General features: G+C 40.2%; 1 protein-coding gene and 1 long non-coding RNA gene across 3 annotated transcripts; one reads left to right on the top strand and one right to left on the bottom strand.

The window, feature by feature from the left end:
• Positions 1-27,700: 27,700 nt before the first annotated feature.
• On the bottom strand, positions 27,701-30,236 carry LOC111914317 (rop guanine nucleotide exchange factor 1). Its single transcript, XM_023910088.3, has 5 exons — positions 29,773-30,236; positions 29,310-29,426; positions 28,670-29,214; positions 28,260-28,592; positions 27,701-28,183 (listed from the first exon to the last, which is right to left on the bottom strand). Exons 1-5 carry the CDS (start codon positions 30,026-30,028, stop codon positions 27,872-27,874), a joined length of 1,563 nt encoding a protein of 520 aa, XP_023765856.1. The 5' UTR covers positions 30,029-30,236; the 3' UTR covers positions 27,701-27,871.
• LOC122195540 (uncharacterized) lies at positions 29,214-30,461 on the top strand. Of its 2 annotated transcripts, none has more exons than XR_008225584.1 (2): positions 29,214-29,481; positions 29,712-30,461. It is a non-coding gene; the product is annotated as an uncharacterized LOC122195540 (long non-coding RNA). The 2 variants fall into 2 exon arrangements; XR_006185856.2 differs by having other exon boundaries at positions 29,214-29,539.
• The last annotated feature ends 41,628 nt before the right edge of the window (positions 30,462-72,089 follow it).

The raw sequence follows: 72,089 nt of genomic DNA, 5'->3' as shown, positions 1-72,089 counted from the left end.
TTTTGTTCTTTTATATATCTCGAGGACTTACCATCCTCTTCTTCCTGATTGTTTCTAGAACAAGATGCCTCCTCGACCAAGACCCATCAGAAGAAACGAAAACACTCCGCCACCACCACCACCCCCTCAGTTCGACCCTGTCATGTTCCAGGCAGCGGTTACTGCCACCGTGACAGCAGCAATGGCACAAGTGAACGCTGGTGGGGATGGAGGTGGAACCGACCCACAAAGACAAGACGGAAGTCAGGGACAACAAAAAGAATGTTCCTACAAGGACTTCGTGACCGCAAAACCCAAGTCCTTCGACGGAAACAGAGGAGTCATCACCCTAACTCGATGGTTCGAGAATATCGAATCCATCTTCGAAATTTGCGCCTGTTCTGAAGCCAACAAGGTGAAGTTCGCCGCTTGCACCTTCACTGAAAGAGCTTTAACCTGGTGAAATAGTCGAGTCACAACCCTAACCCTGCCAGTAGCTAATTGCATGGGTTGGGAAAGATTGAAGGAACTCATGCTGGTTGAATAATGCCCGAGGGGCGAGGTGCAAAAATTGGAGCACGAACTTTGGAACTTGAAGATGAAGGGTTATGACATTGCTGCTTACACTACTAGATTCTGTGATCTAGCACTTCTCTGTCCGGGAATGGTCACCCCAGAAAGTAAGAAAATCGAGAGGTACATCTGGGGACTGACGTAACCCACCAAAGGAAATGTCTTGGCTGCTAGGCCGACTACATTTGAAAGCACCAAGGATCTGGCACAGACTCTGATCGATCATGGAATCGATCTGGAAGAAGTGACAACTATCCCTGAACCCCAAAAGGATAGCGGTGGGAAGAAGAAGTCTGGCAACAAGCGAAAGGGTCAGTCTTCGCAGGAGCCCTCCAAGAAACAACAAACAGTGGCAGTTCATGCTGTTACTGCTCCTGCTGCTGCCCTAGCTACTGTTCCAACCACCCAATCACCTACCGGTGGTTATGTTGGAAAACTACCCCTGTGCAACCCTGCCGTGAGTTGAGTTGCAATAGTTGTGGGAAGAAGAGTCACACAGCTCGATACTGCAAGGTGCCAGCCCAACCCACCAACCAGACTGCGGGAGCAGGTGCTGGTCAAGCTTGTTATGGATATGGAGAGGTTGGGCATTTCAGGAGAAATTGCCCCAAGGCAATGACTGGTGGCAATACAGGGAGTGTTTTGGCAATGGGCCAGAATGAAGCGGTCGCTGATCCTACCATTGTTACGGACGTTCCTCCTTGACAACTCTTATGCATGCTTTCTCTTCGATTCTGGTGTGGAGAGGAGTTTTGTTAGTCATTCATTTAAACACCTAATCAAATGTAAATCCCAACCTCTAATCGAAACATTTACCGTCGAGATGGCTAACGGAAAGAAGGAGAGCACTAACGACATATTCATAGGCTGCACTCTTACTCTAGACAACTATTCTTTTCCCATCGACCTTATGCCTGTATCCATCAAGAGTTTCGACGTCATTATCGGCATGGACTGGTTAAGCTCCAATCATGATGATATTCTTTGTTTCAAAAAGGCTATCCATCTCAATCTTCCCTCTGGCGAAGCCCTCATGATTTATGGTGACAAACTTAGTTTGAACCTTCGTATCATCTCGTGCACCAAAACTCAGAAGTATCTAGGGAAGGAATGTTATGCGTTTCTAGCTCATGTTGTTGATGGGACGCAAAAATTTAAAGACCTCGAGAGCATCCCCGAAGTCTGCAACTTTCCTGATGTCTTTCCTGAAGATCTCCCAGGAATTCCTCCCGAACGACAAGTCAAGTTTCGTATCGACTTAATCCTCGGAGCTACTCCTGTAGCTAAGTCTCCTTACCGTTTAGCGCCAGCGGAGATGCAAGAACTATCCAACCAGCTCAATGAGCTGATCAGCAAAGGATTCATAAGGTCGGGTTCCTCACCCTGGGGAGCTCCGATCTTATTCGTGAAAAAGAAAGATGGATCCTTTCGGATGTGCATTGACTACCGAGAGTTGAATAAGCTGACCATCAAGAACCGTCATCCCTTACCCACGATCGACGATCTCTTCGACCAACTGCAGGGAGCCAATTATTTCTCAAATATCGATCTAAGATCAGGGTACCATCAGTTGCGAGTTCATGAGAATGATGTGCCCAAAACAGCATTCCGAACTTGCTACGGACACTATGAGTTTGTAGTAATGCCCTTTGATCTAACTAACGCACCGGCAACATTCATGGACCTGATAAATCGGGTGTGCCTCCCTTTCTTAGACAAGTTTGTGATTATGTTCATCGACGACATACTTGCTATTCGCAGAGTGAGGACGACCATAAACAGCACTTAAGGCAGGTGTTGGAAACTTTAAGGGCAGAAAAGCTATACGCGAAATTTTCAAAGAGCGAATTCTGGATCAGGAAGGTGAATTTCCTTGGACATGTGATTAGCAAGGAAGGGATACACATTGAACCATCCAAGATCAAAGCGATTGAGAATTGGTCTGCACCAAAGACACCCACAGAAATCCGGCAATTCTTGGGTCTCGCGGGCTATTATCGCAGGTTCATCCAGAACTTCTCCATAATCACTAAGCCTTTAACTACCCTGACGCAAAAAGGGGTAACCTTTAGTTGGGGAGCCAAGCAAGACACAACATTTCAAACATTGAATTAGGCCCTATGTAGCGCATCTATCTTGTCCCTGCCTGAAGGGATAGAAGACTTCGTTGTCTACTATGATACATCCAGTTAGGGCCTAGGATGTGTTCTCATGCAAAGAGGAAAGGTTATCGCCTACGCCTCGAGACAGTTGAAAACACATGAGGTCAATTACAAAACTCATGATTTGGAGTTGGGAGCAGTGTTCTTTGCGTTAAAGATCTAGAGACACTATCTCAATGGAACCAAGTGCACTATTTTCACCGACCATAAGAGCTTACAACACATCTTTGATCAGAAGGAGTTAAACATGAGACAACGACGATGGGTCGAGCTACTCAGTGACTATGAGTGAGAAATTCGCTATCATCCCGGCAAGGCCAATGTGGTAGAAGAATCCCTCAGTCGAAAGGAGTATTCAGGGCGTAAGGTGAAGGCACTAACAATGACCATCCATTCCCATCTGTCCGCGCAGATCAGAGAGGCTCAGCTGGAAGCCTTAAAACCAGAGAGCATGTCAGGTGAAGCCTTGAGAGGAATGGAAAAGAATCTAGATATCAAGGGAGACGGAGTCTATTATTTCAAGGACCGAATTTGGACCCCCAAAGTTTGGTGGTTACAGAGAGGTTTTCATGAATGAGGCTCACATGACTAAATACTCCATTCAACCAAGTTCGTATAAGATGCATCTAGATCTCAAACAGCTCTATTGGTGGCCAAACATGAAAGCGGAGATTGCAACCTACGTGAGCAAGTGCTTGACTTGCGCCAAGGTGAAGGTGGAATATCAGAAGCCCTCAGGTCTACTTCAACAGTCGGAAATACCTGAGTGGAAGTGGGAAAGGATAACCATGGATTTTATCACCAAGTTACCCAGATCTCCGAGTGGGCACGATGCCATCTGGGTAATTGTCAATCAGTTGACGAAGTCCACCCACTTCCTGCCAATCAAAGAAAGCTTCAAGATGGAGAGACTCACACATATCTACATTCAAGAAATAGTTCGCCTTCATGGGGTACCTGTATCCATTATCTCTGACCGAGATAGCAGGTTCACCTCACGGTTCTGGAAATCGCTTTAGAAGGCACTTGGAACTAAGTTGGATATGAGCACTGCTTATCATCCTCAGACCGATGGACAAAGTGAGAGAACAATTCAGAAATTGGAAGATATGTTGAGAGCCTGCGTCATTGACTTCGGCGCATCATGGGACACTTATCTTCACTTGGTTGAGTTTCCTACAACAACAGCTACCATACCAGCATCAAGGTTGCGCCGTTTGAATCCCTCTATGGCCGCAAGTGCAGATCCCCTTTGTATTGGGCTGAGGTGGGCGAAACTGTCACAACCCGAAATTTCCATTCTATATGAACATTATCAAGTCAATAGAAGTTAGAACAGTCACAGTAAATTTTCAGACTTTTCCGTATAAGTTTGAGTATTTCGGGATTTACAATTAAGGAGATATCAGGAGAGTGGATACACTAGGGTTTTGTGCAACTCTGTTATTCCAAAACTCTATTATATTAGAGTTCATTTCGGGAATAAAATATTTTCTGCCAAAAATCCCAGGGCTATATATATAATTCTGAACCATATTCGTTCATTATTTACATTTCCAACTAGAGAAAAGCCATTTTCTCTTTCACGGATCTTCGGGTTTTCATCCCAATCGTGAGTACCTCTCTCTAGTTGTACTATATGGCTTATAATGTGCTTAATAACATCGATTTCATAACAAAACAACTAGATTCGGGAGTTTACCGCCCAAGAACACCTTGGGGAGTAAACTCTTAAAATGATGCCTAGTCCTTTCCCCTTGCTATATAACTACCTTAGGCTTGTATGTTAGGGTAAATAAGAATTGAATTCATCCATGAACACCAAGAGTAAGGTGCTCATAGCCCAAGAAGTTCTTGAACCGTGAACTCCAAACTCAAGGGCCAAAGAGTGCTTTAACCACTCCTAAAACCTTAGACAAATAACTAGATTTACTCCTAGTTGTATCAAGTACCTTAAAACATCAAAGACCCATCCTAAAGAGAGATTACGGCCGTAATCTCTTATGGAAATGGTCTTTGGGCCATGAACACCAATCAAGGGTACCAAAGTGTGCCTAAGGCCTTCATTAGCCTTAGATAAATGTCTAGAACCTATCCTAGATGAGCATGAGACTTAAAAACATAAAAATACCCCTTCCCATATGAGTTTACGGCAGTAAACTCAAAAGGGAATGGCCTTGGGGCCGTAAACTCCTCAAACTTCAAAATGTGATGCATGAAATGGTTTTCTATCTTAAAACACCTTGGTAACAAAAGTATTAGTTTTGAAATGTTTATTAAAATGACATCAAGTCACTCTTAATTATTGTTCAAAACTCTTAGATATCTTACAAAACCATTTTTACCTTCTTGAACAAAACTATATCTATACACTTATGTTCTTATATATGTATTGATGTTATAGTTTTCAGCCTTCATTCAGTTTCCCACACTCTTGTGTAGCAAGGGTGTATAAACTTACTTGAACAACCAATTACCTTCCAGTTACCATCATATGGATAGTTAGAAGATACAAAACATTATTCCTATTACAAGGAATTACATCAGCGTCAGTTCATTCATGAGTCTATACTATACATTATGTAACGCCCGTAGATCAGGGCTAGTCAATTTAAAGACGATAAGCGTCAAAAATGAGTTTCTGATAGAAGATTATTTAGAATAAATAATCTTAACTAGATTATAGTATATGTTACAAGGATTCCGTACATATAAAGAACGTCGAAATCCGAATCATAACGAAGAAGTTATGACCTGTCGAAGTTTCGCGACAGAACCGGCACGACGCTGAATGACGTAAAAAGTGAATTTATGTTAGAGCGATATTTAGCCTTAGCGATCTAAACGAAAGTCGTAGATTTCGTTAAACCGAGAGCGTGCATAAAAGGAACGCCCAAATCTGACTTCGTATGAGGAAGTTATGATTTTTCTAAGTTTCGACTTAGCGGTATGCAGCCCGAATACTCGATTTGAGATCGAGCGGTTTTTAGCCGAAACAATCTAAATGAGAATCGAAGATCTCGTTGTTAGTAGCGAAACGATGAAAAGTTAGGCGAGAACGGATGTCAAACGAAGAAGTTATGAATTTATAACGAAGTTTTTCTGTCCCAGCCTTCTAAAAATAAATAATAAAAATGAAAGTCAAAATTAGCCGACGGAGTCTAAATGAAAGTTATAGAGTATGGTCTGACCTTCGCGTGGATATAAAGAACGTCGAAAACGGAGCTCGTATGCGAAAGTTACGCAATTTAGAAGTTCGACGAGTCAATTACGCCCCGCGTAATTTGAGTACGCCCTGCGTACTCAGGCGGATGCAAGTTGCCTGACCGATACTCGAGTGCCACAGATCGACGCATGCAGTGACGTCAAAGTACGCCCCACGTAACCGAGTACGCCCCGAGTACTGAGTACGCCCTGCGTAATTTGAGATTACGCCCCGCGTAATCCCAGACCCTCAGCCTATAAATAGAACTCGAAATCAGCCATTTTCTCTTGTTCAAACTCTTCCCCCTCTCTAAATTTTGCCTCGATTTGCGTGTCAATCATATCCCGAAGCCCCGGTATCATTCCCGAGCCCCGAAGCGAGATTCGAAGCCCCGAGAATCCCGAAGAGCGTTATTCCCGAGCCGAAGCCCTGCCCGCGAGGAGTCGGTTTTTGTGAAGATCTTCCAGATCTACGAAGAGACACTACTTCTGCAAGACGTAGTGCTGTCATATCATCTTCTGATCAAGTGAGTGTATAGTCACTTTCATCTTACACATAAAATACGTGTTATGTGTATATTTATATATATTGTTGTTTATATGCATGAGTGCATAGTTACTTTCTTCTAATACATAAATATAAAGTATTAGCTATGAAATATGTGCTATGTGTTATATATTAATTATCTATTTGAGATGGATTTGGAATTGATGTTTTTATACGGGTGTTAAATGATTTAAATTGTGTTTGTATTTATATCTACAAAAATGTTGGGTAGAACATGGGTAGATGGAATAGTTGGTGACGATGCGACTTCGTGCCTATTGAGTAAGCCCAGGTGACTATGAGACGTAGTGCCTATTGTGTAAACCCTGGTGACTATGAGACGTAGTGCCAATTGTATGAACCCAGGTGACTATGAGACGTAGTGCCCATTTGTATGAACCCAGGTGACTATGAGACGTAGTGCCTATTGTGTAAACCCTGGTGACTATGAGACGTAGTGCCAATTGTATGAACCCTGGTGACTATGCGACGTAGTGCCTATTGTATAAACCGTGGTAGCAAATGGACTGTATGCCAGTTCCTTAGGTAAACCCTTAGGAATGAATGAAGAAAGTATAATCGATTCTTAGGGTAAAACCTTAAAGAAGATAATGGGGATGGGTATTTGGGTTGATTGTTGATAATTGAATATAATAAATGTATTATTGTGGGTTGAAAACCCTATATGCTCACCAGGCTCCCAAGCCTGACCCACTCAGTTTTCTTTGTATCACAGGTATCAATACGAAGACATAATTCACTGAGAGAATAAAGGAGATGTAAATCATTAGTGTAAATAAATGTAAGTTCTGTTTATGCTTATGTTCCTGTATTGACGATGACATCCCAAACGTTTTAAAATGAATAAAATACGTTTCTTCGAAAATGTTTTAATAACATATTTATCATGTTTTTCTGGGTACAAATTCCGCAACACTTTTATTAAAGAAGTACTCTGATTTTTATAAAGCATAAACAAAGTCGGTCTTTTCTGGCCGTAAAATTGGGGATGTCACAGTTGGTATCAGAGCATTAGTTTAAGCAAACTAGGAATTTGTAGGATTTCTAGACTTAAACTTAAGATGCTAAGTGGAGATTGTGAGATGTGTGTCTGATAAATTTTAGACACGAGCACTAGTTTATTTTAGGAAAGTTGCCTAAAATGCTTTTATGTGCTAAATGTTATATGTTGCCATATATGATATTATTTGTTCGGATCTACGGTTTGTTGCCAACCGGATCTGAAGGTTTATGTGTTTAGGTTTCTAAGCGTATTGTATACGATATTAGAACTAGCATGTAATCGTTTGGAGTAATAAGGTGAAATTATTCGGTGTGTAGATAAAAAAAAATGGTGAGAACAAGAAGCGGAGTTGGAAATGCTGATGAAAACAGGAATCAACCGCCTGTAATTCAACAAGTGCCTGTCGTAGCTAATGCACCTGAGCCGATAACAATGGCTGGTGTACAAATGATGATTCAAATGATGTTGTATCGTCAGATGGAAGAAACAAGACACCTGCTTAGGCAGAATCGTGAAGAACCGTCAATTCAAGCAGAAGAGCCCGAGGAGAATGGAGGGCAGTCTGAAGGAGAAAACTTTAGTGGGATCATTGGTCAAGTCGAACAACCAGTGGTTAGACGCAATAACCAGTATGGAGGGAATGATGGTCGTGGGTGCAAGTATAAGGATTTCATGGCATCCAAACCACCATGTCTATCCGGAAGCCCGACGCCGGTGCAAGTTATGGACTGGGTCTCCGAAATGGAGACTATGTTTGAAAGTTGCGAATGCAGCAACAGGCAGAAGACCGCTCTTGCAATTCCCCTATTAAAATCTGGAGTACTGAGCTGGTGGAAGTTACTGGCCGGTTCGATGCCCAAGGGGGAAGCTAGCAAGATGTCTTGGGAGGAGTTCGTGGTACAATTGAAAATGCAATATTGCTCTGAGCAGGATCTCCTGGAAATCAACAATGAGTTCCAGAATCTAAAGAAGGGAAAATTGAGCATCACTGAATATGCCACAAGCTTTATGGAAAAGATGAAGCTTATTCCATACCTAGTTCCAACTGAACTTTCCAAGGTCAACAAGTTTTCCAATGGATTACCAGCGGACTTTGATCCGATAGTCAAGCAAGCAACCACTTTGAAAGCCGCCATCTGGGCAGCCAAAAATGTTGAAACCCAAATAAAAGAAAAGGGTTTGGAGAGAGCTGAAGTTGGAGAGAAAAGGAAACATGAAGGATCTTCAATAATCAACAAAGAAACCAAATTCCCGAAATCTGGAGGAAGAGATGAAGCTAAGTGGTGCGAGAAGTGTAAAAAGAAACACTTCGGGAAGTGTAGCGAGGATATGACTTGCTACAAATGTGGGAAGACGGGGCATTACGCCAACAAGTGCGCATCCAACAAAAAGGTGTGCTACGGATGTAACGAGGAAGGGCATATTTCTAGAGACTGCCCAAAGAAAAACGCACCACCACAGCCAAGGGCATTCCACATGATCCTCGACGAAGCGAATCAAGAATGAGGAATTTATATCCAAGGATCAACTTATGATGTAGCCAATTAAAGGCATAGTATAGGGTGAACTTGAACTTTTGTGTAATCATTTCAAGTTATATTGTAAACCCTGGTTTTGATATTTATGTGATATTTATGGTTTTAGTACCTGATGTGTTAAATGATTGTGTATTTTTGTATAGTGACTTGGTTCGACTGAGAGACAATACTTGGGACGAGTATGAGTAGGTGTGAAAGGTAGTAGATGCATATACTACCGGAAGCACAGGACTCGCACTTGGATCAGGGAAAGTCACAAGGTTACCAAGAAGCTAGTGATTGATTCCACTTTATTCTGGTATGTCATTACCATTGTTTCAGTAATGACTAGTAAGATGGTTCTTGTTCCGACCCTAGTGGTCATGTTTAAATTTGAGTTCGACTACGAGGAGTATGTTACGTGGTCTAGAGGACCAAGTTAGATGTAACATCTGACTTAAGTCAGAAGGTTGAAGTTAATGCGATTGATAGTGTCGCGCTCGTTGTTAAAAGAAGTTTGTAGGCAGAAATGCTACGTGCTGAAATGTGATTATATCACATTAGAATATGAAGGAAGGTGTATTCCATTTTGGAATTTAACTCTAAGAGACCAAAGTCTAAGCATTACATCATGCGATGAGAGGTCAGTAGAGCACGACCCATCGGTCTGTTACAACAGATAAAGGAAAGTATTTATCCTAAGAAGAAAAAGGAGTCCTCAAAAGGACCTATTTTGTAACTCAAAGGTTACGATTGAAAGCCAACATAGTACGAAGAGCAGGTGCAAGATTGAGCATCACGGTAATTACTTAGGATGGAAGGATGACATATGGAATCATTATACAAGCCCTATTTCGTTGATGATTTCGGGACGTAATCATCCTAAGGGGGAGATAATTGTAACGCCCGTAGATCAGGGCTAGTCAATTTAAAGACGATAAGCGTCAAAAATGAGTTTCTGATAGAAGATTATTTAGAATGAATAATCTTAACTAGGTTATAGTATATGTTACAAGGATTCCGTACATATAAAGAACGTCGAAATCCGAATCATAACGAAGAAGTTATGACTTGTCGAAGTTTCGCGACAGAACCGGCACGACGCTGAATGACGTAAAAAGTGAATTTATGTTAGAGCGATATTTAGCCTTAGCGATCTAAACAAAAGTCGTAGATTTCGTTAAACCGAGAGCGTGCATAAAAGGAACGCCCAAATCTGACTTCGTATGAGGAAGTTATGATTTTTTTAAGTTTCGACTTAGCGGTATGCAGCCCGAATACTCGATTTGAGATCGAGCGGTTTTTAGCCAAAACAATCTAAATGAGAATCGAAGATCTCATTGTTAGTAGCGAAACGATGAAAAGTTAGGCGAGAACGGACGTCAAACGAAGAAGTTATGAATTTATAACGAAGTTTTTCTGTCCCAGCCTTCTAAAAATAAATAATAAAAATGAAAGTCAAAATTAGCCGACGGAGTCTAAATGAAAGTTATAGAGTATGGTCTGACCTTCGCGTGGATATAAAGAACGTCGAAAACGGAGCTCGTATGCGAAAGTTACGCAATTTAGAAGTTCGACGAGTCAATTACGCCCCGCGTAATTTGAGTACGCCCTGCGTACTCAGGCGGATGCAAGTTGCCTGACCGATACTCGAGTGCCACAGATCGACGCATGCAGTGACGTCAAAGTACGCCCCACGTAACCGAGTACGCCCCGAGTACTGAGTACGCCCTGCGTAATTTGAGATTACGCCCCGCGTAATCCCAGACCCTCAGCCTATAAATAGAACTCGAAATCAGCCATTTTCTCTTGTTCAAACTCTTCCCTCTCTCTAAATTTTGCCTCGATTTGCGTGCCAATCATATCCCGAAGCCCCGGTATCATTCCCGAGCCCCGAAGCGAGATCCGAAGCCCCGAGAATCCCGAAGAGCGTTATTCCCGAGCCGAAGCCCTGCCCGCGAGGAGTCGGTTTTTGTGAAGATCTTCCAGATCTACGAAGAGACACTACTTCTGCAAGACGTAGTGCTGTCATATCATCTTCTGATCAAGTGAGTGTATAGTCACTTTCATCTTACACATAAAATACGTGTTATGTGTATATTTATATATATTGTTGTTTATATGCATGAGTGCATAGTTACTTTCTTCTAATACATAAATATAAAGTATTAGCTATGAAATATGTGCTATGTGTTATATATTAATTATCTATTTGAGATGGATTTGGAATTGATGTTTTTATACGGGTGTTAAATGATTTAAATTGTGTTTGTATTTATATCTACAAAAATGTTGGGTAGAACATGGGTAGATGGAATAGTTGGTGACGATGCGACTTCGTGCCTATTGAGTAAGCCCAGGTGACTATGAGACGTAGTGCCTATTGTGTAAACCCTGGTGACTATGAGACGTAGTGCCAATTGTATGAACCCAGGTGACTATGAGACGTAGTGCCCATTTGTATGAACCCAGGTGACTATGAGACGTAGTGCCTATTGTGTAAACCCTGGTGACTATGAGACGTAGTGCCAATTGTATGAACCCTGGTGACTATGCGACGTAGTGCCTATTGTATAAACCGTGGTAGCAAATGGACTGTATGCCAGTTCCTTAGGTAAACCCTTAGGAATGAATGAAGAAAGTATAATCGATTCTTAGGGTAAAACCTTAAAGAAGATAATGGGGATGGGTATTTGGGTTGATTGTTGATAATTGAATATAATAAATGTATTATTGTGGGTTGAAAACCCTATATGCTCACCAGGCTCCCAAGCCTGACCCACTCAGTTTTCTTTGTATCACAGGTATCAATACGAAGACATAATTCACTGAGAGAATAAAGGAGATGTAAATCATTAGTGTAAATAAATGTAAGTTCTGTTTATGCTTATGTTCCTGTATTGACGATGACATCCCAAACGTTTTAAAATGAATAAAATACGTTTCTTCGAAAATGTTTTAATAACGTATTTATCATGTTTTTCTGGGGACAAATTCCGCAACACTTTTATTAAAGAAGTACTCTGATTTTTATAAAGCATAAACAAAGTCGGTCTTTTCTGGCCGTAAAATTGGGGATGTCACACATTACATGTTACATGAATACGCTTACATGAATACATTACATGAGTACCTTTACGTAGATACATTTACATGTATCCACTTACATGAATACTTGTATCTCGATTCACGAGGATGATTTATTAGTACCTTCTGTGTAAATTGTCCTGCCTATCCCAGTTCAACGGGATATCTAGACGGGAGTAACCATTCCGAATCCAAGCTGTTAGCAACAGTGGTTGATGAACATCTACGGATGCCTACGGTTATTACTTATACTAGGAGTACCTTTACGGGACTAACCATTCCTCGGGCCTACTGTTCGCTACAGAGGTTGATGAACATCTATGGATGCCTATGGTTATTACTTATACTAGGAGTACCTTTACGGGACTAACCCTTCCCCCGCCCTGCTGCTGCTACAGAGGAAAATTGAACTATCTACGGATGTTCAAAGGTTATACATTTCGCTAATCGCGATGTCGTGTTAATCCTAATACAAAAGGATAACAATTTCATGAGTACATTTTCCTATTACTTTATTTTGTGATACATTCACGTAAACGATGAGTTAAACTAAGTACTGTTAGTAATAGTCAAAAGAAAGGAAAAACTATCATTTTCACTTACAAAAAATTCGGGTCTTGGTAGAAGACTACATTCCATACTAGTAGGAAATAAGGGATTTTCTAGGGCGTTCATTACTTACATCAACTGTTTCATATAAAGATTTACAGGGCATTCATAACAGTTTTCCAAAACAAGACAATGACACTTAAATACTTATGAATTCACCAGCTTTAGGCTAATACTCGCTTTCAAAATAACTTGTATTCTCAGGTCACCAGTAGATAGGTACGATGGCCAGGTTTTGAGAAGATGGAGCACAGAAAAGACTCGTCTTTTATTATGATTGTATATTTTGGTGTCTTATTACATTGAAAGAACACACATGTATTAAAACTTTACTTTTAATGTAATGGATGATGTTGTTGCTTGTTTACTACTTTACAATGTTGTGATACTGTACATGACGTCCTCCACCCCGGAACGTTTCCGCCGTTTTATGGTTTGGGTGTGACAGATTGGTATCAGAGCATTGTTTATAGTGAATATAGTATATCAACCCATAAAAGATATACTAACTATAAATACATTGGGATTAAAACACTCTGTCTAAGAGTTATACTTTTGAATAATAAAATATTTAAGTAAGTATACGTGACTGCATTCATACTAAAATCAGTGTCACAATGACAAGAACAAAAGTATTACGATTGTTGAATATCACAAGTAAGCCTGGGGATATATGGTCAGTCTTGGGAATGGCATAGTCTGATCAACTATGTTTGTCCAAGGAGTGATTAGCATATGCCCAAGAATGGTTGTGATGTGGTAACAAGTCTAAAAACTTACCAACACAACCATAAAGTAATACCATAGGGGTATTTAGTCTTACTGTAATTATCTTAGTCAGTTCGTCTATTTAGCTATTTCTTATACCCATTTTCTCGCGTAGATTTTAATGGCTGGATTTCACCACGACGATCCGTACTTCCCAAACCAAGGCAACGCAAGATGGCTAGAGGAAGAACCAGAAGATGATCACCCAATCCCTTCAGATGATCACCATGCTGAGGGTTTTTCCGATAGTTCTTACTCGGAGCCTGAATTCAACAACCTACCCCCAGCTGCTCAAAACCCAAACCTGAACCCCCCGTCCCGCATTTCAAGGACCCACACCTCTGTGGGCCACTAACTTGACTAGATGGAGTCAGGAACAGGGTCAACCCATTCCCTACAACGGAGACAGAAGTTTCTACAACCTCACTGAGGGAGGTTCTGCTGACAGGGTCCTACCCATCATGGTTCGTAGAATTTCCAGAAACACGATACTGGGTCAAGCAACTATCGACTGAGTCGTGGAGATTGAAGCCAACTCTGGCGTTAACATAGTCCACATTCGCCAACTAGAGTCTGCTCATAAAAGGACTCTGGTCCGCAATGCAGCTCTGCAGAGGGAACTTACTGAAACTCAAGCTGAAGTTAGGGAACTTCAGGCTCAGCAAGTGAAAGCTGACAGGCGTATAAGGGACATAGAACGTCTACTGTCGGGATCAAGAACTCATGCAAGCAGTTCTCGTCGCCGATAGAATCTCGAAGACTCATCTTTTTGATATAACCTGTTTTATGTAAAAAACTTTGGTATAATTTCCTATCTTTGTAAATCTTAAACCGTTAGGTCTTGATCTAGTCATAGTTCTGTCAAAATTTTCCCATCTTGGTTGATGTAAGGCCTACTTATAGGCCATTTTTCCCAAACTTGTTACATCTGTAATCCCAGTATTATTGACAGATATCTAATCATATGGAAATTATTATCCAAATGCTATCATCTTCATATAGTCATACTATTCATGTTGTTGTTGGACTATGGAGAGTTAGTCCATGAGACACACTCATTATTCATTTATTCTTATCCGTGTCGTTATCTTTTAAACATATAGTTAAAGATGCCGCCACACAGGAATCCCAGGCGTAACCCAAACAACGCAACACCGATACCACCACCTCAACCTCCTCAACCACCTTCTCCTTTCGATGCCACTATGTTCCAGGCAGCTTTCACAACAGCAGTTGCAACTGTTGTGTCAGCCATCAATGCTCCTGTCCCTAGTGGATCGGGAACAGGTGCACCTCCCTCGAACCACGGAGAAAGCCATTGACATCCCCGAGAATGCACCTATAAGGACTTCACGAACGCCAAACCCCGCAGCTTCAATGGAACTGGTGGGGTTATGGTGTTAAGGAAATGGATTGAAAAGATGGAATCTGTCTTTGAAATTTGTGCTTGCCAGGAGGGCAACAAGGTCAAGTTTGCAGCTTGTACCTTCTTTGACTGAGCACTAACATGGTGGAATGGCCATGTTAAGTATCAGAATCTAGTGGTGGCATATTCCATCAGCTGGGAACACTTGAAGGACATGCTGATGATGGAGTACTGTCCTCGGGGTGAAGTGAAAAAACTCGAGCAGGAACTCTGGGGTCTACAAATGGTTGGATCCGACATATGAACCTACACAAATAGGTTCTGTGATCTGGCAATCCTATGCCCTGATATGGTTGCTCTCGAGAGCAAGAAGATAGAGAGATATATCTGGGGACTGTCGCCCCAGATCCAGTCAAGTGTGTTAGCTTCCAATCCTGTCACTTTTGATAGTGCCGAGGAGCTGGCACAATCTCTCATAGATCACAAGAAACCTCAGAACCCAAAAATCCTTGCACCCGTACCCCAAAAGGTCAACGACAACAAGAAGGGGTGGAACAAGAGGAAAAGAGGGGCTTCGCAAGAATCCTCCAAGAGGCAACAACTTGTGGCAATCAATGCTGCCACGATAACTCCTGTTGTCCCTGCGAACCCCTTACCAGCAAAAACTTATGCTGGAACTCTCCCGAAGTGCAACAAATGCAGCTTCCACCACCACGAACCTTACAAGGAGATGCAGTGCTCTAACTGCAAAAGGAAGGGGCATACATCCCGTTACTGCAAGACTCCAACAGCTCAGGCCACCCAGGTTCCTAACGCCGGTATGGGCCAAGCTTGCTTTGGTTGTGGCGAAGTGGGCCACTACAAGAGGAACTGCCCTAAAGCGGGGATGGCTGGAGGAGTAGGAAGAGTTATGGCCTTGGGCCACGAGGAAGCGGTAGATGATCCTACGATAGTTACTGGTACGTTTCTCCTCGATAACTCATATGCTTGCATACTTTTCGACAGTGGAGCAGAGAAAAGTTTCGTAAGTCACAAATTTGCACACCTGCTTAAGCAAAAACCATGTGCATTAGATAATTCATTCACGCTAGAAATGGCTAACGGGAAAACGGAGAGTACTAACTGCATATACGTAGGTTGTACTTTAACTTTAGATGGCCATACTTTCAAGATAGACCTCATGTCGGTCCCAATTAAATGTTTCGACGTTATCATCGGCATGGATTGGTTGAGTCTTCTTCGTGCCGACATCATGTGTTTTGAAAAAGCAGTTCGTCTTAACCTTCCTAACAACGAAACCTTAGTTATCTATGGCGACAAACCTAGTACGAGTCTTCACATCATTTCGTGCATTCAAGCCCAGAAGTGCTTGCGAAAGGAACATCATGCATTCCTCGCACACGTCGTCGATACAAGTCAAGAAATGAAAGACATTCGGAACATCCCAGAAGTACGCGACTTTCCCGACATCTTCCCAGAAGAACTTCCCGGTTTACCACCATAACGCCAAGTCGAGTTCATAATCGACTTAGTGCCAGGAGCTACTCCAGTAGCCAAATCTCCTTATCGTCTGGCACCGTCCGAGATGCAGGAACTTTCCAATCAGCTTAAAGAACTTCTCAAGAAGGGATTCATTAGGCCAAGCTTCTCACCATGGGGAGCACCGGTCTTGTTCGTCAAGAAGAAAGATGGATCGTTTCGCATGTGCATCGACTATAGAGAACTCAACAAGCTTACCATTAAAAATCGTTATCCTTTGCCCCGCATTGACTATTTATTTGATCAACTTCAAGGAGCCAACTACTTCTCGAAGATAGATCTACGATCTGGATATCACCAACTACGAGTGCTAGAGGAGGATGTTCCCAAGACAACCTTCCGAACTCGTTATGGACACTACGAAGTTGTAGTGATGTCGTTCGGATTAACTAACGCGCCTGCAGTATTCATGGATCTGATGAATAGGGTGTTTCGTCCGTACTTGGATCAGTTCGTCATTGTTTTCAATGATGACATACTTATCTACTCTCGAAGTAAGGAGGAACATAGTCAACATCTTCGTAGTGTCTTAGAAACATTGTGAGTGGAGAAGCTCTATGCGAAGTTCTCCAAGTGCGAATTTTGGATCCGAAGAGTCAAATTATTGGGTCATGTTGTTAGCGAAGAGGGTATACACATGGACCCTTCCAAAATCAAGGCCATTGAGAACTGGTCAGCACCGAAGACACCTACATAAATTCGTCAATTTCTAGGTCTCGCTGGCTACTATCACAGGTTCATTCAGAACTTCTCCCGCATAGCGAAACCTCTTACAACACTGACCCAAAAGGGCGTGGCCTTTGACTGGGAAGAGAAACAGGAAAGAGCGTTCCAAACGCTCAAATGAGCCTTGTGCACCGCACCAATACTATCCCTCCCCGAAGGGATAGAAGACTTCGTTGCCTATTGCGATGCATCAAACTAAGGACTCGGATGTGTTCTGATGCAGCGAGGTAAAGTCATAGTCTATGCCTCGAGACAGCTGAAGACACATGAGGTTAACTACACCATCCATGATCTTGAGCTAGGAGCAGTTGTGTCTGCTCTGAAGATCTGGAGACACTACCTATATGGTACAAAAAGCACGATCTTTACAGACCACAAGAGTCTACAACACATTTTCGACCAGAAGGAGCTCAACATGAGACAACGACGGTGGGTTGAGCTACTCAGAGATTACGAGTGTGAAATTCGTTATCATTCGGGTAAAGCCAATGTAGTAGCCGACGCCCTAAGTCGGAAAGAATATGCTGGTCGTAAAGTCAAATCTTTGACTCTAACTATCCATTCACACTTGCCCACGGAAATTAAGGAGGCTCAGCTCGATGCTTTGAAACCTGAAAATGTGGCAGGTGAATCCCTTAGAGGGATGGATAAGAACTTGGAAGTCAAGGGTGGCGGAGCCTTATACCTCATGGATCGGATCTGGACACCGAAACACGGTGGCTTCAGAGACTTGGTCATGACCGAGGCTCACAACACTCGTTATTCCGTCCACCCGGGTTCAGATAAGATGTATCTGGATCTTAAAAAGTTATATTGGTGGCCTAACATGATAGCAGATATTGCTACCTTCGTAAGTAAGTGCCTTACTTGCGCGAAGGTAAAGGTCGAATACCAGAAACCCTCTGGTCTTCTACAGCAACCGGAGATACCAGAATGGAAGTGGGAGTGGATCACTATGGACTTCATAACCAAGCGGCCCAAGATGACGGATGGACTTGATTCCATATGGGTCATCGTCGATAGACTGACCAAGTCTGCACACTTCTTGGCAATCAAAGAAACAGACAAGATGGAGAAACTTACAAGAACTTACATTAGGGAGATTGTAAGACTGCATGTTGTTCCCTTATCTATTATCTCGGACAGATATAGTAGATTCACCCCGAGGTTCTGGCAGTCACTACAAAGTTCCCTAGGAGCTAGGTTGGACATGAGTACAGCCTACCATCCACAGACCGACGAACAAAGTGAGAGAACTATCCAAACCTTAGAAGACATGTTGCGAGCATGTGTGATTGACTTTGGAAAAGCATGGGATACCCATTTACCCCTTGTCGAATTTTCCTACAATAACAGTTATCACACGAGCATAAATGCAGCTCCATTCGAGGCCCTCTATGGCCGAAAGTGCAGATCCCCTATGTGCTGGGCTGAGGTGGGTGATACCGAGTTAGCTAAGGGACGAGTTCCCGAAAGCACTCTCACGGGTCCAGAGATCATTCGGGAAATGACAGAGAAGATCGTTCAAATTCGTGAATGATCAAAAGCCTCTAGAGACCGATAGAAAATCTACGCTGACAAGCGAAGGAAACCGTTGGAATTCCAGGTGGGCGACCGAGTTCTATTAAAGGTCTAACCCTGGAAGGGCTTGATACGCTTCGGAAAGCGTGGGAAGCTCAATCCAAGATACGTAGGGCCTTTCGAGATTCTTGCCCGAATCGGCCCCGTAGCTTACAAACTCAACCTACCGCGTGAACTCGGTAACGTACATTCTACCTTCCACGTATCGAACTTGAAAAAGTGTATGTCCAACGAGACTCTTGTTATTCCACTCGACGAGATCGAGATCAACGAGAGCCTCAACTTCGCGGAGGAACCATCAGAGATCATGGACTGAGAGGTCAAGCAAACGAAACAAAGCCGTATCCCGATAGTGAAGGTTCGTTGGAACGCAAAACGGGGACCTGAATTCACTTGGGAACGAGAGGATCAGATGAAACGGAAATACCCTCATGTTTTTCCTTAGTTACCTGTAAATACTTTATTTGCTTAGACTTTAATTTCGGGACGAAATTCCTTCTAACGGGGGGATGATGTGACAACCCGAAATTTCCATTCTATACGAACATTATCAAGTCAATAGAAGTTAGAACAGTCACAGTAAATTTTCAGACTTTTCCGTATAAGTTTGAGTATTACGGGATTTACACTTAAGAAGATATCAGGAGAGTGGATGCACTAGGGTTTTGTGCAACTCTGTTATTCCAAAACTCTATTATATTAGAGTTCGTTTCGGGAATTAAATATTTTCTGCCAAAAATCCCAGGGCTATATATATAATTCTGAACCATATTCGTTCATTATTTACATTTCCAACTAGAGAAAAGCCATTTTCTCTCTCACGGATCTTCGGGTTTTCATCCCAAATCGTAAGTACCTCTCTCTAGTTGTACTATATGGCTTATAATGTGCTTAATAACATCGATTTCATAACAAAACAACTAGATTCAGGAGTTTACCGCCCAAGAACACCTTGGGGAGTAAACTCTTAAAATGATGCCTAGTCCTTTCCCTTTGCTACATAACTACCTTAGGCTTATATGTTAGGGTAAATAAGAATTGAATTCATCCATGAACACCAAGAGTAAGGTGCTCACAACCCAAGAAGTTCTTGGACCGTGAACTCCAAACTCAAGGGCCAAAGAGTGCTTTAACCACTCCTAAAACCTTAGACAAATAACTAGATTTACTCCTAGTTGTATCAAGTACCTTAAAACATCAAAGACCCATCCTAAAGAGAGATTACGACCGTAATCTCTTATGGAAATGGTCTTTGGGCCATGAACACCAATCAAGGGTACCAAAGTGTGCCTAAGGCCTTCATTAGCCTTAGATAAATGTCTAGAACCTATCCTAGATGAGCATGAGACTTGAAAACATAAAAATACCCCTTCCCATATGAGTTTACGGCAGTAAACTCAAAAGGGAATGGCATTGGGGCCGTAAACTACTCAAAGGAGTGTCTTAATGCCCTAAACTCTTCCATGGATTGAACCACCAAGTAGAATTGCTTCTAGGGATCATGTAACACTTCAAAATACAAAATGTCATTAAGCTTAGGAGCTTACGGCCATAAACTCAAGGGTTTACGACCGTAAACTCCTTGTGTGAGGTTTATTGGAGAGTAAACTCATGTATAGGGTCCTTAGGAACCCTAAACCCAATTGCCTTATCCCACAACAACTTAGATGAAATCCTTAGGGCTTATAACACTTATATAAAGTGTTTATCATGTTCTAGGATGTCTTAACATTTACAATTAGTAGTTTAAGAATAATTGGGTGCCTATATGTGTGATTATATGTTCATTAGGATCATAGTGTGTGTACAAGTCCTCACTTGACACCTAACAATCCTTCACCGTTCAGTTCATCCAAACCACCATCTTCAGGTGAGTTCATACCCCTTAATCAATGTTTTAAATGATTTTAAATGCTTTAATAGGGGGGGATACAAGTAGAAAACAATATGTTATTAAATCACTCATATGTATTTTATAACTGTGTTTTCATCCAGTAGATTTCACATACTTCAAAATGTGATGCATGAAATGGTTTTCTATCTTAAAATACCTTGGTAACAAAAGTATTAGTTTTGAAATGTTTATTAAAATGACATCAAGTCACTCTTTAATTATTGTTCAAAACTCTTAGATATCTTACAAAACCATTTTTACCTTCTTGAACAAAACTATATCTATACACTTATGTTCTTATATATGTATTGATGTTATAGTTTTTAGCCTTCATTCAGTTTCCCACACTCTTGTGTAGCAAGGGTGTATAAACCTACTTGAACAACCAATTACCTTCCAATTACTATCATAGGGATAGTTAGAAGATACAAAACATTATTCCTATTACATGGAATTACATTAGAGTCAGTTCATTCATGAGTCTATACTATACATTACATGTTACATGAATACGCTTACATGAATACATTACATGAGTACCTTTACGTAGATACATTTACATGTATCCACTTACATGAATACGCTTACATGAATACATTACATGAATACGCTTACATGAATACATTACATGAGTACCTTTACGTAGATACATTTACGTAGATACATTTACCTATATACATTTACATGAATACTTGTATCTTGATTCACGAGGATGATTTATTAGTACCTTCTTTGTAAATTGTCCTGCCTATCCCAGTTCAACGAGATATCTAGACGGGACTAACCATTCCGAATTCCAGCTGTTAGCAACAGTGGTTGATGAACATCTACGGATGCCTACGGTTATTACTTATACTAGGAGTAACTTTACGGGACTAACCATTCCTCGGGCTTACTGTTCGCTATAGAGGTTGATGAACATCTACGGATGCCTACGGTTATTACTTATACTAGGAGTACCTTTACGGGACTAACCCTTCCTCCTCCCTGCTGCTTCTACAGAGGACAATTGAACTATCTACGGATGTTCAAAGGTTATACATTTTGCTAATCGCGATGTCGTGTTAATCCTAATACAAAAGGATAACAATTTCATCAGTACATTTTCCTATTACTTTATTTTGTAATACATTCACATAAACGATGAGTTAGACTAAGTACTGTTAGTAATAGTCAAAAGAAAGGAAAAACTATCATTTTCACTTACCAAACATTCGGGTCTTGGTAAAAGACTACATTCCATACTAGTAGGAAATAAGGGATTTTCTAGGGCTTTCATTACTTACATCAACTGTTTCATATAAAGATTTACAGGGCATTCATAACAGTTTTCCAAAACAAGACAATGACACTTAAATACTTATGAATTCACTAGCTTTAGGCTGATACTCGCTTTCAAAATAACTTGTATTCTCAGGTCACCAGTAGACAGGTACGATGGCCAGGTTTTGAGAAGACGGAGCACAGACAAGACTCGTCTTTTATTTTGATTGTATATTTTGGTGTATTATTACATTGAAAGAACACACATGTATTAAAACTTTACTTTTAATGCAATGGATGATGTTGTTGCTTGTTTACTACTTTACACTGTTGTGATACTGTACATGACGTCCTCCACCCCGGAACGTTTCCGCCGTTCTACGGTGTTGGGGTGTGACAGACACGCAGCTACCCAGGGGTTAAATCCCCGACAGTACTCTCACTGGTCCTGAGATCATCCGAGAGACAACTGAGAAGATTGTACAAATCCGGGAACGACTAGAAGCCTCACGACATAGACAAAAGAGCTACGTCGATAAGAGACGAAAACCCTTGGAGTTCCAGGTTGGTGACCGCGTCCTTCTGAAGGTCTCACCCTGGAAAGGCATGATACGCTTTGGAAAGCGTGGAAAGCTAAACCCAAGGTACATTGGACCGTTCGAAATCCTTGCTAGAATCGGTCCCGTAGCATACAAACTCCATTTACCGTGAGAACTCAGCAACATCCATCCTGTTTTTCACGTATCAAACCTAAAGAAGTGTCTGTCCGATGAAACACTTGTGATTCCTCTCGACGAGATTGAAATCAACTAGAACCTCAACTTCATGGAAGAACCTGTCGAAATCATGGATCAGGAAGTCAAACGAACGAAACAAAGTCGCGTTGTGATAGTGAAGGTCCGCTGGGATGCCAAGCGGGGACCTGATTTCACTTGGGAGTGCAAAGATCAGATGAAACAGAAGTATCTGCATCTCTTTTCTAATCCATGATTTCTATTCTAGGTTCGAATTTCGGGACGAAATTCCCTCTAACGGGGGGATGATGTGACAGCCCGAAACTCTTTCCATTTCCGTTATGCGATTTTCGTTAATAAAATTTCGAATTCGTTAACTTTTCCGTCAAACTTTTTGGTTTGGAAAATAATCTAGTTATATTTAATTAAATTATTTGCGATTCAGGACCAAAAAAAATCGCGCGGAAACCCGAAAATCTCGAGAAAACTACATTTTTGGTCTAAATTGGGATTACAATCGTAAACTAGTTTACGGCCGTAAACTGGTTTACGACCGTAAACACGTTTACGGTCAGTGACGAGTGGACCCCACCTCACCCCTATAAATACGATGCCTCCGACTTCATTAGGACGTTTCTGGCCACATTCCCTCATCCTCTCTCTAAGAAACTCAAACCGTAAACGCTCAAAAACGCATTTAAACTCCAGGAAACGTCGAAAAACACCATTTGGAGCCCTTTGGAACGTTTGGAAACACTCAGCTCGTCAAAATCAGCATCCAAACACCATTTTTCCAAGTTTACGGTCCAACCTTCAAGAACCGTAAACCCTGTTCTTAAGTTTACGGTCCAACCTTCAAAGACCGTAAACTCTGCTCTTGAGTTTACGGTCGTAAACTCATCAAGCCTTCAGAAACAATAAACACCCCTTTTTGGTGGTACTTTTGGCTGAAAACTCATTTCTTCGATTCAAACAAGTCTCGGTAACATTCCTCAACCGAATTCAAGTGTTTTTCTGACACCTTATTTATCGAAATCGCTAATTTAGATACGCATACGTATTTATTTGATAATAGGATTTCGTTAAGTGTCGCGTGCAACAACTCGAGAATCTTCTTTTCAGTCAACAACTCCACGCAACAACAGTGAGTTCATATCCCTACATTTTTCAGCATTTTTAATCTTTTCAGGGGGGAATACAAGCTAAACATAAACATTTTCTTGAATATACATAAAACTTATGCAAATCTCATACTTTAAATCCCTTTTGTACTATGCTGAGCACAAGGGACGTTTTCACTAAGATTGCATAGTTTTTCCGGACACGCTATTCGCTACGTTATACATGCAAACTATAATCGGTATAGTTTGGGATTTCTCTAAAACTTATCAAGCATAGAAACTTTCACTATTAAACATATGCATCGGAACAAAAAACGTTTACAGTTTATATCACTGCTTCATCATGATTTTCATAGCTGTAATTATCACTATATACGTTATACATACGAATTTTCACTACGGTAGAACGCTACTGCACTATATGTAAACTAGATTGTACGATACTGTGAGGCGCTACTTCACTACTGTACCCTTAGGTGTACAGGGATAAATCCTACCACTGTATAACCAGAGTCTCCTAGAGGGAGAGCATGAGATTTGTGAATAGATCTATTCGGGACTGACAATCCCACATCTAGACTGTTAGCTACAGTTAGGCGGGAACGCCTGAGATGTACAAATGTCATTTCACTCAACGCCTGAAGAACATTGGAAAGGTCACTAGTCATATCAAGCATGGTTATATGACTCACATTATGTATAAATCCCCTTTAGTTTACCAACCCGACTTTCTTCAGCAGTTTTATTTATACCAAATAGAACTAAACACACTATGCATACTGGCCGAGCCAGGGTATTCAAAACCGGATCATTTATGCTACGGTTTTACATATTAAATAGTTATGCTTCATGATTAGCTTTAGCTTCATATGAGGTAGTATTTTCGCATATCACTACGGTTTTTCGGAAACAAACATTCATGGTTGTATACGGAATCGATAACGCTACGTTTTTCACTAAAGAAAATATTGGATTTTCTGGAGATTACACAAACATTTCGGCTCGTTCATCAACAAGTTTTCATTACAAATTATTGCTTATAAACTCACCAGCTTTATGCTGATATTTTTCAAACTGCTTGTATTTTCAGGAAGTCAGTAGACAGGTACTTGCTGGATTTTCGAGGAACTGAAGCATTAAGAGTTTTTAAGTTTTTACTATGCAAAACTATTGGATGTAATTAAAACTAAATTTCAAACAAATGTAAACGTTTTTTTTACTAAAGTATTCACTGTAATGGTTGTGTTGCTATGATTGTTGTTATTCATTGGTTGTGATGCTACATATGACGTCCGCCGCCCCCGTACGTTTCCGTCGTTCTGGTTTGGGGGTGTGACAAAGAAACAAAACAAACTCAGACAACTGTATTGATTATAAGCCCAAATGGTCATCATGGTATGTTGGGGCCCAAGAGAACCAACACAAAGTCAAAAAACCGTAACACATGAAACAAATAACAAATGTACAAAACTAATTGGTGTACTCAAGAAAACTAGGATCTCCCACATCTACAACTAAAAGAACTGAAAAAATGAATAAGAAACGTCTCACAAGGGTCCTTAAAGACACTTTTGGAGAGACTGTATCTTTTGGTTTCATTCCATCTTGAGTTATTCTAGTGATGAAATCCACTCTCAAGAGACTTAACCAGAACTTCGAAAAGAGGTTGTCCAATCAAAGTTCACAACCACAACAACACCTCCTAAGAACAGACGAGGACTTCAAACAAAAAGCATATCATGAAATAGAAAAAAACAAACTCGCGGTAATCAGAACTAGACAAGTTTTAGAAAAAAACTAGTTCCAACGCAACAAGTGTATATATACAAGGAATAAAACCAAACCCTAGATATGAACAGGAAAATTCATATCTACAGGATTAATTGAAAAAGAACAAAGCAGATTAGATATCCAAACCTTTACATCAACGAAAACTATGAGAATCACCGTCAGTCAGTAAACAACATCTTAAGCCACCATGGTTCTGATACCATGTTAAAAAATGATAAAAACTCAAACACACAAATTCACAACTTCAAAAGTTTCCTTGTAGAAGAGTAACAAGTTCGTTATACAAGACACATACAACTCGATCCTTACTAAAAGGACCTAACTCTACTCTCAGTTACAAAACACTTATAAAAAAAAAAAGAACTAAGAATCAGCAAAGAAAGATGAAACCATAGTTATGAAACCTAATTTTTGTGAAAGGGAAGAACGAGATAGAGAACTCATAATGTGTGTGTCTGTAAATTTGAACGGAATGAATGAACCACATCAGTTACCTTCGATGTTTATCTTGGTCATAGAAGTAACCCATGGATTGAAAGATCTACGTTTCATACTTGAATAAGAATGTAGAAAACGAGCCACAGCCCAGAAGAATGACAGAGATACACAAACAACCCCTTATACCAAAAAAGTCTTCAAACCAAGTACCAAAAAAGAATGTGAAGTTGACACAAAATACCCTGCAAACAATATAAATAACAACTCTCCAACAAATAAATAATAAGATGACAAAATTTCACAATTGGTCTCTGTGGTTTACAGAATATTGCACTTTGAGGACTTCCTAGCAAAAATTCACACCACTGGTCCTTATGGTTTCAGTTCATTACGTGATTAGTCCTTGACCCTAACCCCGTCACTTTTGTACCGTTAGTGCAGGGGTATTTTTGTCTTTTCATTTAGCAATCCTTCATCACCAAAACTAGGTCGCCTACGTGACATAGTTGTGTATAATATTCCTGACAGATTCTGGATACAAAACTAGGTCGCCTACCTGACATAGTTGTGTATAATATTGATATTTGATATGCCAATACCTACGTGATGTGTCACTTGGCCATTGCGTGTATACATATATTTTTTTATCATATCATTTGAATTTAGTGATAATAACTTTATATGGTAATAAACCATATTCCATGAAAACATTTAGTCATTTTTTTGTATATGATTTACCATAAATCTTGCATTTGTTGTTCAAGCAACATTGTGTTAAGCGTAATTGCAGTTCTCATCTTCATATCTGGCGAGATGAAGCGCAATGAATCAATTCTAGTAAAAAACAAATATAAATTTGAAACTCCACGTTTTTAAATCAAGATATGAACAAAAACAAACATGAATCTGGTGAACCTGCCAAATGAACACACTTGATAGCATCTACTAGTTTCCTACAATAAGAGGGCTTCCCATCGTATTGTGGCACTTTAGAAATTTTTACCTTCGAAGAGTTTGATGGGAGCATGAAATATGTGTGTAGTGTTGTTTGATATACAAATCAATAATTCTGTGTACACCTACATATTTGTTTAGGTGAATGATGTCGTTGACATTAGTCAAAACAATTAACCTAAGGTCTAGGTCGAAGTTTGGTTTCTTGAAATGGTAATACAACATTCATTCCCAAATGTAATATATCTCTTTCACCATGCCATCGAATGTATGTATAGAAAAGTAGTCTAACATCTACTACATCCATAAACTTGATTTTACCTTTGGTGTGGTAATCAATGAATTTACTTCACATTAGAATAGATTATATTGTGTCCTCTAGGAACATATAAAAATATGAACCGTGTTCAAAAAGTGTAATCACATCAATCTTACAAAATTAATATCTCAAATTCAACACTAATACTTACTATAAACATGATGAACATAATAGTCATGCTTTTCATGCCTAAGATTCCACATGTTAAACAACATTTTTAACTTAAACAATGCCAAAAGAGAACACATGCCAATATATTTTCTAGTGCTTTTGATCTTGCAGTCTTACAAGTTGACTGAGGAAGAAAAAGACGAACATGTGTTACCAAGGCCAATGGACGATTTTTATAATGGGGGTGAAAATTATACATTACAACCCCCAAGGACACTAATGAAATACCAAATTTACCCTTGTGTACTTCTTGCTCGATTAAAGATAACATATTCACTTAAATGGTGTTAAGGGCAAGGACTTTTCATGGATCAAAACATGCTCATGTGGGTGTTAAAAGCTAAACTTGGATTTATTCCAATAGTTATTATTTATGGTTAGAAATAACAAGAATCCTCAAATAAGTTAACATGCTACTTTATGTTACCATAGTTGAAAGACACAAATCTCAAGCGTACATTTAACTCACATATACATATATCCTACATACATCTATAGTCATAACTAGTTGAATGTTAATCTCTCTAAAGCCTCTTCAAGCCGATCAATATTGCTCGTTGAACTGAAAGATGATCGTCTTTTCCCCGGATTTCTAGTCGTCAAAGATGAATTACCAAACGCCGGTCGTCCCACCATGGAAGACGACGATGAGAAGCCATGAAATCTCGGCCGTTGAAGATGAACACCAGCCTCCATTGCAGCACGTTTCTTGGTAGCATCATCTACGTATAACAGATCATCAATCCTCGCCATTAAATTAAAAGCTAAACTTTCAATCACCCGAGAATAGCTCTCCACAATCGCCTGCCCTACATCCTGCAAATTAAAAAAATTGGAACCCTAATTATAACCCTGTTTATCTAGATTAAGCAAGAAAAGCGAAAGAAAATACCTTGTTGGATTGAATCTTATCAAGATCCAACCTCGTTCGTGGAAGACCAGGGAATTGGAGCTTTAAATTCTTCAAAATGGTGTTTGCCCTTCCCGAAAGGACTTTACTTCGTTCTTTATCGCCTTTTACGTTACCTGTCCATAATAGCTTCCCGTTTCCATGGCTTTTTGAGCTTTTTTCTGTCCAAATGTGCATCGCTGCTTCGATTCTGTTTGCTATTTGAAGAGTTGTGCATTCCGACGACATTTCCAGGTAATCAATTAAGGATTCCGGCGAGAATTGTGTAGTTGTTATATAGTGATGAAGAGTTTCCCCTAAACAAGCTTTCGCACTCTGAAATAATCGGAGAATTAAACATTTGAAACGATGATAGGAGAATTGTGGAAGATAATTGAAATCGTTGTATGTACCTTGGGTAATGTCTCCAAGTAAACTTTAGGAACTTCCATTTGCGAAAGAACATTGTTATTGATTGATGCAGCAGCTTTGAAGACTTGATTGCTACATTCCCGGCATTGATGCAATTTCTTCACTGTTTTCTCCGACAGCCCTTTCGTCGGAACTTTTGGGAACGGCAACCACCATTTCTCTTCATACTGAATCAATGGGCTATCGGATAGTGAAGCGTTAGAATGTCTTCGTTTAACGTTTCCGCCATGATCGGAAACGACTAACCCACGATCAACGTAGCAGAACTCTGAATCGTGGAATCCGTCAAGCATGGTGACAAGCATGGCGTCGAGTTTTTTGAGTGCTGGAAGATTTATGTATAAATCGGACCTGGGTCGGGTCACCATAACCTCGAAGGTGCCTCCATCTGGGAATTGTTGGAACGATGGAGTAAGCTCCACGATGGAATCACTTACTGATAGAAGCCATTCCATCTCTTTTCTCCACTTCGACTTCATTTGTGGACTCAAGGGTTCCAATTTCCATAGATCCCCAAAAACAGTAGCTGAAACGAAGAACGACATCATCAGTCATCACCATTGTCAAACAGAGAAATTTTGTAGACCTAATTTGATTGTTGAGTATGAAATTTTCACAAACCAGAGAGATGTGTAATGGCATTGGAGATAGCAAGAGCAGTACAAACGCCATTTCCTCTTCCAGACATATCTTCTCCGAGCAACAGCTTAGAAAATCTATCTTTCATCAACTGAATCTCTGCAGATTACATCATAATTCACGAATTAGAAACGGAAAAAGCTGCAATTCCACAGTAATTCAACTTTCCCGTCTTTGAATCATCATCAAAGTACTCCCTCTTTGCTTTTGAGGTCAAATCATAATTGTCAACTTTAAATTTTGTTCAATTGGAAGAGAAGTGGTTCAAAATCAAAACAAAATAAGCTAAAATCTCAAGTTTGAGGTCCCATAAGGTGTAAAAATGATAACAAAATGGATCTCTGTTTACATTGCAATTATGACACTCTCTTTTCTCTTTTACAGAGCACAGCAACTTTTGATCTTCATAAACTCGAAATTGTTAACATTTCCAAACAGACATTACCAGTTAGGTTTTCGCTCCCAGCTTTCCCCAAGTAGTTCCCCCCAGCGACCGGCGGCTTGGTCGGAGAAATGGCCGGAAGGTACGAAGCAGACTGAGGTCCTACCACCGGTGGGGTACTGCGAGAAGTGGAAGCGACCGGAGAATCAAAAGAAGAAGCCCCACAACTCTCCGTTTCACTAACGTCGGCACTAAGACTATAATCGTCAAACCTCTGGTTCCGGTGATCGGATTCATCGCCGGATGATAAAACTTCCATCGATGGAATTGAAGCAATGATTTGTTAATTGGAATGTGGTGTATTTGGAGTAGTGAATTGTTGTTTGTATGATTGGGGGTGTGATCGGAGGTGAGAAAAGGAGAGGAAGAAAAAGCGTTAAAGCAAAGGTGGGGATGTTCTTTACAGTTAAGTGTGTATCGTAACGTCAACATGGTGTTGGGAGATGGAGGGAGGGAGTGGCCCCATCATGCCGGGGACATAAATATTTGCTTTACGACGGTGGTACACCTTCGGTTATCATTATTATCGATATATTACTTTTTTCCATTTTTGTTAATATAAATCATTAATAATAATAAATTAAGTCTAAAATAAAATTTTCATTAAAGTATTATTTTTTGTCTTTAAGTTAAACTCAAAAACGTTATTGTAAATAGTTAATGCCAAATCATACAAAAACATTTAAATTTTATGGCTTATTTGGTTGTGGTTATTATTGAGAATATTGGATTATATGGGTAAACGCATAAAATTAGGGGTGAACATTTAGACCGGATCGGATCCAACCAATTCTTGGACCGGACCGGTTTCGAAGAATATCGTGGACCGTGGATCGGACCGGATGAGTCTTACTGGGTCTAGGTTTTTCAGTTCTTGGATTCGCTTGGACCGGTGCAACTTTACATGCATAAGGTACAACTTGTTAAAATGCATTTTTAGGTTTGATAAAACTCGTTAAAACGAATATGTTGTTGGGTTTGATATGTTACAACTCGTTAAAATGAATACTTTTTGGGTTTGATACAGTACAACTCTTTGGGTTTGATACAGTACAACTCGTAAAAATGAATATATTTATGTTTCTTATGTCATTTGGACCGGTTAAACTTTAATTGTTTATACTTTATAACATTTGTTTGAACGATTGTAACTCATTGAATATAACATCAAAAACAACAAAATTATAGTGTAAAATCATCTACAAAATCTAAATTACATGTTGGAAAAAATCATTTGTCGATCCGACTTAAAAACAAATGAGATATATGCCTGTTTAAAGAATTTCACATAGTACAAAAGTTTAAATTTCTTGCTGAAAAGCTGAAATATTCCAGCCTTGATATCTCATCTTTGAAGGATTGAAAGTAATCGAATATAACACCAAAAACAACAAAATTATAGTCTAAAATCATCTACAAACTCTACATTATGCGTGGGAAAAAACATTGAAGAGCCCCGATTATTATGACGGATGCGGAATAGTAATGATTAATGTGAATCAAATCATATCAAGAACACAAGAAGCAAACAAAACGGTTTAAGCTCTCATTAATCTAGCAAAATATTACAAAGTGGATCATGTAATAATTCTCTCACTAGACTATTCTCTCATATGGGCTCTTACATAAATGGGAGCTACTTACTTCCTATTTATAGGAAAAGCACAACCCATTACACAATCAAAGAGGGTAAGCCAACATCACATCCAAGGAGAATTTTACACCCTAACATTCTCCCTCTCAAATTTATGATTGGAGGTCCCAACTTCAATATCCAAACGAGCTCCAACCGATCAAGACCAACTTCCCCTCGAAGTAACATCGATCTTCAAATCCGCTTTGAAAAAGAATATCCAATAATCTTTCAATACCCATTTCAAATTTCTCCCCCTTTTTATAATCAACAAATGTTTATAAAACACACAAGGGTATGAGAAACGCTCGAAGAATAAACCATACGAAACTCCCCCTCGATGTGTGACAAAAATGAAACTCTTCAGTCCGAGAAAATCCAAAAAAATACGCTGATGTCTTTAAATGTTTGACTTCCCAGACTTGAAAATGAACACACATTGTTTATATACCATGAAAAATCTTGCACAAAAAACAATCACGAAAAGCCGAGAAAGATCTTCAAAAGTTGTGAGAAATTCAACTTTTGGGTGAAAGTTGCAAGAATTTCGAAAATTGGGTACAAAAACCCATTTTTGCAAGTACTTCAGGGAACAATTGCAAAAAGTCAGCTTCAAATGCGAAACTTTACCCCAAATTTGAAAGTGGTTATAAAGTGCATTTTCGCATAAATTCAGGGACTGAATCTGTAATATTGCCAATACATTCACATATTGTAAGTATTTCATCTTCTAGGTGTATTCCGCCAATTTACTGAATTCATAAGGACCATATGCGAAACTGTCAATCTCTTCCTCCCCAATCGTTTCCAGATGCAAAATAACGAGTAACAACATCGACAATAGGACTCTCGACTCGAAAGAACAAACAATACCGTCGAAATCACTTTCGACTCCAAGCAAGTTGCTTTCGACTATTAATCCCAAAATACATTCGAGACCATATGCTTTCGACTCACAAGCTCTTTGAACATTCGACTCCAACAATTTCCAAGTCAATTTACAATCGAGATAAATAGATTCCCAGTACGATTTCTTAACAGTCGAACGATCAACCTTCACAAAATCGAAACCTCTTGATTCGAAACTTCATCTATCAATTCCAATCTATTTATTTTCGACTTCTATTTAATTTCCAGTATGTCCCAACATTCGATTCTTACACTTTCGTTCTCGATCCCAAGAGCCACTATCGATTCCTAAGTCATTTGACTTTCGAATCTCAACTGTGTGGCTTTCGATTATGGAAGTTCGAACCAAGCGAATACCAATGGAAATCGAGATTAAAAGCACATTCGATTCCAATATCAACAATCATCAGTCTTCGCATTCCATCATCTTCTATTCAAAATCGATCATCCAAAATTAAACCCGCTATCGAAATCGAAATCCATTCAATCAATATTGATATCGAAATCAAATATCGTATTGAGACATTGGACTTTCGTCCATTTAACCACACTTGAAAATTCAAATTCTAGAAATCTATATCCACACTCAACATACAAAATTGAATTGATAATGAGATTAAATCACTATCGACTACAAATCCTTCAAACATTCGATACGAAAATCATCCAAAATCAATTACAAAATTCGATCCCTTCAATCGAAATCATTATCGACTTTCCAAAACACGTAACATGAACACCGAAAGTAAAGTTTGACTATTCGGTTTGAACATCTTCCCAATCGATTCCAACTCAAAAATCAAAATTAAACTCACTCAAAAATCAAAATCAAACTCACAAATCATCGATAAGGAAAATCAACCATTCGTAGAAAGTTATGAACCATCTTCTTCAATCAAACCCAAGTCTTAGATTCCGTTATCCTCCAGATAAAATCGAAATCCCGCAATCAAACACAAGTCAAAACAAATGTGAGTCTCAATCGAAATCATTACTGCAAGACCACTTGCGAGACCATTTGTGAGACTAGTTTAGATTCAATTGTACAACCATCACTGCTATTGGGAAATCAAATCCATATAATTTTTTATTGTGTGAGGACTCGATCTACTTGACTAGGGATGAGCATAACTGGGTACCCGCCTATTTTAGATGGAACCGGAACTGCTCCTGGAAACAGAGGTTCTAAAGTTATTGGTATTGGAACCAGAACCGCTTACACCAGTTCCTAGAAATTTGGAACCGCTCCCGGAACCGCCAAGACCGGTTCCGGTTCCGGATACCCGGTTTTTTGAATATTAATTTCTTTTATTTTATACATGCCATTGAAATTAACTTTATAAGCAATAGGAGTTCAAGATATAAACTAAAACTATTAAAAAACTTGATCTTAAAATAGCAACATGTAGGGAATTTAACAAGTCAGCAAGAAACTACAAAACAACAAAACATAAATAGTCTCAAACCAACAAACAACACAAAACAACAGCAATGGTGTCGCGTAATCCCTTGATACCCTGATTCCAATTACAAAACCCTTGAGGCAAATTGCATAATATGCATCCAAAGCTTTTTTAGTTTTCTCTGCCTCTTTTATGACCTTATTTGGCAACTTAACTTGTAGGATACATTGCACCTTGTACCACCCATGAATGGATTAATGAACAATGTCCTAACTAAAAGTAATGGAATCAAATTTTATGGATCAAATTAACAGAATATTTGATTGGGCTTGAAAGATTAAACGAAAACGAAATTGGTTTCGAATTTTCAACAAACATGAAACATCCCAAAAATACAGTCCAAAAATTTCATTTTTAAATCATTATCAAAACCATAATTACCATTCGTTATATAAAACGTATGTTACGATACTTAAAACATCATAGCAAAATAAGTTTCAATGTATCCAATTCACATATCAAATATCAGAGTAATATCCCAGGCTAAAGAAACTGCGATGTGTGTTATGCTAATGGAAGTACCTGAAACCAAAACTAAAAACTGTAAGCATGAATATTAATGAGCTCCCCAATCTACCACATACCATACACATAATCACATAAAGCACATACTGGGCCTACCCCACTACATCGGGCCCCGCCCCGCATCGGACGAATCCGGCATCAGGCCCTGCCCGGCATCGGACTGAAGTCCGATATATAAAGCATATAAACATATATAACATAAACACATAATATAGCACATAACATACGTCGGGCTTGCCCCGACGTCGAACCGAAGTTCGGAAACACATAACCAAAACATGCAAGAATCACGAAGACATCAAGCATACAAACATTCCTCGGTTGTGCCCCGGCATCGAACTGAGGTCCGAAACTACTAATATCTATATGGGTCGGCATTGTGGCTGTAGACCCGTTCCTACTGGAGGAAAACTCACCTTGTAATGTTGAACGTCGAATGTCGTGGGAAGAAACCTCTAGCAGCTGCTCCGGTGACTGCCGACTATCAATATCATAACAAAACTTAATCAAAATTCCATAGTACTTCCTAGGGTAAAATGACCATTTTACCCCTTGATCTAAAATTGGACCATACCCACAGCCCAAACCCATCTTATCCTTCCCAGCCCACCAATGACCCATTAAAGGCCCCTAATGGCCCAATTTTCCAAATTGGGCCCAATTCTACAAATGGTACTCGCCCCAAGCCCAATAATACTTAGCCCCAAAAATGATTAGTTTTGAGTGGACCATTAGGGCCCAAATACTATAATTCTCAGTACTGGGCCCAAAATCCGCTCCACAGTGGGCTGTGGGGCCCAACTGTTCAGGCCCAATAGCCCAAGTTCGTCACCCTGCATGCGTACGCGCGGCGTACTTGACCGTACGCTGGCCTTGACCAGAAGTGGGAAACTGACCCAATACACACAGCATACAAGGATTACGCCCAACGTACTGGCCAGTTTCCTAGGGGCTCGATGTAACGCCCGCAGATCCAGGCTAGTCAATTTAAAGACGATAAACATCAAAAGTGACTTTTTGATAAATGATTGTTTAGAATGAATAATCTTAACTAATTTGTAGTGGTCGTGACAAGGGTTCCGAATATATGAAGAATGCCGAAATCAGAGTTATAATGAAGAAGTTATGACTTGTCGAAGTTTCGCGACAGAACAGACACGATACAGCGCGACGTAAATAGTGAATTTACGATCGAGAGATATTTGGCCTAAGTGATCTAAACGAAAGTCATAGAATACATTAAACTGAGAGCGTGCATAAAAAGAACGTCTAAATCTGACTTTGTATGAGGAAGTTATGATTTTTTCGAAGTTTCAACTTAGCGATATGCAGCCCAAAGTTCGAATATGAAATCGAATGGTTTCTAGTCTAAACAATCTAAACGATAATCGAAGATCTCGTCGATAGTAGTTCAACGGTAAAAAGACAGACGAAAACGAACGTCGGATGAAAAAGTTATGAGTTTATAACGGAGTTTTCCTGTCCCGGCCTACTAAAAATAATATAATAAAAATTAAAGTCAAAAGAAGCCGACGAAGTCTTAACAAGAGTTGTAGAGCATAATCTCACCTACACGTGGATATAAAAAATGTCGAAATCGGAAATCATATGCGAGAGTTATGATTTTCTAAAGTTCGAGGAACGCATCCCAAAGGGGGAACGCCCCGCGTTCGGAACCCAGAGCCTGTCCCGTCGCCAGTCAAGTCCGAAGTTTGTAAGCAATGACGCACAACGGAACATGTCGCGTTCGTTCAGGGAACGCGCTGCGTTCGAAGGCCAGACCCCTCTTATAAATAGAAAGTGAGGGATGTCGTTTTTGTTTGCCAAATTCTTTCCTTTCACTCCCTTATTCTTCCTTTTTCTTGGCAAGTTGTACCCCCGAAGCCCCCGTATTAATCCCGACACCCGAAGCAAGTCCCAAAGCCCGAAGATCCCGAGAAAAATAGTTTTCAAGCTGAAACTCTGCTTGCATGAAGCCCGATTTTGGAGAAAACATTCCGGTTTCAGCGAAGAATCTTATTTTAAGAGACGAGGTGTTGTCCGATCATCATCTAATCAAGTGAGTGTATAGTCCCTTTCAAAAACACGATTTTAATAAAAGTATTGTTTGAATGTATTAAGTATATGTTTGGTGTGAGTGTGTGGTTACTTTCTTCTAACACATAGATATGAAGTATTTGCTATGAAGTATGTGATATGTGTTTATACATTGTTTGTTTACTTGAGATGGATGTTGAATTAATGTTTTATACAGGTTTTAAAAGATTTAAACTGTATATTTGTTTGCGTCTACAAATATGTTGGGTAGAACTTGGGGCTCGATGTGTTCATTAAGTTTTTTTGAACTAGATGTGTTCACTTGGTGTTGTTGGACTAAGTGTGTTCACTAAGTGTTTTAGAACTAAGTATTCACCAGATGTTTTGAATTAAGTGTTCACTAGTAGTGTTAGAACTAGGTGTTCGTTAAGTATGTTGAACTAAGTGTTTACCGGTTGTAATTTGAGGACCTTGGCAGTGGTGGACTTTGTGTCAATTCCTCAGGTCAATCCTTAGGAATAAATGAATAAAGGATAGTTGATTCTTAGGGTAAATCGTTAAGAAATAAAGGAGATAATGGGGATGGGTAATTTGGATTGATTGATTTATTTATTTATTGATGATTAAATATAATAATTATATTATTGTGGGTCGAAAACCCTATATGCTCACCAGGCTCCCAAGCCTGACCCACTCAGTTTTCTTTGCATTACAAGTAATGGAACAAGAGTATAAGTTGGTTGACTCGACGGGAGATTTTGGATTATAGACCAGTAGTTGTAAATAACGGATGTAAGGTTTAATTGTACTGTTTATGCTTTTTGGTTTGTATCGGAACATGACATCCCGAGGTTTTATTATTAATGAAAAGTACATTTTCTTTGAGAAATGTTTTGATAAAGTTTTATTATATTTTGTTTGGGAACAAATTTCGCAACTGTTTTCTTCAAAAGATTACTCTGATTTTAAAACAAAGCATAAACAAATTGGTCTTTTCTGGCCGTCAAATTGGGGATGTCACACTCGATTTGTGACTTAATCATTAAGTCCTCACGTCCAAAATGCAGATCTAGGTCCTTAAAGACATCTGAGTCCATAAAGTTACAAACTTTATGTGCTTGCATGCATGGGTAGGGGCCAAAACATGATTTTGGTTCTATAGCAAACTTTAAGACCATCAAACACTTGCATGGTTGGGTCTCAACCAACCAAATCTAATTTTTATGACGCTAAGTGCTTCTAAGGACTCAAAAGGATAGTTCTTAAGGTCTGAAACCATCAAGATACAAGAAGGCCCAACAATGGAGTCCAAAAGTGACACAAAACAACCCCAAAATCAAATCTAAGCAACAATAATCAAGTTTGGAGCTTGATACCGCAAATGAGTCAGAAATGATGCTAATCCCCTGGATCTACAAGCGTTCTCCAACTTCTTGCTCCTTTTTCAAAATTATATCTCTTTAAAACCTCCGAAAACACACCAAACACTCCAAAATGATCTCAAGATACAAATAAGAGGGTTAGGGTTCGAGATGGACACTGAGAGAGCAAGGTAGGCTGAGAGGATAATGATGTTGGGGGCTATAAGTTGTTTAAATAGGGTGCAAACCCTAAAATTTTAGGGTTTGCATCTGAACACCTTACGCCCCGCGTACGCATGGGTACACCCAACGTACGCATGGAGCCTCCTCGATGTGCGCCTCTCCTATGTACATCGTGCGTACACCTTGTACGCCCAGCATACGCCTTAAATTTTCCATTTAACGAAACAAAAATACAATTGACTTAAATAATAATAATCATAGTACGTGATGACTTCCGGGCATTACAATCTTCTCCAATTATTTTAGACTTTGTCCTCAAAGTCTACTACATCTGAAAACAAACCCGGGTAGTGCTCCCTCATCTCCTCCTCAGGCTCCCACATCCACTCAGAACCCTTACGGTGCTACCACTGCACCTTCACGAGCTGAACCACCTTGTTCCTTAATGTCTTCGTCTTCCGATCTAAAACCGCAATGGGTTTCTCGACGTAATTCAGACTGTCATCAATCTAAATATCCTCCAAGGGTACGACTGTTGAATCATCCACTAAGCACTTCCGTAACTGGTCAACATGGAAAGTGTTGTGGATCTGACTAAGCTCTGCCGGAAGATCGAATCGCTAGGCCACCTTGCCCACCAGGATATGACCCTGAAGGGGCCGATAAACCTGGGGCCCAGCTTGCACCGCATCCGAAACCGGATGACACCCTTCCAGGGTAACACTTTCAGGAGGACCATGTCACCCACCTGAAACTCCAAATCTGAATGCCGCTTGTCAGCGTTACTCTTCTGTCGGCTTTGAGCTATATGAAGCCTACTCCAGACTTGTTGGATCATCTCTGTAGTCTTGAGCACCACTTCGGTGTTCCCCATGACCCTCTGACCGACCTCGCCCCAACATATAGGGGTCCTACACTTCCTCCCGTAGATCATCTCAAAGGGAGGTCGGTCTATGCTAGCGTGGTAACTGTTGTTATACAAAAATTCCGCTAATGGAAGATACATACCCCAACTACTACCAAAACCCAATACACATGCACGAAGCATGTTCTCGAGAGTCTGAATCATCCTCTTGCTCTGTCCATCCATCTGAGGGTGGAAAGCGGTGCTGAAATGAAGACGAGTACCCATCTCGTCATGAAACTGTTTCCAAAATCTAGACGTGAAGCGGACATCCTGGTCTGAAACGACCGACACTGGCAGTCCATGGCATGCCACTACCTCTCTCACATAGACATCGGCCAGCTTCTCGGATGATATACTCTCCTGAATCGGGATGAAATGATCACTCTTTGTCAACCGGTCCAAAATAACCCATATCGAATCCACCCCACGCGCGGTCCGGGGAAGCTTTGTGATGAATCCATTGTGATGTCCTCTCATTTCCACATGGGGATATCCAACGGCTGCATCTTTTCGTGGGGCCTCTGGTGCTCTACCTTGACCTTCTTGTAGGTCAAGCATCGCTCTACGTAACAGGCTATATCCCGTTTCATGCAGGGCCACCAATAATCGGGGCGAAGATCCCGATACATCTTCGTCGCCCCGAGATGGATGGAGAACCTAGACTTGTGGGCCTCCTCCATCAATACCTGTCGTACACCTCCCCAATAGGGTACCCAGACCCTCCCATGCAGGGTCAACATCCCACGACTATCATAATCAAATGAGGCCACCTGGCCTATAATCCTCTCACACTTCCGGCGCTCTTCCTTCATACCTTCAACCTGGGCCTCTCGAATCTGCTCCAGCAGTGGGGTCATCACTGTCATCCTCATACATATGTCTCGTATCGGAGCCACCACCTCCTTGCGGATCAGGGCATCGGCCACTACATTGGCCTTGTCGGGGTGATAAAGGATATCACAGTCATAATCTTTCACCACATCTAACCACCGACGATGCCTCATGTTCAGATTCGGCTGGTCCATAAGGTACCTCAAACTCTTGTGGTATGTGTAAATGGTACAATGAACCCCATAAAGGTAATGCCACCAGATCTTAAGGGTGAAAACCACAACCCCCAACTCCAAATCATGCGTCAGATAGTTAGCCTCGTGAGGCTTCAGCTGCCTTGAAGCGTAAGCTATCACGTGATGCCGCTGCATTAGAACTGCACCCAAACCTGTAATCGATGCATCACAGTATACTACGAAATCCTGTACACCCTCGGGCAGAGGGAGAATCGATGCCTTGCACAATCGCTGAGTATCTTAAAGGCCACCTGTTGCTCAGGCCCCTAGTGGAATGTCACTGACTTCTTGGTCAGTCGGGTCAGTGGGACAGCAATCTTGGAGAAATCCTATATAAATCTCCTATAGTAACCCGCTAGCCCAAGGAAAATCCGAATCTCAAATGGAGACCTCGGAACCTCCCACTGCATCACGGCCCCTATCTTGGCCGGATCGACCAAAATACCCTTCTGGTTGACAAGGTGCCCCAGAAACTGCACCTCGTGTAACCAGAACTCGCACTTGGAGAACTTTACGAAAAGTCTCTCCCTCCTCAAGGTCTCTAGCACCTCCCTCAGGTGCTCTTTGTGTTGCTCCTTAGTTTTAGAATAAACCAAGATGTCATCTATAAATACTATCACAGACCGGTCCAACATCGGCATGCATACGCGGTTCATGAGATCCATGAACGCGGTTGAAGCATTGGTGACCCCAAACGGCATCACCACAAACTCATAATGACCGTGACGACTCCTAAAAGTTGTCTTATGCACATCGTTGTCCCTGACTCGCATCTGGTGATATCGTGACCGCAGATCAATCTTGGAGAACCAAGATGCCCCTGAAGCTGGTCAAATAAGTCATCAATCCTCGGGAGTGGGTAACGGTTCTTCACCGTTACCTTGTTCAACTCCTAGTAATCTATTCACATCTGGAGCGACTTGTCCTTCTTTTTCACAAACAGGATCGAGGCTCCCTAGGGCGAACTACTAGGTCTGATAAATCCCTTATCCAGAAGCTCCTGTAGCTATGTAGACAACTCTTGCATCTCGGGAAGAGCTAGCCGATACGGTGCCTTGGCTATCGGTGTCGCACCAGGGACTAGGTCAATTCTGAACTCAACCTGTCTCTCCAGAGATATCTCAGGTAGATCCTCTGAGAATACGTTCGGGTACTCTTGCACTACCGGTACATCATCTACTGTCACCTTACCCTTTTCTCAGGTATCCATAAGATAAGCGACATATATGGGGCAACCTTGCTGAAGGTAGCGCCTCACCCTCGCTGCGGAACATAGAGTCAATCCACTATGCGGTCTCTCGCCCTGAATCACCAATCCTCCCCCACTAGGAGTCCGAACTCTCACTAGCTGCTGCTCGTAGTCAATTACTGCCCTATTGGGACTCAGCCAGTCCATACCCACAATAACCTTGTTCCCTCGAAGGGGAATAAGAACCAAGTCCACCGAAAACTGATCGTCAAACAACTGTAGTATACATCCCCGATGAACCCTCGCAACCCTTAATGTCCTATCATCCGCTATCTCCATGTCCAGTGGATAGTCCAACTCCTATGGAGCTCTGCTAAATCGCTTGCTAAGCACGAGCGAAACAAAAGATCGGGTAGCCCCTGAATCAAATAGTACCATAGTTGATATACCGTTCACTAAGAACGATCCTATAAACAAGCATGCAAATATAAGCAATAATCATAGATAATAAAGAGATAATGGAGAAGATACATACCTGTGACGACATCAGGAGCGGCACGTGCCTCCTCTGCTGTCAAGTGGAAAGCTCTGCTCTTCGCCGCTGGCACCTCCGCACGGCCCTAACGGCCATCTGTAATCCTCAATGTCGCAGGAGTGGGTTCCACCACCTGCCCTGTTGTTGCTAGACTCGAAAACTAGGACCTCTTGTGGCCCCTCTGATTACAGTGGAAGCAAATCTGATCAAATGATGTCGTGATGGTGGTAGTAGCTGTATAATCTTGGCTCACATGACCAGTTCGGCCGCACTTGAAGCAGCCCGAACTCCCTGCCCTGCACGCTCCCTCGTGCAACTTGCCGCACTTGCCAAAATGGTTGCAGTCCTGCTGACTCCTAGACCTCTAATCCGACACCTTGGGCTTCTTTCCCGAGCCCTCCGCGCTAGACCCCGACTCCGGCTTCCTCTTTCTCTCCATCTCCAAGTCAATCTCTCTCTCACGAGCCCACGCTATCATATCCTCCAGCGTTCTCTAGCTGGATCGGCTCACAAACTATCTGATATCGCTCCTCAACATCTCATGATATCGGGCCTTTTTCATCTCCTCATCCGCCACATACTGTAGAACGAGAAGGGCCCTCTCTTTGAACTTGGCGGTAATCTCCGCCATTGTCTCAGTCGTCTGTCGGAGGTCCTGGAACACTCTGGCAAGTTGTTGCACCTCAATAACAGGTGTGAACTCGGCCTTGAGCATAGTTGTGAAATCACTCCAGGTCATCGCATCCAAAACCGTGTCATTACCAATGGCTTGTTTGACCTCCTCCTACTAATCGTGTGCCCTGTCCTTCAGGAGACAGGACGCAATTCGAACCTTGTCCCCCTCGGGACATCTGCTGGTATGGAAGGCATTGGCAACCTCAGCTAACCACCTGCTTCTAGCTATGGGTGTCACACCCCCAAACCAGAACGGCGGAAACGTTCGGGGGCGGATGACTTTATGTGGTAGCATAACAAATGAATACATAGTAAAGAAAGCAATACAACCATCATATATATAATCGAAAGTTTACATTGTTTAAAAAGTACATGTTCAAAACCAATTACAATATGATGCCAAAATATGAAGTTAAACTGCGACGCAACGTCCCTTCTTCAAAAGCTGTTTGATACCTGTAATTACTGAATCCCTGGGACATACAAATAGTTTTGAAAGAGTAGATCAGCATTTAAGCTGGTGAGTTTCATAAGTATTAAATGACAATGTTTGTATGAAATGAAATGTTTTGTTTTTGTTTGTTTGTTCCTAGAAAATCCCATGTTTTCTACTAGCATAAATGTAGCCTTCTATCAAGACTAATGTTTGTTTCTAGAAAATGTATGTACATGTAAAATATCCAATATGTTTGAAAAACCTCGTAAATCAATGTATTTTTAATACCCCATGTGAGTTTTATAACCATACTATTGACTCGGATTGCCTATACACAACGTTCTTCAGGCGTTGGAATGTTATGACGTTTGTCACCCCAAATGGTGGACTGTAGCTAACAGTCAGGGCGCGGGTTGTCAAGCCCGTATAGATCTATACACAAACACCATGCTCCCTCTCCAAGGGATTCTGGTATATAATACAGGACTTGAAATGTGTACTCGAACGTACGTGAAGTTAATGTCTCACAAAGCTTAGTATAAAAACATATTTACGTGTTAAAATGTTCGTTTGTTCTTGTATATGAAAGTGACTTCTTGAAAATCGTGTTTCTAGTATGTAAAAGTTAGTAATGTTCTCGTAAAACTATACCTATTATAGCTTTCTAAAAGTGTGTCTCGTTTGTTTAGAAATCCCTAGAAAATGAACCACTTGTTATGAAAGTATAGATTTTTATAGTGTCTAAGTTGGACACATATACATGTAATCTAAGCAGAATGTTTAATTTATACATATATGACAACATTTTACATTTCAAAAGATATAATGTTATCGTGATATATTTTACATACGAAAGTTCCCTATAAAGTTTATAAATCACATATGATTCTGTTGAATAAAAGTGTATAATAAAACTTTATATAACACACGATAATAATCGTGTGTTTTACTTGTATTCCCCCCCCCCCCCCCCCTGAAAGCATATAAAAGCATTTATAGAATCTTTAAAAGGGTTAATTAAGGGGTATGAACTCACTTGAAAGATCGAAGAAAGGCGAGATGAAAACCGGGCAGAATTTCTTCTCGGAAAAATGGATTTTCTCGGGATTCTCGGGAATCTCGGGAGTACAAACGACCTTCGGGACTTGAGCAAAGTGACCGGGGCTTCGGGTTAGCACGGGCACGGAAAACGAGGCAACAACACAAGAGAAATGAGAGAGAATGGCCCTTTTCTTTGGAACCCTCGCATCCCTTTTATAGGGGGTGGGAACCGCCTCGGTACGCTGGGCGTAACTCGGATCGACTTGCTGACTCTTCCTTCGGATAATACCAAGATTAAATAATAAAATTTATATTTTATTTATTTAATAAACTTCTAAAATTCATATCTTCTTCATACGAACTCCGTTTTCGACGTTCTTTATATCCACGCGTAGGTGAGACTATGCTCTACAACTTTCGTTTAGATTCCGTTGGCAAATTTTGAAATTATTTTTATTATTTATTTTTAAAAGGTCGTGTTAAGGAAATTTTGTTAGAAATTCATAACTTCTTTATCTGACGTCTGTTTTTGCCAGACTTTTTACCGCTGAAATACCGTTGTCGAGACCTTCGATTCTCGTTTAGGTCATTCCGGTCAAAAGTCGCTCGATTTCCAATTTGAGTTTTTAGCTGTCTGTCGCTAAGCCGAACTTTGAAAAATCATAACTTCAATATACGAAGTCGGATTTGGGCGTTCTTTTTACGTACGATCATGGTTTAATGACATCAAACATAGTAGGTAATTTAAATAGAAACTTTTTGGACATTTTATTTTCGAAGTAAATTTCATTATCACAAAAGTTGTTACAATACTTGACTTTTTAGGTCATTACATAGAGTTGAAATATCGGGTTGTCACAATGGGGTCCCAAGCCCCATGATAGTCAGGAGCTTAACATGCCCTGAACTCCCTGAAAGTCAAAGTGCGCGACACCATCATGGCCACCACCTCAGTGCGGAAGACACTCAACTTCTCGTCCAATAGCTCTAGAATACACTCCTTGATCGAGCCGAAGATCACAGGAGTCTACTTAATGATGCTGCACGTGATCTCAGAGGATATGAACTCCCTCGTCTGGTCATCTAGCTGCTCAACTCTAGAGCCCGGACCCTCACCGGCACCTGAACTGCCTACTGCTGGTCTTAGGCGTTGAACCACCATACTGAAACATAACATAAAATCATCAGAACTCATTATTCTTTAGGGATCTACTTATAGAATAAGGTTCCCGGATTCATCTCAGCCCTCCTTGATTGGAGTACGAATCCTCTACTTCCATTAGTACGGGCCCATAATACCTTCCATATGTATCCGTACTTTCCTCAAGAACCGCATTGACTCCACCAAGTCCCTTCTACTGCTACTGCTCTCTGCTACTCTTATCCTAGGCTTGCCTAGGGTAATCACCAACTCAATCTCTGCCATCAGCTGCATAAGAAGTCCCTGCTTTCTTCCCCTAACTAGCTCACGAATACAATTACACATTACTCAAACTAGATAATTCTTCGAATGAGAGATCCTACCCTACAACGGTTGGACTCAAACAAGAGCTGCAAAATAGAGATAGACCTAACCTTCTGAAATTATTTAGTCCTTGAAATATATAACTTAATATATCCATTTACTAGTTAGTGAAAGACAACTAGAACTCCTAAAAGCATAAAGCAAGCAGCATTCGAGCATTGAGTAGACATAATCAAGCATATACTTCTCAGGCTATCATACTGACTAATTTGTACTGGCATGCAGTTCTCATAATGATGATACACGTATAATAGGCACATAACGCATCCTTCCTAGAATCCTTAGTCCTAATCTAGCATGCAGTTCTCATAAAGCTGATACACATATAACAACATAAACTTGTATGGGTAAATTGGGGGTACTTACTTGAGCTCGGCTGATTGCATGCACCACACACTTTTCTCTTTTCAAAGTTCTTTTCGTTATACTTTTTCTAAAATTGTTTTCTTTTCTCAAAAATCCTTTTATAAAGAAATGGTTTTTCTTTTGAAAATTCTATACCAATTCCTTAGTTTGAGGTCAGACACACCCGAAAGCGTGCCCGAATCCCTCAAACCAAGGCTCTGATACCAACTTGAAACATCCCAAAAATACGGTCCAAAAATTTTGTTTTTAAATCATTATCAAAACCATAATTACCATTCGTTATATAAAACTTAAGTTACGATACTCAAAACATCGTAAAAAAATAAGTGTCAATGTATCCAAGTCACATATCAAATATCAGAGTAATATCCCAGGCTAAAGAAAATGCGGTGTGTGCCATGCGATTAACCCGAGCCCTTCCCCTTGCTAGTGGAAGTACCTGAAACCAAAACTAAAAACTGTAAGCACGAAGCTTAGTGAGCTCCCCAATCTACCACATACCATACACATAATCACATAAAGCACATATTGGGCCTAGCCCACTACATCGGGCCCCACCCGACATTGGACGAATCCGACATTGGACCGCAGTTAGGTATACAAAGCATATAAACACATATAACATAAACACATAACCTACGTCGGGCTTTCCCTGGCATCGAACCGAAGTTCGAAAACACATAACCAAAACATGCAAGAATTACGAAGACATCAAGCATACAAGCATTCTTCGGGCGTGCCCCGACATCGGACCGAGGTCTGGAACTGCTAATATCTATACAGACCGACATTGTGGCCGTAGACCCGTTCCTACTGGAGGAAAACTCACCTCGTAATGTTGAACGTCGAATGTCGTGGGAAGAAACCTCTAACAGTTGATCCAGTGACTCCCGACTATCAACATCATAACAACACTTAATCAAAATTCCATAATACTTCCTAGGGTAAAATGACCATTTTACCCCTTGATCTAAAATTGGACCATACCCACGGCCCAAACCCATCTTATCTTTCTCAACCCACCAATGACCTATTAAAGGCCCCTAATGGCCCAATTTTCCAAATTGGGCCCAATTCTACAAATGGTCCTTGCCCCAAGCCCAGTAAATACTTAGCCCCAAAAATGATTAGTTTGAGTGGACCATTAGGTCCCAAATACTATAATTCTCAGTCCTAGGCCCAAACACCGCTCCACAATGGACTATGGGGCCCAACTATTCAGGCCCAACCTCCAAGGCCCAAAAACCCAAGTCCGCCACTCTGCATGCGTACGCGCGGCGTACTTGACCGTATGCTGGCCTTGACCAGAAGCGTGAAACTGACCCAGTACACACAGTGTACAAGGATTACGCCCAACGTACTGGCCAGTTTCCTTGGGGCTCGATTTGTGACTTAATCTATTAAGTCCTCACGTCCATAATGCAGATCTAGGTCCTTAAAGACATCTTAGTCCATAAAGTTACAAACTTTATGTGCTTGCATGCATGGGTGGGGGCCAAAACATGATTTTGGTTCTATAGCAAACTTTGAGACCATCAAACACTTGCATGGTTGGGTCTCAACCAACCAAATCTGATTTTTATGACCCTAAGTGCTTCTAAGGGCTCAAAAGGATAGTTCTTAAGGTCTGAAATCATCATTATACAAGAATCCCCAACAATGGAGTCCAAAAGTGACACAAAACAACCCCAAAATCAAATCTAAGCAGCAATAATCAAGTTTAGAGTTTGATACCTCAAATGAGTCAGAAATGATGCCAATCCCATGGATCTACTAGCTTTCTCCAGCTTCTTGCTCCTTCTTCAAACTTCTATCTCTTCAAAACCACCCAAAACACACCAAAATCTCCAAAATGAGCTCAAGATACAATTAAGAGGGTTAGGGTTCGATATGGACACTAAGAGGGCAAGGGAGGCTGAGAGGATAATGATGTTGGGGGCTATAAGTTTTTCAAATAGGGTGCAAACCCTAAAATTTTAGGGTTTGTGATAGCTTATTTTATTTCTTTATTTTTTATTATTTTATTTTAGATTTTTAGCTCTTTTTATTAGTATTGCATTGTATATTTTATATTTTCTTTATCATGGATCGTATCAGGGACTTTTTATTTTGCATGAGGAATTTTGCAGGGTTTTGGAGCTCATTGCAGTTGCAGTTTGACTGGAGTTGGGCTTAGTAGGATTTTCGATGCATTATTGGGCTTGGCAGATCCACCAAAGGAGATTTGGGCTTAAAATGCTAAAGGCTTGGATGAAGTGGGCTTGTGAAGATGGATCATGGATTGTTAATTTGGGCTTGGAGCATCCATATTTGAATTTAAAAGATGATTGGTTAATTTGAAAGATGTGGGGTATGGAGGGGGCCAAGGGAATCTTTGGTAGTGGGATGGTTAGTGGAGGAAAAATGAGCCAATAGCATTCCAACAACACTTGCATGGGTGGAATCTTTGTCGCGCGGTTACCCGCGCAACTGCCCAGTTTTAGGCATTTTGGTCATTTGGCACACCATTAACTTGGGGGATTGGATCTAACAGCTATGACTTCGATTTAACACCATTGAAGACCTGGAGAAGCGATTTTGAAGCTCAAGACTCATTTCTTTTCATCTTTCCAAGTTATTGGTAGTTTCTTTATGCAATTAGACTTTTGTGATTGTTGTTCTATTGCCATGAGTGGCTAAACTCTCAATTTTGGTTAACTTTGGCTAAAAACCCTTGAATGTTTGTGGGTTTTTGAAGGATTTATGTTTTATTATCAATTATCTCATGTTTATGATTCTAGTTCATATTTCTTATGCTTGTTTGATACTTTAATCATGAGCTTGGTACTTGAATGAGCAATTGTTGGTTTATTTCTTTGGTTTTGCATTGAATCATTGAATTTACTTAGAACAAGAGCTTTATGATGGTAGAAATCATTTCTAGATTATGAATCATAGCTCCTTTATGGATGTGTAAGCATTGACACCCTCTAAGAATTATGGATTCCTTCATTCTTAAGGCTAATTAACTTCTTGGGTTTAATTGCTTCAATTGGATCTTTGATTTTGATTGAGAAGGTGTGTTGTGGGCTTCCCCAACCTCCATACTACCTATGAGGAATCTTGGCACATCATGCGTCATGATTGCTATAACCAATTTGGGATGAATGATAAGCTTCGTATTGAATCCTAATGATAAACACACAAATGTTCATTGTGTTGAATTGCATTGGTTAACCAATTGTTCCCAACATTTGAGCATCTCACCATCTTGCTTAATTGCAAGATTTTTAGTTATTCAAGTCTTTTCGTTTTCAAGCAATCACAACACCCCCCCCTTTTAGTTTAATTGTAGCTAGTTAGTTTATTTGCACTAGTTCTAATAGATTGCATTAGTATTTGAATGCAACCATTTCCCCGAGGATCGATACCCCTTTTTACCATTATATTACATTTTATTTGCAAACAAAGGGTGTAATTTGCTTGGTGGACTTGACATCCCACCCGTTTGCATTTGAACACCCTATGCCTTAAATTTTCCATTTAAAGAAACAAAAATACAATTGACTTGAATAATAATAATCATAGTACCTGATGACTTTCGGATGTTACAAAACATGGATAATTCATCTTTAGATCTTAAAAAAATGAGGTGTCGAATTTAACACGATCTTTTTGGAATCTTTTTGAGAATTTGAGAAGCCTCCTTGAAAAAAAAAATTCCATTTGCAATAAACAAATTGAGCATGGAAGATCCAACATCAAATCCTTTAGAATGACATGAACTTCTAGGTTCTTTGGTTGGAACTAAGAAATTTCCAAATTGCTCATTGTACCACCCATGAAGCTTCTTCTCATTTTTCCAAGATCTAACTTCATCTTCACAATGAATTTGAGAATCTTAACCAATTTTGGCTTTGAATTTTGATACCATAGCAACATTTGATGATTGTTCCTTAGGAGTCCAAATATTCCTCATTGATTTCGGCATCAAAACAACATTTGAAGAATTTTCTTTAAAAACCCAAATTTTCTTGGTTTTACTTTTTTTTTTCTTCTTCTTCTTTCAACTATTTGGATCTATAACATTTGAATCCAAAAACAACATCATTCTTCACAACTTCAACTTTACATCTTTGAATCAAATCTTTTGGGTTTTGATACATTTGGACATCTTGGATTGAAGGCTTTCTATATGGCACCATTCCTTTAAATGAATCACGGGAATACAAACAAACATCGTTTTGAACTCCAGTTGAGCAAAAAACTGTCACAACTTTATGAGAATCGCATTGAATTCCCTTGTCTTGAACATCATGAACATTCGGGTAAAGTGCAACCCAATTGACACATATTTGCATTCATCAAGACAAATTCCTTTAATGACTTCATCTTCATTCTTCTTCCTTCTTCTCTCATGATAAGTGTTAAGCAAAAGATTAAGCAACACTTTTTGATTAACATGATCAAGAGGATAACCAATCATCTTTCCAATTTCATATCTTTTTCCACAAGAAATGAGTGAGTTTTGTTTAAAATACCCGGTTGTAAAGTTATTGATAAGTCCTTCGAAACTATATGGATATGGATCATCTCCAAGAAATACAAACCATCTTTCACAAGATTCTCTTTCCATTTCGAATAAAAAATGAAAAGATCACAAGAACTTTAATTTTTCTAGAGAGAGAAAGTGAATTCGAACGAAACTCTAGAGAGAGAAAGCAATTTCGACATGAATTCTATAGAGAGAAAGGAAAAATCACATGAATTCTAGAGAGGGAAAATCGAATTTGAATCAAGATCAGAGAATTAATTCGATTTCTGTAACGACCGGAAAATTTCAACAAATTTAAACTTTTAAAAATGATCCTTTTACTAATAAAATGTTTACAAAAATGTTGTTCTCAAACATTATTTGAAAATCATAGTTTCCCAATATACAATCTGTTGTAAAACCAAGGATGTGTATGGTCATGCATTCTCCTAGCCACTCTAATCATCTGAAGAACCTGAAACCATAAACAAAATTGTAATCACAAAGCTTAGCGAGTCTCCCCCAAAATATCACAAAGCAAAAAAAGCATAAACACAAATACTTATGCCTGGCCCAATCAGCCTCGGGCTAGAATACCAGGCATGTGCACGATGGGTCCAATCATCCTCGGGATGGAATACCCTCGTATCATAAGCATATTGGTCCAATCAGCCTCGGGCTGGAATACCAATATGTCGGGTCCAATTAACCATCGGGTTGGAATACCCAGGGTTTTTTGGCCTACCGCCTCTTGTAATTTCATAATGTAATAGTTTAGCTCAACTATTGTAACTTATTTTGAAATAATAAAAATAAAAATTTATTAAGACGAAAATAAGCGTCAATAATAAATTGTTCAATAATCATAATTGGGATGAATAAAGTGGTAGAGATTGTAACAAGGATTCCAAAAATATAAAGAAAACCAAAATCCGAGTTATAACGAAGAGATCATGACCTATTGAAGATCCGCGAAAAAACCGGCAAAACACTATTTAAGCATAAAAAGTGAATTTTCAATAAAATGCTTTTTAGCCTTAGGTATCTAAATGAAAGTTTTAGTTTACGTTAAACCGAGAATGTCCATAAAAAGAACGTCCAAATCTGACTTCGTATGAAAAATTTTGATTTTTTTAAGATTCGACATAGTAGTATACAACCCGAAATTCGAGATGAAGATCGAATGATTTTAACCCGACACAACCTAAACGAGAATCAAATGTCTTGTCAATAGTAGTACAACGGTAAAAAGACAGACAAAAACGGACATTGGAAGAAGAACTTATGAATTTTTAACAGATTTTCCTGTCGAACTTTGTTAAAAATAATAATATTAAAAACAAAGTCAAATTTATCCGACAGAGACTAAACGAAAGTTGTAGAGTAAAATATCACCTATGGGTGCATATAAAGAACGTCGAAAATGGAGCTTGTATGCGAAAGTTATGAATTTTGGAATTTTTGGGCACAAAAACCGAAAAATCATGAAAACCGGGAATTTTCGCGTGGCTAGGAACCGGCAACGTCACCTGCTCTCGCGAGCTGCCCCGTGTTCCGACCAGATGATGCGTCCGAAAGTGCGGCCCAATGAAGATCAGATGTGTGTCGCACCCGTGGAGCATCCGAGCCAAGACAAGTCGCGCCTGCGAGCCTTCGACGCGTGTTCCCTCCCTTCGCATGCGAGGCGACGCGTGTCCCTCTTCTCCCCTTCGGTCCTAACCCTCGCACCTATATAAAAGGGTGCGAGATTTCCTGGTTCCTTCACCATTTTTACTCCATTTTCTCACCTTTTTCACTCATTTAAACTTCCTTACAACGCCCCCCCCCTCCCCTCGCGAAGTCCCGGTAATATATTCAACACCTGAAGAACATTTCGAGACACCTGAAGCCCGTAATAAAAGAGTTTGCCGGTTTCTAAACCCGACTCTTGCAAAGCTCGGTTTTCAACAGTAAAGCCTTTTCTAGCAACGAAGTGCTGCTCAAATCACCACTACTATCATGTGAGTTCATACCCCTACATTTTTATGATTTTTAACTATTTTAAGGGGCAATACAAGTGACACGCAATAAAATTTGTGTTAATATCTCAAAAGATTTTTAAATGTTTTAGTATATTTCAAATTGTTATAATTGTTAAAATTAAATATTTATATCTATGTAAATTATATAATTTGGATTTAGAAGATTTAAAATATGTAATTTGACACCATTTCCTGTTCCTTGTTTGGTTGTGTGTAACGCCCGTATATCCGGGCTAGTCAATTTAGAGATAATGAGCATCAAAAATGAGTTTTTGATGGAAGATTATTTGGAATGATTAATCTTAACCATGTTGTAGCATATGTTACAAGGGTTCCGTACATATAAAGAACGCCAAAATCCGAGTTATAGCGAAGAAGTTATGGTCCGTCGAAGTTTCGCGACAAAACTGACACGACACTATGCGGCGTAAATAGTGAATTTACGATTGAGGACTTTTTAGCCTTAGTAATCTACACAAAAGTTTTAGTATACGTTAAACTGAGAGCGTCCATAAAAAGAACCCCCAAATCTGACTTCGTATGAGGAAGTTATGATTTTTCTAAGATTTGACATAGCAGTGCACAAACCGAAACTCGAATTTTAGATTAGGAGGTTTTTGGCCAACACAACCTAAATGAGAGTTGAGGATCTCATTAATAGGAACTCAATGGTAAAAAGTCAGACGAAAACGGAGTCCGTATGAAAAAGTTACGAATTTTACGCGGACATTTAACAGTGTAATCACCTCATACTGTTAAATTTAAGATCGGTTGAGAGTTAGCCAACAGAGTCAACTAGAAAGTTTAAGATCTTAATTTTTACCTACGCGTGGATATAAAGAACGTCGAAAACGGATCTTGTATGCGAAAGTTATGAATTTTTGAAAATCGGTTGATTTCCACCCTGTGTGCGATGCCACGTGTCAACACCAGGCTATGCCTAGGTGTCTCCAGCTGGCTCACTACGTGAGCGTCAATGACTCACGATGTGAGTGACCCTCCACCCCCTATAAATAAGAGGTGAGGCCTTCATTCTTCCTCACACCTTCCAACTTCTCTCTCTCTCTCTCTTTCTCTCTCTCTCTCTAGAACCTCTTTCGAAGCCCTAAACCCCCCCCCCCCCCCCCAAAAAAAAATCCTAGGGAACCCCCGGAGCGCCTGACGACTTCGAAAAGAAGACTAGAAGAGCTTTCGGCTCAGAACCCCTGCTCCATCGAAGCCCGGTTTTTGATAAAAACCCGCTGTAAGTGAGATACACCTACCATACTTTGAATATAGCTTATATATAAATATTATATCGTTATAGATAATATTTATCAGTGATTCAAAGTTGTTATACTGATTGATCTACTTACGGGAATGATGTCTGGGTTGTGATTTAGTGAGGTGTTTAAAGTGGGATTTCCAAACAGTATACTTCGTATACCAAACAGACCCTACCTACGATATGATCCTATATGGTTGTTCCTTACTTGATAGATCATGAAAGTAGACTTTGATTTAATGATGAATCTAGACTAATAATTAGTCGCAATAAATATTAGACTAAAACTTAGCGATAATTATGTTAGGTTTCGTCGAAGGAAAGTAGAATCGTTACAAGCGAAGCTTTGCCCGAATTTCGAATCATCATTTTGACAAGTGAGTGCATAGTTACTTTCATCTTACACATAGATATGAAGTATTTTATATAAATTACGTGTTATGTGTGCATATAACATGTATACTTGCTATCTATGTTGGATGAATGATTTTATACATGTTTTAAAAAAGTTAAATTGTATATGTATTTTATATCTACGAATATGTTGGGTAAAACATGGGTAGATGAATGATGAGAGATGAAAGATGATATGAGTGAACATTGGCGACTATGAGACTTAGTGCCTAAGCCCTGGTGACTATGAGACTTAGTGCCTAAACCCCGACGACTATGCGACTTAGTGCCTATTGTATAAACCTTGGCGACTATGAGACTTAATGCCTAAACCCTAGCGACTATACGACTTGGTGCCTTTTGTATAAACCCTGACGACTATGTGACTTAGTGCCTGTTATACAAACCTTGGCGTCTATGAGACTTAGTGCCTAAACCCTGGCGACTATGCGACTTAGTGCCTGTTGTATAAACCCTGGCGACTATGAGACTTAGTGCCTAAACCCTGGCGACTATGCGACTTAGTGCCTATTGTATAAACCCTGGAGACTATGAGACTTAGTGCCTAAACCCTGACGACTATGCGACTGAGTGCTTGTTGAGTAAACCCTGGCAACGATGGATTTCGTGTCGATTCCTTGGGATGATCCTTAGGAATGAATGAATGAGGAATAGTTGATTCTTAGGGCAGATCCTTAAGAATAAAGAATATAATGGGGATGGGTAATTAGGTTAATTGTTTGATGATTAAACATAATAATTATATTATTGTGGGTTGAAAACCATATGTACCCACCAGGTTTCTCAACTTGACCCACTCAAGCTTATTTGTATCATAGGTGTCGATATGAAGCTACTTTACACTGAGAGATTTAAAAGAGATAAAGATCACTAGTGTAAATGAATGTAAGTTCTGTTTATGCTTATGTTTCTGTATTGACGATTACATCCCAAATGTTTTCAAATGAATAAGAATACATTTATTCGGAAATGCTTTGATAATGTATTTATCATGTTTTTCTGTGAACAAATTCCAAAATTTTATTAAAAGATATACTCTGATTTTTATAAAGCATAAACAAAAATCGATCTTATCTGGCCGTGAAAATGGGGATGTCACATTGTGGGCTTGGGGTAAAGTTACTTAATAAAAGATCTACTTAATCACAATTATATATATATATATATATATATATATATATATATATATATATATATGTGTGTGTGTGTGTGTGTGTGTGTATTACATTTATATAAAAATGGTTTTCAAACTATTTGATAATACATGGGTACAAACAAAGAATTTCATGGAATAACAGTATTACATATTTTTACAGTAAAACAAACAGCTAAACTATAATAGGTATAGTTTATAGGACTCAATCATTGGTTTCCAGTTTCAAAGTACATAACAAGAAAACTAAGATAGTACTTAAAAGAATACAAATAGAATACATGATGGAAAACAAGCAGAGAACATTATCTGAAAACAAATAGAATACTTTACTAAGAAACAAACATATAAAACTATATTTTATATAGTTTATTAAACTTACTTTCAGTATAGTTATTACAAAGTAACTTTTTATTATTCAACATGTAATCATCGATATAGCACTTCTGAGACACGCTTCAAGTACTTATTTAAGTATATAACAAAAGTCCTGAAAATTATAACCAGAGTCTCCTTGAGGGAGAGCATGACATTTGTGTATAGATCTATACGGGACTAGCAATCCCGCACCAGAGTTGCTTGCAACAGCTAGGTCGGCTGACCTGTGGTGACAACTGTCGTACCATATCTCGACACCTGAAGAACGTCGTGTTTTAGGCGATCCTAGGTCATCAAGCATGGTTATGATAACTCACAATTTGGTATTGAATACTGCAATTAGTGTATGAATAAGAAAACAACTTCATATAGTTTTATTGAATAATGAAACTATAACACAATATTTTACAAATGGTAAACCTAGACTTCTACAGAGAATTTATAATAGTATAAACTACAAAATACTATTTTCTTACAAGGAAAAGATTCATCTTATAGTTTTATGTGAATTAAAACTATATGATACCAGTTCAGAACACAAATACATATACAACAGAAAATATATGATTTTCTGGGTGAATATAATTATCTTTTTAAGAAAAAAATGACAGAGTTGTTTTACAAAAATACTTATAAACTCACCAACTTTATTGTTGACACTCTTTTCAAAACTACTTACATTTCCAGTAAATTGTTAAACATGTACCCACAAGTTTTGACGAAGACAGAGTTCCATATAATTATGTCTTTTAATTATACTTTTTGGTGTCGAATATTCAATGATTTGAACGCGAATGTAAAGTTATGTTTTATTAATGTAATGAATCTTGTACTTTAATTACTATTGTGCATTGTTGTGATACTACACATGAAGTAATCCATCCCCGAACATTTCCGCCGTTCCGGTTTGGGGGTGTGACACCTTAACCCTACCGCTCCTCCCGAGCCTCCGTGCCTATGGCTTACAACTGGCCCGCACCGGGTATCTTGGATTACCGCACAAAGCAGGACCGCCTCAACCCCACCAAACATAATATGTCAACATATAAACAATCAAGATCAAGTAGGCATATAATACAGGCAAACAACAATCATACAGATCATTACAGCCTACTAATCTTTTCACAACATGCAGTCCCACTACCAGCTAACCCTCAAAGAATGTGTAACCATGAGTAACCAGAGGTGAGATAGCTACCCGAACAGATGGTCCTACTCTAGAGCTACAACCAAACAAGGAACAGGAAGGAGAGCCTAGACCAAGAGTTCTCAGGCTATCCTACACAACCATCGACAGTCCCTAAAGGCACTCCATAGATGATAACCAGCAAGCACAGATAACATACAGTTCTACATGTTATTACCACAAAGCAACATACTCAATATCAGGAGATAGATCTAACAGATCACTATAACATAGCAGCATACTCGATACCAGAACACAGATCTAACAGATCACTACAACATAACAACATACTCAATACCAGAACCTAGATCTAACAGATCACTACAACATAAACAACATACTTAATATCAGAACACAAATATAACAAATCACTACAGCACAACATCATACTCAATATCCATAGTCCAAGGAATGCATGACTGTATATACTCAGAGGTACGATATTCACCCGGACAGGGGATCCTACTCTAGAACTACAACCAAACAAGGAACAGGTAAGAGAGCCTAGATCAAGAGACCTCAGTCTATCCTACATGACTATATACAATCCCTAAGGCATCCCTGTACTAGCAGATAACCAAAACTAGTGGGCCGACATTGGTGCCCTCGACCCACGGGTACAGTAAGGTGAAACTCACCTCGATATGCACGTAGATAACCACTGTAGCAATGAAGGACTCTACCAGCTTCAACTCACTTCCAAACACCTACAGGATGATACTTGAGTCAATACCCGATCACAGGTCATAGTCACTTGCAAAAGTGACCGCCTCACATGAAATGACGATTAGGGTTAAGTAAGAACACTTAAACCATTAAGGACTTAATCACCTAAGGGTATGACTGATTAAGGTTTGACTTAGTCATTCTCTGGTGAAATAATAATCCAGTCAACAGCCCAAATACGCGCCTGATTAGAACCCAAAATAGAGCTCCTCGATTATAGCATTTTTACATAAAATGATAGCTAAGGTTAGTGTTCCTCACTTAACCCATTAATGACTTAATCCATTAAGTCCAATATTGCATCAATTTAATTGTGGAGAATTATTAAGTTATTTCTTTAGGTTTAATTAATAGTTTTAACGCGGGTCCCGACCAACTCTAAAGTTAGGGTTTTCTTGATATTAGGGTTTTCTAAACCCTAATTAGGGTTTCCAACCCCTAAAGTTAAATGATTATCTACTTAAATAAATATTTAAATAAATAAAATGGGCACCAACCACCACCACCTCGGGTAATGGTGGTCGGCAGCGCTCCATGGCGGCAGGAGCCGGCAGCCACATGCACGCGGCGGCGGTTTGAGTAATAATTCCAATAATCCAACACATAAACAGTTTCTTACAACACTCACACATACACTAGCACCAAAAGAATAAGGAAAAGCCCAATACAACCACCAAAAACGGTGGCCGGCGGCGGCAGGAAGTGGCAGTCACCACCTCACGGCGGTGGTGGTGGGTTCTGTTTTGGTTCCAGGTCAAGCAAACACACACCAATACATGAACAAAAACACACCACACACATATACGTGACACACACACATACTAATAAACGCACACAGCCACCCACCTATGGTGGCTGATGGTGGCAGAAAAACGGATATCGCGGCAGCTACCATGGTGGCCCTTCACGCACTCTATCCAACAAAACACCCACACAATCGTGACATTTACAGAAGTACATACACCCCACATGCGAGACTCCCACTACGCAGCTGAACCTCACCTGAGATGGAGGGCGACAACCAGAATAGATGACGAACATGCAACAGCACGAAGCGGCGGCAGCGGTCGCGTGTAAGCTGTTGTAGGGTGGAATGAAAGCAGAAGGAGAAAGGTGGTGGTCGTAGCGGGGAACGGGGGTTGCGCCTCCACCGAAGAACGACAACAGCACCCTCTATTTACAATTCTGGCGACCCAAAACTCGACGTCTATGTGATGTCCTTCGTCGTTGTCGGTAGTTGCAACGGCGGGTTGGCTTCAGTGGTTTCCGGCTTCAACAATGGCTAGGAGGTGGCGGTCGGAGGTATGGGTTATAAGGTTGGCAGTTGAAGGTTATATTTAGGGTTAGGGTTTCGGGCATATAAGGGACAAGGGAAAGGGATTCGGGTTCAAGTCCCATGTTCGAAACGAAACTGTGATACATTTTTACAAGTTTGGCGCCTGACTCCACAAATTAGTTTAGACAAGGTCCAATATTCACACTACAGCCCCTGATCTACAAAATTCCTTTTAACACAAGTCCAATAAAATTACCGAACAGCCCCTAGCATCAAAAATCTATTCATAATTAATCCGGAAGTTACACTTTAACCCCCATAGACCTAAATACCATTTTTAACTTCCTGATTTCCATAGTTTATTACATTCAACTTCGTGCGCTAATATTCTAATAATTTAGTGCAGATTAGGACCAATATAAAATATTAAAATATAAAATATAAATATAAATATAAAAATACATCTCGGGGTTTTAGGGATTATTATTTATTTTCTTATTTTTATTTATTTATCATTATTATTATCCTTATTTATTTATTAACTTATTTTATTTTATTTATTTTATTCTTAAACGGATCGTTACAATTCTCCCCCACTTAAAATAGATTTTGTCCTCGAAATCACCTCTCGCTTCTACTTCAAGATGCACATCCCCACAACAACCAAGGTGAATGAAAGTCCATGGAATCAGTCGATCTTCGAGCTTCTCGGCCAACTCTGATACCCTAATCCCACACCAGAAGGGGAATCACCTCAATGAAAACTAACTGATCTCATAGTGAATTGAACCACACTCTTATCTACTCTGACAACCCAACTGAGCTATCCACTATCAACACTAGGGCTCACCCCCGAGTAGACGGTAACAGACAAGCAAACCCTCAACCTGAGCTTCTGACACTCTAGGATCTAAGCACAAGCACTCCCTATATATGTTATCACAACTAAGACTAATATGAGTCGAAAGGAAAATCCAATAGCTGACCATGATTTTCCGCGAAACCTGAAGGTTTAGCAATTGTGCGGAAGCCTAAAACTCAGAGAGATCTGACTGGAACCGAATCTTGGCACAAGTCTTCCTGTTGCGAGGTTCCACTCTCCCCCACTTGAAATATGCTAGAAACGCAGGACTTCATAGTCATCCGATACTCCAACTAACTCAAACTCTATTACTTGATCTCAACCACTGATATCCACACACATAGGAGAATCTGATTTCACACCACATTCATACATTCCAACTCACATATAGTCGAGGCCAAAGATAATTAATCCATACATAACAAGAGATCAATTGAAGCAAAGCTAAATAAGATAACTCCATTTCTCTGATCATCCAAACTTACAACTGAACCTTGAAACACAAACAAAAGTACAGATAAATACCAATACTACCACAACAGCTAGCTAGAAAAACTGCCAACTAAAAACTCGGTCCTCGGAACCCCGGCGGTCTCCTAACGATCATCGGGTAACTGCCAAGCTAATGGTGTAGGATCCAGCACCTTACTGAGAAAAGGACAATGAGCTTTAATGTGGCCTTCCTGACCTCAATGAAGACAAACCCGCACACTCCACCCATAACGTCTTCCAAAATGACCCTCCTTGCCAAACTAGCGATATGTAACAGATCTGCGCCTCCCTCCAACTGATCCTAAACTCTCACCGTTGGACTTGAACCACTTCGTTGCAGGTTGGGACTAGTCCGGATCCTGACACTGCTCCCTCACCTGGGTCTTTATCTCAATCTCTCGTCTCCTCGAGGCATGCTGAAGCTTAGCGAGAGAACCATAGCGTTGGGTGGACACAAACTGTCGAATATCCATCTTGAGCATGCTCAAATACTGAGTCATCTAAGCCTGCTCTGAAGCTACGAACCCCTAACCGAACAAGTCCCTTTCAATGAGCATTTTAGTGATCTCCGTCACCGACTCGGTCGTCTGCCACAGATCCATGTACTCCTAAACCAGTCTCTCCACCTCTACCAGGGGAACATACCTTGCATGGAACGTCTCCGAGAACTGTTCCCACGTCATTGCAACCTTCTGCTCAGGGCGCACTTGAACTTCTGGTCATCTGGACAAGAACACGTGAAGAAACAACCCTCCACGCCAGACAACCATCTTATTGCCATAATCCGTTCCAAGACCCCATCAAAATCTTGGGGCTTCGTATGATCAAAATTCTGATACTGGAAATCTTTCTCTCCGCGAGCCCTAACGGCCACAACAGTTGCGGTTGTTGCAGCAACAACAACCCCAGAAAGTGTAGCATATCGGTCATCAAAGTACTCCTTCATAGCGGCCTTGACAATTTCAACCAACTCCAATATCCACCCCCGGACAAAGGAAACAACCTCCTCACGAATGATCTCCCTGACATGGTTCTCGGTCAATGCTAGCTCATCCCGGCTATCTGTTCCTGTTCCTGATCCTGATCTGGATCTAGCCTCAAATCTTCTCGTACTCGCCATATAGATAATAAACCAGGAAGATATCTTACAAAGCGCATAGAACTCCAGGGTAACCAATTACCAACAAAACTCTAGGGTTTGTGACTTCCCTGATACGCGTATGAGTCTTGTGCTTTCAATAGTATGGGCCCATACTACCTTCCACACCTACCCATAATTGTCTTAGAGGAACATCACAACCACCCTAACAATACACTGCACTCTAGCATACTTATGCAGTCTATCATCACTTCCTAGACGAAAGTTACCCATAACGCAACTGGCCGGCTGACCCCACGTAACTCATCCTTCTATCAACTACCACATGACCCTCCATTAGTTCCAAATAACTATTGGATGAACACTATCACATACTACACAACTTAAACAATCTTAGGGTAAATGATTCAATCCTACAACGGTTGGACTCAAACAAGAGCTGCGCAGCAGGACCAAATCCCCCACCTTAAGACCATTTAACCCATGCAGTATGTGACTTAGCACATTCACTTAATAGTTAGTTCACACACGAAAGAGTCACACAACAATAAGTATGGTATTCTACAAGAGATAAGGCATCAAATATCAGGCAATTCTATCATATGATTCTTGAGGATCCCTATCTTATCACTAACATGTTGTACTAACATAACATAATATAATCTCAAATAAATGTGTGGTAATTTGGGGTCTACTTACTGGCTTCGGTTGATCATACACATTTCATCCTCCTTGATTATTTTGAAAACCATTTGAAAATTGTTTTAAAAAATCTTTTTCCTTAGTTTGAGAATGGATTCACATGAGTGTTCATCCAATTCACTCAAAACAAGGCTCAGATACCAACTTGTAACGACCCGAAAATTTTAAGAAATTTAAACTTTTCAAAACGATCCTTTTACTAATAAAATGTTTACAAAAATAGTGCTCTCAAAAATTATTTGAAAATCAAAGTTTCTCAAGATCCAATCTGTTGTAAAACCAAGGATGTGTATGATCACGTCTTCGCCTTGCCACTCTGATCATCTGAAGAACCTGAAACCATAAACAAAACTGTAAGCACAAAGCTTAGTGAGTTTCCCCCAAAATACATGTAACACCTGGTTCTGGAAGTGCTTCGTTGCTAGGGGTTACGGTCCAATCATCAGTGGTCATAAGTTTGGGGCATTGGGAAAGGAAGGATTTGGCCCATTTCGGATGTGGGTATTAGGGTATATGTGATCTAAGTGTTTGATTGTGTCTTCGGAGGCCAAGGACATACTCGTAATTTGAGATCTTGGTCTTCTAGGGATTTTGGGTTCTTGTTCGGGAAGTTTTTAGGTAATGAGGAGTTGTTAGAAGCGTAGGGATTATTTTCACATTTTCATGGATATAAAGTTCATTGGAAACGGATGGGAACGCCCAACGTAAGCTAGGTTATGCTCAACGTATAAAGTAAAATGGTCGCGGGTGGTTTGTGAGTACGCCAGGCGTACTAAGAGATACACAGGGCGTACTCCCTTCAAACTAAAACCCTAGATTTTAGGGTATGGCATTATATAAATAACATTATGCCTCAAGAACAGCCTCCATTTCACCCTAAAGAAGCTATTACGAAACCCGAATCCATACTTGAGTGCTTTTGGAGCTTGGAAGGCCATTAGAAGAGTATTTTGGTGCTTTTGAAGAAGGTGTTCATTCTTGAAGACTTATTGGAGAAGATAAAGCTTATAGATACAGAACTACACCAGCTTTTGGCTCTTATTTGAGGTATAAAGTTCTAAACTTAATGGTTATTCTCTTAGATCTCTTTTAGGATGAGTTTATGGAATCTATTGGTCGCATGGATGAAGTCCCTTGTGTCCATGTCATTTTTGGAACCTAGAGTTGCCACTCTCAGTGTTACTTGAGTTCTAGAATCAGAAAGTTGTCATATTGAAGGTCTTAATGGGTTTATGCAAGAGTTATGGCCATTTTCATGGAAGTAGATTGCTATACTTTGAGTTTGGGTTCATGTGGGTCATATAAAGTCTCCAAGTCAGTGACTTTATGGATTAAGAAGCTGAAAAGGACTTGGATCTGTGATTTTAGTCTTTGGAATAAAGTATTAAGTGCTTAATGGTAGAAGTGGCTTAACAGAACAGTACGTTGGGCATACAAGGCATTCAGCCTGTACGCTTAGCGTATAGAGGAGTACGCTTAGCGTACTCATCAGATTTGGGCTTGGCATTGTTTGGGCCTTGGTTTGGGCCATTTTCCATGGGCTGGTATCTTGGGCTTTAGTGGGCCATCCAAATTGGACTTTTGGACTAGAGAAGCATTATTGGGCCTTAGGTTGATGCCCATGAGAAAGGTTTGGGCCCAATTGGAAATTGGGCTATATATTCGACCTTATGGAATTGTTTATATTTTTGGGCCAAGGTTTGGGTAAAGTTCATTTTGGGACAAGAGTATGTGAGGGGTAGAATGGTCTTTTACCCTAGTGAGGACTTACAGTTAAGTTATGAGAATCCCAAACTTCTCTAACTTATATGATGATCAGTAGCTCGGGGAATCAAGAGATCAGCAGTTCAGGGATCTGCTAGCTAGCAGCCAGAGGTTTACCCATGGGATTCTGCATTCAACTTTGCTAGGTGACTTTTCTCCTGTAAGAATGGGTCGAAGGCACCAATGTAGGCCTGTTTATGTATGTTAGTATATTTCGGACTAAGGTCTGATGTCGGGCAGTGCCGATGTAGATTTTGTACGTTTTCGGACTTCGGTTCGATGCCGGGGAAAGCCTAAGGAATGTTTGTATGCTTCCGGATTTCGGTCTGATGCCGGTTGGGGATCGAGGAATGCTTATATGTTTAGTATACTTGTTGCCTTTATGATACTTGTATGTGCCTGGTAAGGAGGTGAGTGTGGGTGGGGGTCCGTATCTCATCACTAGCTGAGTGTGGACAAGGTTCCATATCTCATCATTAGCAGAGTAGGGGCGGGGCCCATGATAGGCGAGGCCTTAGGATTGGAACATATAATATTGCGTATGATTCTTTATGTGCTAGTATGATTATATGACGTTGTTTGGATGTGTATAGCGGGCGGGGCCCAGTGATAGGCGGGGCCTGGGAGAAACATATCAGTATACCGAGCGGGGCTCGATGCCAGGCGGGGCCTGATGCCGAACATTGTCCGATGCCGGGAGGCGCCCCCGTATATGTGACTATGTGTATGGTATGTGGTAGTTTGGGGAGACTCACTAAGCTTCGTGCTTACGGTTTTCAGTTTTGGTTTCAGGTACTTCCAGTTGCAGAGAGAAGAGCTTGGGATGACTGCATCACACACACCATTATGTTTAGCCTGGGATGTTACTCTGATGTTTTGATTTGGAAACTCTGATAATAATGTTTTGAAATACTTTGACTCCTGTTTTGATGGAATGGTTTGATATCTATGGTTTTATTTAATGGTTTAAAACGAAACTTTTTAGTCATGGTTTTCGGGACGTTACAATACCACCACACAATACAAGAATAAACACAAATATGCATGCCTGGCCCAATCAGCCTCGGGCTGGAATTCCAAACATGTCCACGATGGGTCTAGTCATCCTCAGGATGGAATACCCTCGTATCATAAGCATATTGGCCCAATCAGCCTCAGGCTGGAATACCAATATGTCGTGCAACCAACCATCGGGTTGGAATACCTAGGTTTTGTTGGCCTACCGCCTCAACCCTACCGCTCCTCCCGAGCCTCCGTGCCTACGGCTTACAGCCGGCCCGCACCGGGTATCTTGGCCTACCGCACAAAGCATGACCGCCTTAAACCAACCAAACACAATATGTCGGCATATAAACAATCAAGATCAAGTAGGCACATAATACAGGCAAAAAACAATCATACAACTCACTATAGCCTACTAATCTTCTCACAACATACAGTCCCACTACCAGCTAACCCTCAAAGAATGTGTAACCATGAGTAACCAAAGGTGAGATAGCTACACGAACAGATGGTCCTACTCTAGAGCCACAACCAAACAAGGAACAGGAAAGAGAGCCTAGACCAAGAGTTATCAAGCTATCCTACACGACCACCGACAGTCCCTAAGGGCACTCCATAAATGATAACCAGCAAGCACAGATAAAATACAGTTCTACATGTTATTACCACAAAGTAACATACTCAATATCAGGAGACATATCTAACTGATCACTACAACATAGCAGCATACTCGATACCAGAACACAAATCTAACATATCACTACAGCATAGTAGCATACTTGATACCAGAACAAAGATCTAACAGATCACTACAACATATCATACTCAATACCAGAACCCAGATCCAACAGATCACTACTGCGTAGCAACATACTCAATACCAGAACACAGATCTAACAGATCACTACAACATAGTAGCATACTCAATATCAACAATCCAAGGAATGCATAACAGTATATACTTAGATGTGAGATAGTCACCCGGACAGGTGATCCTACTCTAGAACCACAACCAAACAAGGAACAGGTAAGAGAGCCTAGATCAAAAATCCTCAGTCAATACTACATGCTTATACAAAGTTCCTAAGGTATCCCTCTATTAGCAGATAACCAAAACTAGTGGGCCGACATTGGTGCCTTCGACCTACGGGTACAGTGAGGCGAAACTCACCTTGATATACGCGTAGATAACCACTGTAGCAATGAACGACTCTACCAAATTTAACTCACTTCCAAACACCTACATGATCATACTTAAGTCAATACCCGATCATAGGTCATAGTCACTTGCAACAGTGACCACCTTACATGAAATGACGATTAGAGTTTCACAAAAAATGACGATTATAGTTTCACATCAAATGACAATTAGGGTTAAGTAAGAACACTTAACCCATTAAGGACTTAATCACTTAAGGGTATGACTAATTAAGGTTTGACTTAGTCGTTCTAGGGTGGAAACAACCGTGACATTCACAAAAGTACGTACACCCCACATGCGACACTCCCACTACGCAGTTGAACCTCACCTAAGATGGAGGGCGATAGCCAGAACAGATGACGAACGTGCAACAGAACGAAGCGGCGGCAGCGGTCACGAGCAAGCTGTTGCAGGGTGGAATGAAAGCAGAAGGAGAAAAAGGAGGTGGTCGTAGCGGGGAGCGGGGGTTGCGCCTCCATCAAAGAACGACAACAACAACCTCTATTTATGATTCTGGCGACCTAAAACTCAATGTCTATACGATGCCCTTTGTCGGTGTCGGCAGTTGCAACGGCGGGTTGGTTTCAGTGGTTTACGGCTTCAATAGTTGTTAGGAGGTGGCGGCCGGAGGTATGGGGTATAAGGGTGGCAGCTGAAGGTTATGTGTAGGGTTAGGGTTTCGGGCATATAAGGGACGAGGGAGAGGGAGTCGGGTTCAAGTCCCGTGTTCCAAATGAAACTGTGATAAATTTTTACAAGTTTGGCCCCTGACTCCACAAATTAGTTCAGATAAGGTCCAATATTTACACTACAACTCCTGCTCTACAAAATTCCTTTCAACACAAGTACAAAAAATTACCAAATAGCCCCTAGCATCAAAATGTATTCATAATTAATCCACAAGTTACACTTTAACCCCCATAAACCAAAAATACCACTTTTAACTTACTAATTTCCATAGTTTATTACATTTAACATCATGCGCTAATATTCTAATAATTTATTGCAGATTAGGGCCAATATAAAATATTAAAATATAAATATAAATATAAATATAAAAATACATCTCAGGGTTTTAAGGCTTATTATTTATTTATTTATCATTATTATTATCCTTATTTATTTATTTATTTTATTCTTAAACGGAATGTTATAATGGGGTGAATGGGTAGCTTAGTTGCACCTGATCCAACATCGGCTGGGAAGGAGAACTAAACATTCCTTAAAAGGGTGTGGATACCTTCTCTGTCACAATGTGTTTTAAATCCGTGTGGGCAGCAAATCTCATAAGAACTCTGCAGTTAAGCGTGCTCGGTCGGGAGTAGTATTGGGATGGGTGACCCCCTGGGAAGTCCTCGTGCCGAGGAACCCAAAACGAACAATATTGTGATACATGTCGAAGGGGGATGTTACAAATGGTATCAGAGCTGGGGCACTAGTCGATGTGTTCGACGGGTATGTCGAAACCTATAATGGGGAGGGGGTGAAGGTGGTCAATTAGTTGCAACTGATCCCACAGCGGTTGGGAAGGAGAACTAAGCATTCCTTAAAAGGGCGTGGATACCTTCTCTGTCACAATGCATTTTAAAGTCGCGGGGACAACAGATCCCATAAGAACTCTGCAGTTAAGCGTGCTCGGACGGGAGTAGTACCGGGATGGGTGTGTAACGACCCAATTTTTAAGACCAAAAATTTCTTTTTAATTAACTGACTCATAAAAACATTCATAAGAGAATAGTGTGAAATCACATCATCTCATAAAACAACGTATCATGTCTGAAAAACCCAAGTCATAAAATAAGAGCATGTCAAAGTACAATCCCAGAATATCCATAGTGCGGAAACCAAAGAGTGTGTGTATGATGTGCCGCTACCGCGCCAGCTCCTTCCCCTTCGCTGAAGAGGTACCTGAAACCAAAACTATAAACTATAAGCACGAAGCTTAGTGAGTTCCCCCATCGTACCACATACCACACAATCACATAACATACATACTGCCGGGCAATTCTGGGGTACCCGACCTACCCGGTACGACCATTCTGGGGTGCCGACCAACCCATGCGGCCATTCTGGGGTGCTGTCCTACCCATGCGGCCATTCTGGGGTGCCGTCCTATCCGTGTCAAGCCATTCTGGGGTGGTGACCTACCCGTCGGTCCTAGCAACCGACCCTTGGGGACTATTCCACCCCTTACTGCTACTATCACATATATCATAACATAAACATACTATCAGACATATCTGGGGTGTCCGACTACCCTTCGGTCCTAACAACTGAACTTGGGGACTATTCCCCTCCTACTACTGCTATCACATATAACATATCATGCCAGCATGTAAACATATTAGCATATATTATCAGACATATCAGGGATGTATGACCTACCCTTCGGTCCTAACAACCGAACTCTACTACTATCACATATAACATATCATGCCAGCATATAACATATCAGGTAGTAGCAAACCTAGATGATATCACAAAGACAATCATCTAATCATACAACTCCTACTGGTGGGCCGACATTGTGGCCGTAGACCCACCGCTACTGGAAGGTAACTCACCTCGAACAAGTAGCTGCTGATAATCCGTGTGGGAAGTTTGTGCCTGCTGCTGCTTCGGAAATCCTTCGGCTACAATCCCCACAAAACACTTAGTCAGAAACTGACATCTACTCTTAGGGTAAAATGACCATTTTACCCCCAATCCAATCTAAGTCAAAGTCAACTTCAAGTTGACTCGACTCGCCGAGTTGGGCCGTCAACTCGTCGAGTCCCTAGCCCCTTACACATCCTCATCCCCGACTTGACTCGTCGAGTTTGGAGATGACTCGGCGAGTTCCTATTCTATAAGAACATCGAATGATCCTTCATCCGACTCGCCGAGTTGTATTTACAACTCGTCGAGTTCACCTTCATCTGATGAACAAGTCTGACCTCAACTCGTCGAGTTGTATGAACAACTCGTCGAGTTCATCTTCAATCTTAAGGAGAATGCCTTGGACTCGCCGATTCTGTTCTAGCACTCGTCGAGTCCCATGAACTCCAGGTCTAAAACTAATTCCAATGCATTGGGTCACTATTTCTGTCCTTCTACAACCCTTCTAATACCTAATTGAGTTCTTTTGTCCCTCAACAGATATGGGACTCAAAGCATTGGACTCGTCGAGTCCCAAGAACGGACTCAGTGAGTCAGTCACGTCCACATTCTAAATCCTCGATTTCTGATGTACAACCTTTGATCAAAAGGTAGATCCAAGGCCCTAGACTCGATCTAGCACGTAAACTTACAAGCTTTACGTGTGTGCATGGAAGAATGAGCCCAAATGGATCAAAAGGGAACTCCCAACATGCATGAGGCTTTCCATGGGTTCTAAAACAATTGCTTTCTGCCTTAGGGTCCCTCAAGAACCCTAGATTCAAAACCCTAGCCCTCAACCATGCTTGCAATCATGGTTGGTAGCCAAAATGGCTCTTAGAAGCCCTAACTTCCTTCAAGAGTAGATCTATAATAATAATGAGCAAGGTATAAGCTTTATACCTCAAATGCACCGAGGAAGATGCTCAAACTCGGATCCCTCTAACCTCTTCTTGTTTCTTCAAGCTTTTCCTTCCTTTCTTAGATCACAAAAGCACCAAAATCACTCAAAAGGCCTTAGATCTTCACTCACACGATTAGGGGTCGCTATGGGGGTCTTCTGGGAGCAAATGGGCGATGGGTGACTGAATGAGATGTTTAAATAGGGTGCAAACCCTCAGATTAGGGTTTTTTGTCCAGCCAGGACCTACTCGTCGAGTCCGGGACCCGACTCGCCGAGTCCATCACTGTCCCACGTTCCGTCCCGCTTCTACTCGGCGAGTTGGTCCTTCAAATCACTGAGTCCAAGGCCAAAAATGTAAAACACTTAGATAAAATAAAAAGAAATACGCACCAAGAACCGGGTGCTACATGGTGACCCCCTGGGAAGTCCTCGTGCCGAGTGGCCCAAAGCGGACAATATTGTGATATGTGTCGGAGGAACTAGAAAGAAAGAATGAGTCGAGTCTCATATGATTATTCTATAGGATCGATCATGTATGTAATGACGTATATTAGACCCGATGTCTCATTTGCTCTAAGCATGGTGAGTTGATATCAAGAGAATCCTGGCAAAAGTCATTGGACGACTGTAAAGAATATCCTCAAGTATCTGAAAAGAACTAAACATATGTTCTTAGTATATGGAGTTAAAGAAGAATTATGAGTTACAGGTTATGTATATGCAAGTTTCCAGACTGATAGGGACAACTCGTGTTTGTAGTCAGTTTGGGTGTTCTCGTTAAATGGAGGATTCGTTACATGGAAAATTTCCAAGCAGAAGACTGTGGCAAATTCAACTTGAGAGTCTAACAATATTGTAGCTAGTGAAGCAGCAAAGGAGGAAACATAGTTGAAAAACTTCATCGGTGATCTTGTAGTTGTGGAAAGCGTCAAAGAACCAATAATGATCTTTTGTGATAACGAGGGTGTAGTCTCCTTGACTAAAGAGCCAAAAGATCATGGTAATTTAGACACCTAATGAGAAAGTATCATTACGTTCGACATAAAGTAGAAGGCATAGAGATCCTCGTCAGTAGAGTATCATCTAAGGAGAATCCCGGTGATCCTTTCACGAAACCACTATCAAGAGAGAAATATGATGGTCATGTGAGGACCATTGGCATGAGACTAGATAGTGATTTAAAGTAACAATTTAGTTTTATAGTTGTTTAGTTTGAGTTATTTTGGAACATTTTAATTGTATGAACTGTAAATAGTCCGATGTTTATTTAGTAGTGACTTAATAAATAGCTTTTCGGTGCTATCAAAGTTGTGTTAATTTAAATACTATTTTCAACGTTTGCATGTTTTGAACCTACTTCCATAATGTTTATTTATATTTGAATATCTATAATCAGTCACACTCTAGGAAGTGAGTGAGTGATTTAAGATTGTCATGAGTATTAGTTGATTGACCATCGAGATTGCATATTGCAATAGAGATTGCGATGACACTCATGAGTACTTGAAAATGGAGATTTTAGTATTAAAACAACATGCACTTAGAAATTACTTCATAGATCTAGTCACGAGTAATTTTAAGATGAAAATATCTTTATTCTTCAAACCGAGATACATATGGATTTTGTTTGAAAATTTTGTTGTGCATTGGTGTGCTCCAACGCTATTTGTAATTCATAGCAATAAAGGGTATTCCATGTATAATTAGACGAGTAGATAAACACTATGTAGTCAAAGTTTATTTGTTCATTCTCCTAACTAGGAAGATATATATATATATATATATATATATATATATATATATATATATATATATATATATATATATAGTCCCGTCGACGATTTGGTGCTGACATCTGAAGTGCTTGGCCGAGCCATGACAAAATTGGTGTGTTCGATTTAGAAGTCGGATGTGATCGTCAGAAATCGTTAATCAGGATACAAAATGTTGAACAGTGAGATTAATCATTATCCATGTCTCATTTTCATAAAGATATCTAGAACAAATGAATACTTGATTACTTGTCTAAGGACTAAATTTTGATAATGATCAAAGTTTGGCAGTTGCATTGGATGGCTACTTTTTGTTGATTGTTAGCGAAATATTAAGATTGTGAGAAGTTGTAGACTTGTACAAGTATGAGACTGTAGGAAATGTTGTGCAAGGTCATTAGCTATTTTGGTAATATTTCTAATAATACTAGGGTCCTTTTGGATTGGCCTCATGACATAAATAGTATTAAGGAAATAGAGAAAATAAGTTGTTAATTTATTAAGGAATTAATAAATTAATTAGAAATTATTTTGGAAAATTAATTATTATTTTTAGTTAATTAAGGAGTTTGAATATTATTTAAATCATATAGATTAATTGGAATATTCTAGAAGCTCACAGAACATGTATACAGACGGTTTTGATAGGCTCCATGGAAGGGATATGACAGGTTTAAATCAGATAAGGATAAACCTAAAAAGTTTGAATCCTTTTAGGATTCTTTCTGCCGCCTATAAATAGATTGCTAAGGGTCAAACCCTAGAGTTTAGTATTTCCTTGAAAATTTCATCCATACTCTATCTCTCAAGCCCCTCATACGAAATTTCTAACCTCTCTCTTAGGGTTAGAGAATTTCGACTAAACCCTATTATAGGGTTCTTCCTTTTTGCTTTTGGAGCTTGTGGGTCTGACTACATTAGAGAAATTCTACTTTGGGTCTTTCATCCTTTGCATCAATTGAAATTCACTAGATCTTAAGAAAAAAACAAGAGGTTAGTATGTCTTTCTTTTGTTGATTTTTAAAATACGTTGATGTAACTAGTAAAATCTAGATCTTAAGGTGAATGTACACTTAGGTAAATCTCTAGATTATTCCATTAC

Source organism: Lactuca sativa, chromosome 8 (assembly GCF_002870075.4).
Source record: "Lactuca sativa cultivar Salinas chromosome 8, Lsat_Salinas_v11, whole genome shotgun sequence".
In the NCBI taxonomy this organism is placed as follows: domain Eukaryota; kingdom Viridiplantae; phylum Streptophyta; class Magnoliopsida; order Asterales; family Asteraceae; genus Lactuca; species Lactuca sativa.
Note: the sequence above shows the minus strand (reverse complement) of the source record. Positions and strands in the feature narration are given on the sequence as shown.

What these genes read in the sequence shown, in the direction of transcription:
- LOC111914317 (XM_023910088.3), bottom strand. Translation starts at nt 30,028, where the DNA reads ATGGAAGTTTTATCATCCGGCGATGAATCCGATCACCGGAACCAGAGG. An exon ending in TGGGAGCGAAAACCTAACTG is followed by an intron (nt 29,427 to 29,772) that starts GTAATGTCTGTT and finishes TGTAATCTGCAG; the next exon opens with AGATTCAGTTGATGAAAGAT. An exon ending in ATAAGATTCAATCCAACAAG is followed by an intron (nt 28,184 to 28,259) that starts GTATTTTCTTTC and finishes TTTAATTTGCAG; the next exon opens with GATGTAGGGCAGGCGATTGT.